Source organism: Sphaerodactylus townsendi, linkage group LG13 (genome assembly GCF_021028975.2).
Source record: "Sphaerodactylus townsendi isolate TG3544 linkage group LG13, MPM_Stown_v2.3, whole genome shotgun sequence".
Taxonomy (NCBI): Eukaryota; Metazoa; Chordata; class Lepidosauria; order Squamata; family Sphaerodactylidae; genus Sphaerodactylus; species Sphaerodactylus townsendi.
Window position 1 is genome coordinate 11,663,361 of NC_059437.1, and position 62,168 is coordinate 11,725,528.

The 62,168-nt window shown below is 42.4% G+C and overlaps 1 protein-coding gene across 7 annotated transcripts; it reads left to right on the forward strand.

The window, feature by feature from the left end:
* The first annotated feature begins 26,996 nt into the window (after positions 1-26,996).
* Positions 26,997-56,579, forward strand: ZNF711 (zinc finger protein 711). Of its 7 annotated transcripts, XM_048514252.1 has the most exons (11): positions 26,998-27,161; positions 29,835-30,037; positions 31,328-31,533; positions 35,654-35,755; positions 37,122-37,652; positions 47,346-47,504; positions 48,521-48,667; positions 50,329-50,466; positions 51,483-51,530; positions 52,324-52,467; positions 53,748-56,579. In XM_048514252.1, the coding sequence occupies exons 4-11, from the start codon at positions 35,677-35,679 to the stop codon at positions 54,923-54,925; spliced, it is 2,424 nt and encodes an 807-aa protein (XP_048370209.1). In that variant the 5' UTR covers positions 26,998-27,161; positions 29,835-30,037; positions 31,328-31,533; positions 35,654-35,676; the 3' UTR covers positions 54,926-56,579. The 7 variants fall into 7 exon arrangements, with proteins under 7 accessions (XP_048370212.1, XP_048370209.1, XP_048370208.1 ...); XM_048514251.1 differs by lacking the exon at positions 29,835-30,037; XM_048514253.1 differs by lacking the exon at positions 29,835-30,037 and having other exon boundaries at positions 50,329-50,421.
* Positions 56,580-62,168: the final 5,589 nt, after the last annotated feature.

Sequence of the window (62,168 nt, forward strand, 5' to 3'; positions counted from 1 at the left end):
TTAATACACCTGCCTTACTACACCTTACTACACCTTAATACACCTGCCTTAGAACACCTTAATACACTTTAATACACCTGCCTTACTACACCTTACTACACCTTAATACACCTGCCTTAGTGCACCTTACTACACCTGCCTTAGTATACCTTAATACACCTTAATACACCTGCCTTAATACATCTTAATATATCTTAATACACCTGCCTTAGTACACCTTACTACACCTTAATACACCTGCCTTACTACACCTTAATACACCTTAATACACTTGCCTTAGTGCACCTTAATACACCTTAATACACCTGCCTTTGTGCACCTTAATACACCTGCCTTAGTATACCTTAATACACCTTAATACACCTGCCTTAATACACCTTAATACACCTTAATACACCTTCCTTAGTGCACCTTAATACACCTTAATACACCTGATTTAGAACACCTTAGTACACCTTAATACACCTGCCTTACTACACCTTACTACACCTTACTACACCTGCCTTAGAACACCTTAATACACCTTAATACACCTGCCTTAGTTCACCTTAATACACTTTAATACACCTGCCTTAATACATCTTAATACACCTTAATACACCTTCCTTAGTGCACCTTACTACACCTTAATACACCTGCCTTACTACACCTTACTACACCTTAATACACCTGCCTTAGAACACCTTAATACACCTGCCTTACTACACCTTACTACACCTTACTACACCTGCCTTAGTGCACCTTACTACACCTGCCTTAGTATACCTTAATACACCTTAATACACCTGCATTAATACATCTTAATACACCTTAATACACCTTCCTTAGTGCACTTTACTACACCTTAATACACCTGCCTTACTACACCTTACTACACCTTAATACACCTGCCTTAGTGCACCTTAATACACCTGCCTTAGTGCACCTTAATACACCTGCGTTAGTATACCTTAATACACCTTAATACACATGCCTTAATACACCTTAATACACCTTAATACACCTTCCTTAGTGCACCTTAGTACACCTTAATACACCTGATTTAGCACACCTTAATACTCCTTAATACACCTGCCTTACTACACCTTAATACACCTGCCTTAGAACACCTTAATACACCTTAATACACCTGCCTTAGTGCACCTTAATACACCTGCCTTAGTATACCTTAATACACCTTAATACACCTGCCTTAATACACCTTAATACACCTTAATACACCTTTCTTAGTGCACCTTAATACACCTTAATACACCTGCCTTAGTGCACCTTAATACACCTTAATACACCTGCCTTAGTGCACCTTAATACACCTTAATACACCTGCCTTAGTGCACCTTAATACACCTTAATACACCTGCCTTAGTACACCTTAATACACCTTAATACACCTGCCTTACTACACCTTACTACACCTTAATACACCTGCCTTAGAACACCTTAATACACCTTAATACACCTGCCTTAGTGCACCTTAATACACCTGCCTTAGTATACCTTAATACAGCTTAATACACCTGCCTTAATACACCTTAATACACCTTAATACACCTCAATACACCTACCTTAGTGCACCTTAATACACCTTAGTACACCTGATTTAGTACACCTTAATACACCTTAATACACCTGCCTTAATACACCTTAATACACCTTAATACACCTACCTTAGTGCTCCTTACTACACCTTAATACACCTGCCTTAGTACACCTTAATGCAGCTTAATACACCTGCCATAGGACACCTTAATACACCTTAATGCACCTTAATACACCTGCCTTAGGACACCTTACTACACCTTAATACACCTGCCTTAGTTCACCTTAATACACCTGCCTTAGTTCACCTTAATACACCTGCCTTAGTTCACCTTAATACACCTGCCTTAGTACACCTTAATAAACCTTAATACACCTGCCTTGGCACACCTTAGTACACCTTAATACACCTTCCTTAGTGCACCTTAATACACCTTAATACACCTGCCTTAGTATACCTTAATACACCTTAATACACCTGCCTTAGTACACCTTAATACACCTTAATACACCTGCCTTACTACACCTTAATACACCTTAATACACCTGCCTTAGTGCACCTTAATACACCTGCCTTAGTATACCTTAATACACCTTAATACACCTGCCTTAATACACCTGCCTTAATACACCTTAATACACCTTCCTTAGTGCACCTTAATACACCTTAATACACCTGATTTAGTGCACCTTACTACAGCTTAATACACCTGCCTTAGTACACCTTAATACACCTTAATACACCTGCCTTAATACACCTTAATACACCTGCCTTAATACACCTTTATACAGCTTAATACACCTGCCATAGGACATCTTAATACACCTTAATGCACCTTAATACACCTGCCTTAGGACACCTTAATACACCTTAATACACCATAGTACACCTTAATACACCTTAATACACCTGCCTTAGGAAACGTTAATACACCTTAATACACCTTAATACACCTGCCTTAATACACATTAATACACCTGCCTTAATACACCTTAATACACCTGCCTTAGTGCACCTTAATACACCTGCCTTAGTACACCTTAATACACCTTAATACACCTGCCTTAATACACCTTAATACATCTTAATACACCTGCCAGTGAACCTTAATACACCTGCCTTAGTGCACCTTAATACACCATAATACACCTGCCTTAGTGCTCCTTAATACACCTTAATACACCTGCCTTAGTGCACCTTAATACACCTTAATACATCTACCTTAGTGCACCTTAATACACCTTAATACACCTGCCTTAGTATACCTAAATACACCTAAATACACCTGCCTTAATACACCTTAATACACCTGCCTTAATACACCTTAATACACCTTAATACACCTGCCTTAGTGCACCTTAATAAACCTGCCTTAGTACACCTTAATACACCTTAATACACCTGCCTTAATACACCTTAATACACCTTAATACACCTGCCAGTGCACCTTAATACACCTGCCTTAGTACACCTTAATACACCTTAATACACCTGCCTTAGTGCACCTTAATACACCTTAATACACCTTCCTTAGTATACCTTAATACACCTTAATACACCTGATTTAGTACACCTTAATACACCTTAATACACCTGCCTTAATTCACCTTAATACACCTTAAAACACCTACCTTAGTGCTCCTTACTACACCTTAATACACCTGCCTTAGTACACCTTAATACACCTTAATACACCTGCCTTAATACACGTTAATACACCTGCCTTAATACACCTTAATACACCTGCCTTAGTTCACCTTAATACACCTGCCTTAGTACACCTTAATACACCTGCCTTAGTGCACCTTAATATACCTTAGTACACCTGCCTTAGTACACCTTAATACACCTTAATACACCTGCCTTAGTGCACCTTAATACACCTTAATACACCTGCCTTAGTTCACCTTAATACACCTGCCTTAGTACACCTTAATATACCTTAGTACACCTGCCTTAGTACACCTCAATACACCTTAATACACCTGCCTTAGTGCACCTTCATACACCTTAATACACCTGCCTTAGTTCACCTTAATACATCTGCCTTAGTTCACCTTAATACACCTGCCTTAGTACACCTTAATAAACCTTAATACACCTTCCTTAGTGCACCTTACTACACCTTACTACACCTGCCTTAGAACACCTTAATACACCTTAATACACCTGCCTTAGTGCACCTTAATACACCTGCCTTAGTATACCTTAATACACCTTAATACCCCTGCCTTAGTACACTTTAATACACCTTAATACACCTGCCTTACTACACCTTACTACACCTTAATACACCTGCCTTAGAACACCTTAATACACCTTAATACACCTGCCTTAGTGCACCTTAATACACCTGCCTTAGTATACCTTAATACACCTTAATACACCTGCCTTAATACACCTTAATACACCTTAATACACCTTAATACACCTTCCTTAGTGCACCTTAATACACCTTAATACACCTGATTTAGTACACCTTAATACACCTTAATACACCTGCCTTAATACACCTTAATACACCGTAATACACCTACCTTAGTGCACCTTACTACACCTTAATACACCTGCCTTTGTACACCTTAATTCACCTTAATACACCTGCCTTAATACACCTTAATACACCTGCCTTAATACACCTTTATACAGCTTAATACACCTGCCATAGGACACCTTAATACACCTTAATGCACCTTAATACACCTGCCTTAGGACACCTTAATACACCTTAATACACCATAGTACACCTTAATACACCTTAATACACCTGCCTTAGGAAACGTTAATACACCTTAATACACCTGCCTTAATACACGTTAATACACCTGCCTTAATACACCTTAATACACCTGCCTTAGTTCACCTTAATACACCAGCCTTAGTACACTTTAATACACCTTAATACACCTACCTTAGTGCACCTTACTACACCTTAATACACCTGCCTTAATACACCTTAATACACCTGCCTTAATACACCTTAATACACCTTAATACACCTGCCTTAGTGCACCTTAATGCACCTTAATACACCTGCCTTAGTACACCTTAATACACCTTAATACACCTGCCTTAATACACCTTAATACACCTTAATACACCTGCCAGTGAACTTTAATATACCTGCCTTAGTGCACCTTAATACACCATAATACACCTGCCTTAGTGCTCCTTAATACACCTTAATACACCTGCCTTAGTGCATCTTAATACACCTTAATACATCTGCCTTAGTGCACCTTAATACACCTTAATACACCTGCCTTAATACACCTTAATACACCTTAATACACCTGTCTTAGTATACCTTAATACACCTTAATACACCTGCCTTAGTACACCTTAATACACCTTAATACACCTGCCTTACTACACCTTACTACACCTTACTACACCTGCCTTAGAACACCTTAATACACCTTAATACACCTGCCTTAGTGCACCTTAATACACCTTAATACACCTTCCTTAGTTTACCTTAATACACCTTAATACACCTTAATACACCTTCCTTAGTACACCTTAATACACCTTAATACACCTGATTTAGTACACCTTAATACACCTTAATACACCTGCCTTAGTACACCTTAATACACCTTATTTAGTACACCTTAATACACCTTAATACACCTGCCTTAGTGCACCTTACTTCACCTTAATACACCTGCCTTAGTACACCTTAATTCACCTTAATACACCTGCCTTAATACACCTTAATACACCTGCCTTAATACACCTTAATACAGCTTAATACACCTGCCTTGGGACACCTTAATACACCTTAATACACCATAGTACATCTTAATACACCTTAATACACCTGCCTTAGGAAACGTTAATACACCTTAATACATGTTAATACACCTGCCTTAATACACGTTAATACACCTGCCTTAGTTCACCTTAATACACCAGCCTTAGTTCACCTTAATACCCCTTAATACACCTACCTTAGTGCACCTTACTACTTCTTAATACACCTGCCTTAGTGCACCTTAATACACCTGCCTTAATACACCTTAATACACCTGCCTTTATACACCTTAATACATCTGCCTTAGTACACCTTAATATACTTTAATACACCTTCCTTAGTGCACCTTAATACACCTTAATACACCTGATTTAGTATACCTTAATACACCTTAATACACCTGCCTTAATACACCTTAATACATCTGCCTTAGTACACCTTAATTCACCTTAATACACTTGCCTTAATACACCTTAATACACCTTAATACACCTGCCTTACTACACCTTACTACACCTTACTACACCTTAATACACCTGCCTTAGTACACCTTAATACACCTTACTACACCTTAATACACCTGCCTAAGTACACCTTAATATACCTTAATACACCTGCCTTAGTACACCTTAATACACCTTAATACACCTGCCTTAGTGCACCTTAATACACCTTAATACACCTGCCTTAGTTCACCTTAATACATCTGCCTTAGTTCACCTTAATACACCTGCCTTAGTACACCTTAATAAACCTTAATACACCTACCTTAGTGCACCTTACTACACCTTAATACGCCTGCCTTAGTACACCTTAATACACCTTAATACACCTACCTTAGTACACCATTATACATCTGCCTTAGTACACCTTAATACACCTTAATACACCTTAATACACCTTAATACACCTGCCTTAATACACCTTAATACACCTTAATACACCTGCCTTAGTGCACCTTAATATACCTTAATACACTTGCCTTAGTACACCTTAATACACCTTAATACACCTGCCTTAGTACACCTTAATACACCTTAATACACCTGCCTTAGTACACCTTAATACACCTTAATACACCTGCCTTAGTGCACCTTAATATACCTTAATACACCTGCCTTAGTACACCTTAATACACCTTAATACACCTGCCTTAGTGCACCTTAATACACCTTAGTACACCTGCCTTAGTACACCTTAATACACCTTAATACACCTGCCTTAGTTCACCTTAATACACCTGCCTTAGTTCACCTTAATACACCTGCCTTAGTGCACCTTAATATACCTTAATACACCTGCCTTAGTACACCTTAATACACCTTAATACACCTGCCTTAGTGCACCTTAATACACCTTAATACACCTGCCTTAGTTCACCTTAATACACCTGCCTTAGTTCACCTTAATACACCTGCCTTAGTTCACCTTAATACACCTGCCTTAGTACACCTTAATAAACCTTAATACACCTGCCTTGGCACACCTTAGTACACCTTAGTACACCTGCCTTAGCACACCTTAATACACCTTAGTACACCTGCCTTAGCACACCTTAGTACACCTTAGTATACCTTTCTTAGCACACCTTAGTACACCTTAGTACACCTGCATTAGCATACCTTAGTACACATGCTTTAGCATATCTTAGTACACCTTAGTACACCTGCCTTAGCACACCTGCCTTAGCCCCCATCTCCCATTCTTTCCAATGGGAGCTAAGGAGATGGGGGCTACCCTTTTGAGGGTCCATAACTTTGTCCGCCCTGAACCAAACTGCACCAAACTTGTGGGTAGCATAAGGACAGTCTCCTGATGATACGCTGAAGTTTTGGTGCCGATATGTCTAAAAATGTACCCCCTGCAGGCACCAATGTCCTGGTGCAAAAAAATGTTTTGGTTGTGGTGGGTGTAATACCAGGGGGCATCCAACTCAGGTTTTGCCCAGGGCTCCAGTTTGCCTCGTTACACCCCTGACAACACTGCTCTCCCCGCCTCCACTTTGACCCTTGCTGCAGCCCTGTGAGGTGGGTTAGACTGAGAGTATGTGAAAAGTGGTGCTTAGAGACTTAACAGATTGACTACTGCCAGCAAACAACCTTCCACCATTGTCCTATGGGCCTCACCCTTGCTCAATGGAGCAGCAGGAGCCAAAACAGTGGAGGGAAATGACATCACGAGATAGAATTATGTCACTTCCAAGTGGGGGAATTCCTAGTGTGTTTATGATGTTGTTTTCTCCAGTCTCCATCCCCCCACCCCCACCCCTCTCAAATGCTTCCACCAAGTAACTCTAGGTTCTTACCAGCATTGAAAGCAAGTAGCAAAGGCCTGGTACAGGCACAACATTATGTACATATTCACCATTAAGTTTTAGTCTTTTCTGTACAACATATGGCCACAAATCCAGGTGTGCAACTAAGATCTTCTGTGCAATGTCATGGGGAGCAGCAAGCAATTTTGCATCTCTGATGAGGGCATCTGTATGCTACCTGGGCTTCCAAGCACACATTTACCTCATTCATCCAATACATTTTTGGCATCCATTTTACAACCTGCATTAGGTGTCTGTCAACCTACCACAGACAATATGGGGAAGGGCCTCTAGAATGTAGGAGTCACATTAGTGGATGTCCAATAAGATATATACTCTGTGTTTTCTTGTCTAATTTCATGTGGACGCAAAGGAACTGAAGAAGTTGAATGCAGCAACAAACTGCCCTCTCTAGTTCCAGAATTGATTTTAGAAATTCTCATAGATAAACTGGGATTATAAAGGAATGGACCACGAGGCAGAGAAAATCCAATGGGCAGAAGAAATCCTTTTATCCTAAATACTGTACACGGAAAGTTTTGGAGCTGTGACTCAGCGGAAGAAAACTGACTACCAGGAGCAGCAGTGGCGTAATGGTTAAGAGCAGGTGCATTCTAATCTGGAGGAACTGGGTTTGATTCCCCGCTCTGCCACTTGAGCTATGGAGGCTTATCTGGGGAATTCAGATTAGCCTGTATGCTCCCACACACGCCAGCTGGGTGACCTTGGGCTAATCACAGTTCTTCTGAGCTCTCTCAGCCCCACCTACCTCACAGGGTGTTTGTTGTGAGGGGGGAAGGGCAAGGAGATTGTAAGCCCCTTTGAGTCTCCTTCAGGAGAGAAAGGGGGGATATAAATCCAAACTCCTCCTCCTCCTCCTCCTCCTCCTCCTCCTCCTTCTTCTTCTTCTTCTACCTTAAGGGTAGAAGGTCCCAGGTTCAATTCCTGGCAGCTCCCCTTAAGTAGGTCAGATAGCAGGTGACTAGAATTACCTCTATCTGAGAGCTGCTGCCAGGCAAAGAAGATCCTACTGACCATGATGGACTCAGTAGAAGACAGATTCATGTATTCATCATCTCTAGAACCGCAGTAGACCACAGTTTCCAGCAGTATGAGGTTGGAAGCCACAGCAGCTTAACCAGGTCTGGAACTGATTTAAATCTGCATCGGCTTACCCTTGACCCTAAATGACTTAACGCTGCATCTCACAGAATGCAACTATGAATCAGTTTCTTGTATTGTTCAATTATTAGCGTGTGGCTGAAGCACTGTCCAGTCTGGTACAGTGCCCACTTCTCTTAATTTATCAACTTATTTTTTTCCCCAACGTCATTGGTATATACGCCAATTAATTTGTGGAAACAACTGGGTGTGTGTTTTTTTTACAATACATTATAAAAATGTACAAGAACCTGGAACTCATTCAGCAAGATTATCTGAAGGCAGTTAATGAGTAATTGCTGACAAAGAAGAGTGGCATTCAGAAATCAATAACCTTTGGTCCACCAGGACAAGAAAACATAATCAAAAGTGAAGGAACGGGGCGGATGGGTACCAGACTCCAGAACACCTCAGCGGTGCATTCAGTCTCATCCCCAGAAGAATCCCAGAATGCTGTCATCCAATGTTCTCTTGACTTTCCTTCTACAGCTGTCCACCATTTGGCTGACTACGCAAGCTGCAGCGCGTAAGGACACATCTGGGGTTGATTTAGAGCAGGGGTAGGGAACCTGTGGCTCTCCAGATGTTCAGGAACTACAATTCCCATCAGCCCCTGCCAGCATGGCCAATTGGCCATGCTGATAGGGGCTGATGGGAATTGTAGTTCCTGAACAACTGGAGAGCCGCAGGTTCCCTACCACTGATTTAGAGCATGAAATCTTGTTAGAGGAAGCACAAAAATCAGTACTCTGTGGATCCTGACAGGTTTCAAAAGGGTTGGTGGCAACAGGATGCAGATTAAAGGGAGATAAGGGTTATGGAGGCCGATCATGGATTGGCCTACAGCTGATAGATCTAGATCAGCGGTTCTCAATCTGTGGGTCGCGACCCCTTTGGGGGTCGAACAACCCTTTCACAAGGGTTGCCTAAGACTCTCTGTATCAGTGTTCTCCTTGTGTAAAATGGATAAATGTTAGGGTTGGGGGTCACCACAACATGAGGAACTGTATTAAAGGGTCATGGCATTAGGAAGGTTGAGAATCACTGATCTAGATTCTCAAGTGGATTGTGCCCTGAATATTGGTGGCTATGACACCACAACCATTTGGTTGGTTGATTTTAAAAACAAGCAGGAAAACCAGCCAGATGTCCCGCTGATTAAAAAAGGAGGAGGAGCAAGGAGCCTATCTTATAACCTTAAAAGGCTATGCTAGGTATTGTGGGTTCTGCATGGGCAGAATCCATGTGGGGTAGGAACTATAGTAAGGAAGTGAATGAGATGAAATTGAGTGCAAAAAGATGGCTGGATGCTAATCCATTAGATGCACTCTAGACTTCTGTGACTTAGAACTACGTGGCAAAATAAATGTCAGAGCAAAGTTCTTGTCCCCACTGCATGACAAGATATACCTGCTGAAGTAACTCTTCTTTGCAACTGCTAAAAAAGACAGGAGCTCTACCCTGCTCCTTTACATCTTCGATAAGGTTGAAGACTGCACGTTTGTTTAGAGATGACCTGAGATGGATTTCACAGTGACAGACCTGTCACAAAGCAGTTGAGGGGGAGGGTTATCTACGTGCAGAGGTGGGATCCAGCAGGTTCTCACCAGTTCCCGAGAGTGGGTTACTAATTATTTGTGTGTGCCGAGAGGGGGTTACTAATTGGGTCTGCTTTTCCATTAGAAATTCCATTAGGTCCAAAAAGCATAAAGTCCTGTTGTTTCCTATGTGGCTGGTTAGCGAAGGTAGAAAACGGGATAATTCTCCCTGTTGGGCTGTTTTAAAAACATGTTTTAGAAATATGGTCAAGTTCCTTGTTTAAGGAAAGTATCCTTCTTTTGATTTCTAGAAACAAAATTATTTGAAAGTATTACGTATTTGACAGGCAGCCAATTAGAGGAGAAGTAGTTGTTTCTGTTGGCAGTAGACGATAGGACTTGCTATAATGAGTTTAAATTATGGACAAAAAGATACCAGCTGGAAATTAGGAACTTTTTTTTACAGTAAGAGTTTTTTACAGTAACAGAGAAATTATTAATGCCCTGCCCCCAGAATGCCTGGCCACGCCCATGTCGTGCCCCGCCCAGCCCCATTGGCGCTACGCCACTGTCTGAATCCCACCACCATAGGAACCTGTTACTAAAATTTTTGGATCCCGCCACTGTCTACGTGAAATAGTTTAGCCCTTTCTGCACAAACCCCTGAAAATGTTTCTACAGTTTCAGTCCTCACCTTTACCAGGATGTAGGTTCACAGTGACCCCCTTGAAATAATTCCTGGCTTCCATTTTGTGACTTCTCCCCATTTTTTTAGTATGTTGTCCAGTCACTGCTTCTGTGCTTCACTGCTTAGTGCCATGATTCTTTTTTTTTAAATAATTTTTATTGTATAGAATATTCATACATTTGTTACAATCAATATCTTCATTTCATCTATACATTTTTCCATTTTCTCCCCCCTCCCCCCCTTTTCTATTGGTTATTTCATGCAAGCAGCAGGAGATTCATTCTTCTTATTCTCTTATTCCATAGTTCTTTGTTAAATCCGGCTTCTTCCATCCATTTTTCATACACTGTCCATAGTTTCATAATATCTTCCATTTTTTCTTTCCATAATTTATTTTTTGTCAGTCTCTCAAAGATCTCTGACTGTATTTGTTCCCATATGTATTCCAGCCATTTTGAAACTGTCCATTTTTTGTTATCTTTTCAGCCCAACGCCAACACTGCGTGTGCTGCTCTGATCATTATTTTATACATTGATCCCAAACTTCTATTCACTCTTATATCATCTATTATCCCCACAATTAGTAAATCATTGTTTACATCAATTTTTACTTTTACGAACTGTTCTACATATTTCAAAATATTTTCCCAAAACTTTTTCACCATTTTACATTCTATCCACATATGAGTATAATATGCTCCTTTTTCTCCACAATGCCAACATTTTGGGCTTAATCCTTTAATCATATAGGCTAGTTGTATTGGGGTTCTGTACCATTTAAGTAAAATCTTTCTTTCTAGTTCCATATATTTTTCAATCTTTAACTTCTTCATACTGTCCATAATTCTTTCTATTTTTTCTTCATCTAAAATATTATCTTTCTCCCATTTTTGGTTTAAAGTTCTTATCATGAATTCTTTACCATATACTTATATACTGATCCTATAATTTTCCCTTTTAATATTTCATGGAGTTTTAACCATTGATTTATTATACAATCACCTTTTATTCTAAATTTCCTTAATTTTTCCCATAAGCCTCTTATTGCCAGCCAATTCTCTCTCCCTCCCAATTCTATTAGATTTTGTAATGGTATAATTTCTCCTTCACTAACTAAATCAAACACTTTATGTATTCCTTTTTCTTTCAAATTTCTTATAATTTTCCAACCTTCTATTCCAGTCACGCTTGCCACTGGGGCTCTATCCAGAATGCCAGGCATCCATTTGCTTCTCCATTTTTCCCATATGTCCATATTCACTTTTCTTGGGCCTATTACTCTATGTTTTATGTTTTTATAATCATTTGTATGAAGTGCCATGATTCTTTGAGCCTTCTATACTCCACCCTTTGAAATTAGCCCCCTCAAACTAAAGACATTTGCAAACATGTTGCAGGGAAAACAGGCGAGGGACAAGGAGTGAGCTCAGAAAATGGTGCAGAAGAGAAAGTTTGGCATGGGAGGCATGGGAAACGTCTTCAAAAGATCGCACAGGCAAATGAAGCTTTTCAAAAACATTTCAACTAAAGAATCGTTTTCAAAGGGCATTCATTTTAAAATGTTTTGAGGCTGCAAATAAAACATTTCGGGAATCGAAGGGGGTAAAAACAATGTGGAACTCCATGACGGAAATGTCTTATTTATTGCCTCAAAATGTTTCAGAAGGTTTGTGCGGAAAGGGCCATGAAAAGGTTGGTTTATTTCATGACAGATAAAGAGGGAAGGACAAAATCATTCATAATTCCATGCAATGCACAACCATGCAAGCCAACACTGTCTTATATATTTGTTTGGTCTTGTATCAACCAGGGCCAGGTTAACCATGGAGGTGAACTAGAATCATAGGCTGATTACTCATGGGGCAGCTGCCATGTGCTGGCAACTGGAGCGTGTTGGGGCAAAAATTCTTGTCGTGATGCGCTTCCTCCCTGGGATTGCCGTCAGCAGAAACGTGTCGGGCCAAGATTTCTTGTCGCAATGCTCTTCCTTTTCTTCACTTCTTCACGCAACGTGTGATTGGTGTTTGGAATATGCTGCCACAGGAGGTGGTGATGGCCACTAACCTGGATAGCTTTAAAAGGGCCTTGGACAGATTTATGGAGGAGAAGTCAATTTATGGCTACCAATCTTGATCCTCCTTGATCTCATATTGCAAATGCCTGAGCAGACCAGGTGCTCGGGAGCAGCAGCCGCAGAAGGCCATTGCTTTCACATCCTGCATGTGAGCTCCCAAAGGCACCTGGTGGGCCACTGCGAATAGCAGAGAGCTGGACTAGAGGGACTCTGGTCTGACCCAGCTGGCTTGTTCTTATGTTCTTATGTTCTCTTGCTCTGGCTTTGCTCCTTGCTTTCCCCACGGAAATTGTATCCTAGTTATACTGAGATCTAATTGTTATGCTACTCGGTACACAGTAAAATTCAGGGAGGGTGTCTGGGCATGAAAAAATTCTTGGGAGAGCCAATTAATACCCTTCCCACCTGTAAGGACTTTTTTGAACACATCCTAGAAGTAACTTCTAAGTATTCATGCTGCAAAGTCAGGCCCCTTCCACGCATGCAGAATAATGCACTTTCAATCCACTTTCACAATTGTTTGCAAGTGTATTTTGCTGTTCTGCACAGTAAAATCCAGCTACAAAGTGCACAGAAAGTGCACTATTCTCCATGTGCGGAAGGGGCCTCAGGTAAATATTCATTCACAAAATCAGGATGTGGAACAAGTTGACAAAGGGATTAAAGGTTTATGGCAGCTGAGGGATAACGGCACCGGATGCAGGAATGTTTTTTAACACACACACACACACACACACACACACACACACACACACACACACACACACACACACACACACACACACACACACACACACACACACACCTTTATTGGCATACAAAACAGGACAAAATTTTAAAACAAAACAAGGTTAAGAAATGCAGTTAAAATTACTAATTTCCTGTATAAAATTTGCAACAGTTTCACAAAAGAGCACATCAGAGCTGTTCAGAAGATTGGGTATCTTATAACACTCATGCCACTGAGAGCATTGCAAGAAAATGGAATTCATGTACGGTATTTCATGTGTATCTTATTGTATTTAGGACATAGAAACAGAGAATGGTCAAGTGTTTCAACCGTAGTCATATCACATGAACAAACTCTTTTAGCACGTTCCATATTCTTAGATCTTCCCTCCAGCAGAGCTGATGGCAGCACATTACATCTTGCAGTAACCAAGGCTCTCCTCTGGGTGGGATTAATCAGCAGACGAAGATATGCTGCCATAATTCCACGCTCGCATGGGATTAATAATGTAGTCGGGGAACAGGTTGTCTTGGCAGCAAGAGTCAAATTATGAAAATCAAGATCCAAGAGCCTATTCTTAACTAGTCTGAAGGCTTCCACCTTTATGAGGATGCAGGAATGTGCTATGAAGGTCAGTGTGGAATTGAGTCTCCCATGAAATGTGCAGTAGCAGTTCTGTTCTGGGAGGAAAAATCCATCAGTGGTCCCTTCCACACATGCAGAATAACACACTTTTGATCCACTTTCACAATTGTTCGCTTTTTTTTGCTGTTCCGCACTGCTGCAAAGTGCATTGAAAGTGGATTGAAAGTGCATTATTCTGCATGTGCGGAAGGGGCCAGTATTAGATCATTCAGACAAAAAGAGAGACTTGTGCGGGCCTGCCACCAGCCGTTTCCCTTGTGGTATCTTAAATGGTCATCACTGTGGAAAGTCACTTGTTTTATCTACTTACAGCCAGTTGCACCCATGTTGCCGACTTTGATAACTGCCTTGGGAATGCGAACGGTTTCTGCCCAAGAGGTATCCCCTGTGGTTGTAAAGATCAAGTGCCTTTTTGCAAGTAAGTTGTTTCTTTGAGAGCTGGCGATGGGGTGAGAAGGATGACCGTAAAGTCATGAATTGCTTGTGCCTTGAAACTGAAGCTCCATGTGTATGAAGTACTTAAGTGCTTGGAGGGAGGCAGTTCATTCGTACCTCTCGCAAGAGAGGATTACTGTGGAACTACAAGAACTGAGAGTAGAAGTTGGAGGGGAGATGGCTCTATGCCAATAAAGGCTTGCTTGCTTTCAACAAGCAAAGAGGTAAGATGGGGTGGAGGAGGCCATTCACCCACACTTTGGAAATACGTGATGGTTTCCCCAACATGCAGCATATACACACTCTCAGGGTCTTGGGGACCAGAAAACCGCCATGTGCAACAAAACTGTCAGATCTCTTCAAAAAGATGCTATTAAAGAATCACCACTACCATCACCACATTATTTGCTCTGCACGCAACAACGCCATGCCTACATAGTGGTTTTCCCTAACCATTACTCCATATTATTATCAGCCCAAGATAAAAAACCAATGGCTTTGTTTTGAAAACTCAGCACAACTTATCCATGATGATTATGTCAAGGTTGTGGAAATGGAGGACTTTTCATTCATTCATTCATTCATTCATTCATTCATTCATTCATTCATTCATTCATTCATTCATTCATTCATTCATTCATTCATTCATTTGTGTATGAAGTTGGACCAGCATATGTAACTGAATGAGGTGATGGAGTGGGGCACAGCCCGGTGAAATGCTGTGGCCAGCCCAGAAAACAAAATCCCTTGCAAACAGAAAACTTAACAGGAAAGAGGTGCTAGCTACCCCTTCTCCTTCAGTACTGGACTAAAACTTGAGCACTTCTGTCATAGATAAGCATTTGTGTTGTAGCATCTAGCCTAGGAAAGAATTCTGGAGAACTTATGTCACAAATCTGACTTTCCATCACCTCAGACATACAAAGTTGACTAACCCTCCATATTAGTGGAGAGCGAATTACTTATCTACATGAAGCCTGCTGAGTGACCTTGGGCCAGTCACAGTTCTCTCAGAACTCTCAGCCTATGCAGAGGCAGGCAGTGGAAAACCACCTCTAAATGCCCCCAAAACTCTATGGGATCACCATAAGTCAGCTGTGACTTGGTGGCACATTTCACCAACATATATGCACACACATATTAAAATATTATAATATTATTTAATGTATATGCACATTATATCAATGTGGTTCAGAAAGAAGCTTGAGGTAAAGGGACTTAGGGATGGTCAACAATACCACTGCGTATAGGTCCTACTATCTGTTGCTGTAGGTAGAGTTCCATTCAGTAATTTTTGCATTTGTTTAAGATGTGGTGCTAATAGTTATGCTGTGTGTCACCTCTACTTTACGGCTCTGGCCCCAGCCTGGTGGAACACTCTTCCTCCAGCTGTCCGGGCCCTGCGGGATCTTGGCGAGTTCTGCAGGGCCTGTAAGACGGAGTTGTTCCGCCGGGCCTTTGGAGGGACCAGCCGCTGAAGGTGCCCCCCCTTTTCTGACTCTTAACATCTGGGCCCTCTTTCCTCTAATGGGACTTGCCATCCCTCCCTCTTGGGGAGGATTTAAAAACTGGGATTTTGCGGGACGCCTCTTATTATTTTTACTGTTGTTTTAAAGGTTTTAGCAATTATATTTATAACTGTATTGAGATTTTATGTTGTACACCGCCCGGAGCCCCTTGGGGATGGGGCAGTATAAAAGTCTAGATAGATAGATAGATAGATAGATAGATAGATAGATAGATAGATAGATAGATAGATAGATAGATAGATAGATAGATAGATAGATAGATAGATAGATAGATAGATAGATGGATAGATGGATGGATGGATGGATGGATGGATGGATGGATGGATGGATGGATGGATGGATGGATGGATGGATGGATGGATGGATGGATGGATGGATGGATGGATGGATGGATGGATGGATGGATGGATGGATGGATGGATGGATGGATGGATGGATGGATGGATGGATGGATGGATGGATGGATGGATGGATGGATGGATGGATGGATACAGATTTCTACAAGTCAAATCCTATTGCATTGCATATTGGCTGTCCCAATCTGGTAATTGTATCATCTGCATAATCTGCCTTGGGTCCCAGTGAGAAAGGGGGGGGGGAATGTAAAAATAAATAATAAACAAATCATTGTTTGGGGTGATGCACAGGGCACACGATAGTCATGTGGCTCTTCTGGATGATGGGAGCTCTACGTGACCCATGAAGTGACAACCACTGAGCGAGTTGAATAAAATAAAATTCAGAATCTCCTCCCCTCCCCCATACACACATCTACTGGTATGCCGGGACAGGACCCTCACATTCATGTGCTGGAGCCATTCAAGCATGAAAGCGTTGTGGGTTTTTTGAAAAAAATATTAGCTTGATTTTCACTTGCCTCCTTATGTCCATAGGTGCCCGACTTACCACAGTGGTTGGGAAGATTATTGGTACATGGGTCCCAAATGTGACCAGCTTTGGAGTACACTGGATTTGATTTTACTGGCAGCTGTTCCTGCAGTAGCATTGGCTGTAGCAGCTACTGTCATCATGCAGTGGGCCGGCTATTGCAGAAGCAGGTATGGTACAGGAGAAAGAGAAGAAAAGAGTTTGGATTTATATCCCCCCTTTCTCTCCTGCAGGAGACTCAAAGGGGCTTACAATCTCCTTGCCCTTCCCCCTTCACAACAAACACCCTGTGAGGTAGGTGGGGCTGAGAGAGCTCCGAGAAGCTGTGACTCGTCCAAGGTCACCCAGCTGGCGTGCGTGGGAGTGTACAGCCTAATCTGAATTCCCCAGATAAGCCTCCACAGCTCAGGCGGCAGAGCTGGGAATCAAACCCGGTTCCTCCAGATTAGATACACGAGCTCTTAACCTCCTACGCCACTGCTTTAGACAGCGGGGAAATTCTGTTCTTAACAAATGAAATTAGAATCCTTGAAAAGCACAGGGAATTGCCTAGTTCAGGTAAGGTTGCAGTGTTTACTTGGAAGTAAGCCTCATCGAACTGAGAGGAAGTTGATCTAAACATATTGCGGTTCCACAATGTTAAAGGGCAGAATAAAAAGTCAACGGCTCCTGTAATAGATTCTTGGAATTATCAAACCCATTTACACCACTGGGTCATTTCCAGTAGGAAACTGGAAGCTCATCCTCTCACCTAGTTCAGGTGGGGTTCCATAGTCTAACTGAGAGGTGTTGTGGTGGACCTTTCATAGTACCCAAATTATTGCGTTCCCCTGGACCTGCCAGACTCTGGATCAGAGCCGGTGTCAGCATACCCTGAGATGCGGCAGATGCCAGGGCCCAGGACTTCTGGTGGGGCCCACTGTTGCTAGGATTGCTCACCCACGCACCTCCCCTGCTGTCTGCTTGTATCTGTGCTCCCAATTGCCCAGCAACATTGAGGAAGGGCATGTGGGTGGCATATAGTGGTGGCATTCTTGGTGTCAACAGCAACAGCACTGCCAGCTGCAAACACGGGCCATTGCTGTTGGGGGAAAGGTGTGCAGATAGTGCAGGGAACTGAAAATGGACATGGGAGATTGGGGCATGGGCAGTTGAAGGCATGTAAACTGTAAGGAGTGCGGCTATGGTTGAAGTATCTGTTTATATGTGTATGGCCTGTGGCTAATAAACATTGATTGCTACCATGTAGATGTGGGCGTGAAAAGGAAAGCATGGGGTTGTGGTGATAGGCAGATGGGGGCTCGGGGCACAGCGTCTGCCCAAAGGCCCCCAAAACCTGAACCCCCCAAAACCTGGAATTGGCCCTGCTTTGGGGTGTTGAGATCATTCTCGATGGGGCTTTCAGCATTTATGATCTTCAGAGGATCTGATGTTGGGAAAGCAAGTGAAGTAAATATATCTGTTGGAGTGTCCAGGATGGGTGGAGAAACATAGTCTGTGAGAAACATAGTCTGTGAGTTTCTCCACCCATCCTGGACACTCCAACAGATATATATACTCCACTTGCTTTCCCAACATCAGATCCTCGGAAGATGCCAGCCACAGATGCAGGCGAAACGTCAGGAGAGAATGCTGCTAGAACACGGCCATACAGCCCGGAAACCACACAGCACCCAAGTGATTCCGGCCGTGAAAGCCTTCGACAACACATTCTCCCTGGATGTTCCATCCACTGACCCACTGAACCTTCCTCCCTGCTGGTTGTCTCCTGGGGTTTGGCTTCACACATTCCGTTTCATGTTAGGCACACCAGGAAGGGATACTGGGGTGAATGGCTCTGTTTTCACAGGTTATAAATGGATCCAGATTGGCAACTGCTGTTGTAGTGAAGGGTTGCTATCTGCTCAGCAGACAGTCGTTGCAGATAAATAGATCTCTTGCACTTCATTGGCTTTTGACAACACAGTTTTTTCCTCTGTAATGTGTCAGCTGAGATACAGTCTGTGTGTTTGGTGAACACAGGGATACTAGCCCCCCCCCCCCCCGCCCCCAGGCATGGGGAGAGAATGGAGGGGGAGGTAAGGTGACCCGATCCAGTTTGGGAAACTCCTGGATATTTGGGAGTGGATCCTGGGGGGGACAGGGACCTCAGTGGGGTATGATGCCATTGAGTCCTCCCTTTAAAGCACAGGTGTCAAACTCGTGGCCCTCCAGATGTTATGGAGTACAGTTCCCATCATCCCCTGCCAGCATGATGGGAACTGTAGTCCATAACATCTGAAGGGCCACAAGTTTGACACCTAAAGCATCCATTTTCTCCAGGGCAGGGGTCTGCAACCTGCGCCTCTCCTGGATGTTCATGGACTACAAATCCCATCAGCCCCTGCCAGCATGGCCAATTGGCCAAGCCAGCAGGGGCTGATGGGAATTGTAGTCCATGAACATCTGGAGAGCCACAGGTTGCAGACCCCTGCTCCAGGGGGACTGATCTCTGTAGTCTGGAGATGAGCTATAATTCCAGGAGATCCCCAGGTCCCCCTGAAGACTGGCATCCCTATTTGAACATGGGCCTACACCAGTGGTGGCGAACCTATGGCACTCCAGATGTTCATGGACTACAATTCCCATCAGTCCTTGCCAGCATGGTCAATTGTAGTCCATGAACATCTGGAGTTCCATAGGTTCGCCACCACTGGCCTACATACACTTATGCCACCATATACTGATTGGTCTTTACAATACCCTAAGATATTGTTTTGGTTTTGATGTATGATATTTCAGTGCTCATGCAAGACATCCTCAAGTACACTATAGGCCAGCAAACGTTCCTAACCCAGCTGAAAACTCAAGAGTCATCTCTCAACAAAAAGACAATAAGGTAAAACAGTAATGTAATTTGTTAGATCTAGCTGTCACAGTTTGGGATTCTATTTTTTAAAGGATGGGATGGTTGAGTTCCTCCAGTAGATGGGGCCATTTGATTCTAGAAGTGCTGCTTTGCGTACTAGAGCTGGCTGGTAGTTTCATGGAAAGGTATTTTTTTCATGCCCCCCTGCACGATTGCTTACACACAAGAAAGCACAACTATTCAAATGTGGTTTGCTCCTCAGCAAAGTATGGTAGTCTCGGGCAGAGGTATAGATTAAAACATATAATCATTTATAGCCTCCCTTCTACTGTAAAATATACCACCTCTTGGGTGATGACTGAAAATGTTTAAAGCAAGTTCCTAGTCCTCATCTGTAATACATGTCTAATGAGCAAATTGTAATGGATTGTGACTGCAAAGATAGACTTGGAAATAAGTATATGATGCCTGCCAAAATTTTAACGCCCGAGACTGGTGCAGGAGGGTCTTTCAGTAGATTCCTTGCTAAACTCTGAATCCATGCAAACCCTACCTATAAGGAAGAAATAACATGCTTTGGGAGATCTGTTTAAATTTTGTTTATGTGCTTCCCACTTTTTCTGGTATAGATGGATGAGTCTGCAAGGCCTGTGAGATTCCCCAAACTCCCAGTCCAAAGCCACGTTTATGAGCACACACCAATGCCAGCATCTGTTGGAGGTTTTAGGTATGTTGGCCTTTTGACTGTTGTGACTCTCCATCATATTTTGCTCCTGTGTCTGAAGGTAAATTGCACGCATTGTTCAGTGATGATGGAATACATAGACATTTATAAGGCTGTGGTTCCCAATCTGGGGTATGCGTACAGTGGTGGGATTCAAAAATTTTAGTAACAGGTTCCGATGGTGGTAAGATTCAAACAGTAGCGTAGCGCCAATGGGGCTGGGTGGGGCACGACAGGGGCATGGCCAGGCTTTCCGGGGCGGGGCATTCCTGGGTGGGGCTGTGGCAAGGGTGAAGGGCGCGCACGCCCCAGGTGCAGTTCTCTTTGCCCCGCCTCTAGATTCAAACAATGACTGTTTAAAGTATTAAAAAAGCAATGTACCGAAAGTAGTGTATTATTTCTTTTTTATATAATTATATTGACTGATTTTAAATAATAACATAAGGAGAGAAACCAAAAATGGTTTACAATTGTTAACATATTATAAACATATCTAATTGTCTATCTCTCTCAACCCCCCCAACTAAAACATCCTATATTGCCTCCCCGCTTCCCATATTTCCCTCTCTCCCTACTTTCTACTTCCCCTTCAGATTCCTAGAACTACTTTATCTATTCCACTTGAAAGAAAACTAACAGGGAGAGATCCAAAATCCTTAATCTAAAAGAGTAGTTTAAACTCCTCTCTTTCCAATATAAATTTCAAGGGAAAAAAAGAAAATGAAAAATCTTTACCTAGAATACTTTCCCAACCTTTATATCAATGAACAAAAAAAATAGAATTACTATATATTGTATTATTTCATACAGTTCATACACACGTGGGGGGTGCCATGGGGGGAAGGGGGCCGCAAGGGGCCCTGGGGGGCAATTTTGCATCCCCCACTTGACGAGATTAGTTGTACCCAGGGACAGAGATTACCCCCTAGTCCCTAGTGGAGTTAATCATTAATAACTGGTTCTCTGAACTGAGAAAAGTTTAGTAACTGGTTCTACCGAATAGGTGCGAATAGGCTGCTTCCCACCTCTGTACGCGTACCCTGGGGCAGAGCAAGGGGGAACTTCGCCACCATGGGTCTAGAGGGATAAACCACAGTTGCACCTGGACTAAGAAAATATCATCCAGATTAATATTTTATTTAATTTTATTTTATTTATTGCTTCAATTTTTATACCGCCCGATCCCCAAATATAATAGACATTATATTTACAATGTATTGTTGAAAGCTTTCACAGCCGGAATCACTGGAGGGTTGTGGGGTTTCCGGGCTGTACACTCCAATTATATTTACAGTTCTTCCAATCCTTCTATTTTTCTTTTAATAATGATAGCTACATTCCTCAACAAGCTCTTCCAGTTGAACGAGGCCCTCCTGCAGGTTATCTTGCCACATGGCAGAGGGAGATTCCTGATGTGGATTATGACGCTGAAGATCCATTTTCCACTATGCAGATGCAACACATCCCTGTATGTACAAATTCTTCAACTATTGTGAAAGAGAGGGGTGTTTTAAAATAAGTGAGTGGAACAGTCTTTGGATAAGTGGAAGCGCTAAAATTGCATCTCGCTATCAGTAAAGAGCCTACATTAAAACTGCTCTTCTTTTTTCATTGGGGTTCCCTTCACTTGGGAAGCCTTTATTATTGGGCAGGTACCCCATAAAGTCCAGCTATAAGAAGCAACTAGCTGCTGGAAGGAGTGTTTGAGAGTTGAAGGCTAACATCGAAGATACTTCCTCTCATACACGTCGGCCAGTTATGCGCAAGACGTTTGCTGCGTGGTGGAAGCGAATTCTTCTAAAAACCCATTGTTTCAGATTGCATGGATAAGCTGCTTAATTTACATGGATTATATTATTTTGACAAGCAGAACTCTGTGCAGAACTTTGTGCAGAACTCTGATTTCTCTTGCAAGAATACCCAACCTTACCAAACAGATCCTGTTTTCTTCTGTAAAGGAGACCATTGCTGTGATGTCCACCCTGACATCTCCAACCGATCAAGGAAGGGGACCCAGGGTAACATGATGCACAGGAAACCTCATGCATCCCATGACTTATTCTCATCTTCACTTCCTTTTACAGAGAGCTGCACCATCAGCATATCCTCAATTTAACTAGCAGAACCACCATCCACCAGGGACTTCTCTGAGCCATGAAAATGAAGTTAGGCCTCATGCGACTGCATGCTCACCAAATAAGTATGACTCAAAGCTTTTATTAAAAAATGAAAATCTATAAAGTCTTATTCCCACTCAAATTGCTGTGTTTTTCTTGGATGATACCTTCTCAAAGTAAGATCTAGTTCCAGAAAACAAGATTCAGCTGTCAAAGTGGTGCTTAGTCTTCTGTCATTCCACTTCCTACTGAATGTGTTATGTTCTGCATTTATAGGATGGTCTTCTATGCAGTAGTTTTGGCACGTGTACTATTTCTACTATCAAATAATGAGTACATAGATTAGACTCTTTTTATTTTCCTCTTTGGCAGCATTCCTTTAGATATTATAGTGAGTTGGAGTTCTACCAATGATGGGGAACAGTCCTTCAACATATTGTCGAAGGCTTTCACGGCCGGAATCACTGGGGTGTTGTGTGGTTTCTGGGCTGTATGGCCGTATCTTCAGAGGATCTGATGGCAGTAAAACAAGTAGAACCTGTGGAACGTCCACGGTGGGAGAAAGAACCATTTCAACATGTTGTGAGAATTAGTTATTTCTGGGAGTTTTTCTGAACAATATTCAGCCCGGACAATATCTGCATTTAAAAGATGACTTTTTGAGCTGATTAGTAATCTCGGTAAAAGTTAACAGGAAATAAATTTCAAAATTACAGTATTAAATCCTGAATATTAACAGAAGAGAAACTGACAAGGAGTAACTCGATCATAGTACTGCTCTCAGTTCAACTTATTTCAACAATAAATGCAGTTAACTGAGCTTTAGAACATATGTAACACCTCAAGAAAAAAACTTGTTGGGATAATGTGACTATGTCCAAGAGGGGAAATGTATTACTTGTCTGTAGTGACATCACCACCACTGTCCAATAGACATCTGTGACTAGGCTTGGCGATTCGGCTTGTATATGGGCCGACTATAAGCTGCCCGAATGCAAGCCGAATCCAAATTTTACCGAATTTTTTCAGTATCATTCAAGCTTATCTGTGACTATTGCTCAACAGTATTATAAATAGCCTCAGGGACACTGCAGTTTGATGTGCTGTTTGAATGTGGCCGAGGAAGCATTATAAGGACTTATTGGACTATGCCAGTGCTGTCACCAATGACAAGCAACGTAACTCCCTCCTCATACCTCAGTCTATATCATTCTACAGTCCAGACACTCAGCCTGCAAAGTGAGGATTTGTATGGGAGATGAAACCAACCCCCTCATAAGACAATCTGGAAATAGACCTATTGCTACAGTCCCATGCACACATGATGGTCACAATGTTGTAGCTTCCTTTCTTGGACATACCAGCATTCACACCATCTATATGCTCCATTTCACATGTCCTCACAAATCATGAGGAATCAGAGGCATGGTTGATGAGGATCTGTCTGCTTTACAGATTCCCCAACTCATGCTAGAAATAATTGAATATAGGCACAAATCCTCTTAAGACTCACAAAGGTAATGTTGCCCTCAAGTGCCACAAAAACTGGAATCTTGCTAGCTCTCTGTGGGGGAAGGAAATATTTACTTCCTTTCAGACTAAGCAAATGTTCCTACAAAGTGCTGGAGATGAAGACTCTTGTTGTTCCTGAAGCTTCTTTACCTTTATGGTTCCATTTAAATCATGTTATGTTTCCTCACCCCCAACAGCTTCTAGAACAGTGGTTCTCAACCTTTCTAATGCTGCGACCCTTTAATACAGTTCCTCATGTTGTGGTGACCCCCAACCCTAACATTTATCCATTTTACAGATGGAGAACACTGATGCAGAGTCTTAAGCGACCCCTGTGAAAGGGTCGTTCTACCCCCAAAGGGGTTGCGACCCACAGGTTGAGTACTTTGGAATCTTGGGAATAACATTCAAAAGGTACTGAATGGAATAAGAAGAAACAAGAATCTCAGGTTCCCTCTCTGTCATCCTACTTGAAAAGGGCTGAGCTCATCCCAAGCCGGCACGCCCCAGACATTCACACTTCACTTGGCTGCAAACAGACAAAATCTCTGGGTTTGGCAACGTTCCCTTTGGCCATGTATAGAGCAAACCCTCTTTACCTAAAAAGTGAAACCAATTTCTCTTCTCAAAGTTGGTCACGATTTTATTCCACTCCTTCCCCCTTGGTGCAGATGTGCTCCAAAACCACTTCTCCATTGCGCTGAGCACCCATTTGCAACATCCCAATCACAGGAAGATGCTGGGCTTCTATTCGTGCACAAGAGGCTCCTTCTTCAGATGCTATGAGAGAATCCTTCCTACATGTTGTAAAAAAATGAAGCCAGGGGGCCACCAAATGCATTCTATGCAGGATGGTATGATGTAAGATTTGTCGAAGGCTTTCACGGCTGGATTCAACTGGTTCTGGTGGGTTTTCTAGGCTGTGTGGCCGTGGTCTGTTAAATCTTACGTTAAATCTAACGTCTCGCCAGACCGCGGCCACACACCCCAGAAAACCCACCAGAACGAGATGTAAAATTTGTTTCCTTGTCACCCCCTCAGAGTCCTGCTCAAAGTGGTTTATTAAAAACACAAGCTGCATATAAACTATTTATCACACAGAAGCAGACCATTAAAAGCTCTTGCCTTTTTTGTGCTGGTAGTTTTCTGAATGGAAACTGTAAGACTTCCATTGCGGCCAAATTGGTCTGAGGAACCCCTTCAGAAATCAGTAACTGCCATTTTGGCTTTCCTTAAAACAGTTATCAGTTATATTTCACCACACCCTCTCTTCCTCCAAGATCGTGTTAGCCAACCCATTTTCCCCATTTATACCACCCTGTGTGGTAGGCTCGGCCAGTGACCTTTTTGAGACCGAGTGCCCAAAGTGCAACCCAAACCCCACTTATTTATCGCAAAGTGCCAACCCGGCAATTTAACCTGAATGCTGAGGTTTTAGTTTACAAAAAAACCAGTTGGCTCCCTCTTCCTCCGCCCCACCCGCTAGAGCAGGGGCCAGCCTGCTGTAGCCTCCAGCAAGTCCCGCGTGCACCGCTCTGTGCCTCTCTAGCATTTCTGCCTCCTTTGCACCCATCCCCTCGGGCAGCAGCCACCTGGAGCACAGGCACCAGGCCCACCAGCAGAGTCCTCCTTGATCACTATGGTGCGTGCACGTCATGCTCAGTGGCCCAGGCCAGTCTAGACGTGTGTGTGTGGAAGGGGGGTGATTGTCTGCCCCCCACATGACGAACTCTGTGTACGCATGCCCACAGAGAGGGCTCCAAGTGCCACCTCTGGCACCCATGCCATAGGTTCCCCATCACTGGGCTGGGCCAAAGTAACCCACTGATGTTTTGTAATTTTTTTGGCCGGGGAGGGGGGGGGGGGAGGAATTGAACTTGAGTTATCGTAGCCCAATGGCCCTTAAGCACACTCACCAGCACCATTCAACTCACAATAATTTACCACCTGCCCAGAATTTGGGATTTTTTTATTGCTTTTCTGTAAATTGCATTTTTACTCAATTCTGACTGTAAAACCACACAAGAGACATATGCACCAGAAATAACAATGATGCAACAAAAGCAAATATAGTTTGGGGCACCAGCAATGTAATTGTGAGAGATTTTGACACAAACGCATATGTGATGGTGGAAGATTTTGACACAAATGCATACACAGTTGTGAGGGATTTTCACACAAATGCACAATCCAGCTTCCTCCCTTGTGAGGGGCAATCTTCTTTTCCTCCCTTTCGCCCCCCCCCCCCCCTTCCAGGTGCCTTCTCTGTCCGTCCCCCAGCCTTCCACCTCTGCTTATTGTTTGGTCTCAATAGTCCTCCTCCCCAACCTCTCTTCTAATGGCAAAATTATTGGCAGCGCCTTCAATCCGTTTCGCTGCGCATGCTCCCAAAAGACCGGGGGGGGGGGTGAGCGAGAGCATCCCGAATGACGCGCTCCAGCAACGGCTGCGAGTGGGGGAAGGGAGGGGGAGAAAGATGAAAGCGGGTGGGGGGGTGGTGAGTAAGCGAGCAGGCCGCGCGCGCTCCCGCCCGCCTGCCGTTGCCTAGCCCCAGCCTGTGATTGGTGCAGGCCTCGAACCTGGCGGACCCGAAGGCCAGGCCCCGAAAGCGGCAGCCGAGGGGGCCGAGGCTCGTAGCCTCCGCCTCGCCGCCAAGCGAAGGTGAGGAGGGGGACGAGGGCGTCCGGCCGCGGGAAAGCGGGGCGAGGGGACCTCTCTGGTGGGGAAATAGGATGACGGGAAGGGGGGGAGGCAGCAGGCCGCGCGCAGGCCTCAGCACAGGCCGCGCCCCGAGGCCTAGCCGCGGCGTCGCCGCATCCTCGTCCGCAGCCGCCTTTTTCATTTCCTTTCACCAGTTTTACAGGCCGTTCGGCTGCTGAGGGAGCCGGCCGGGGCCAGGGAGGCGTGAAAAAGATTTACCTCGGCGGTTTTCTGTGGGGGGCCGAGGCCGGGGCCTGCGAGGCGGCCAGAAAATGGCGCCGGACAAAATGGCGCCGGCCTCTCCGAACGAGCAGCGCACAGCGCCGGCCCCTTCCCCGCGACGCCCCTTCCCCCCCCATTGACAGGAGAGAACAAACTCCGGCCGCCCTTTGCAGCAAAGGGCGAGAATTAAAAAACGAACAACCGCGCGCTCCTGTGCCTCCTCCGCGTAGCGCGCGCGCGCTCGCTCGGGCCGGTCGGAAAAGCGCGGCCGGCCCCGATCCGCCGCGTCGCAGGCCTCCCGTGCGCTGAGCCGGACCGAGACCGCGAAAGCGGCATTTTCCACCCGTCCCGTTCAGGGTCCTCGGCCAAGCCCCGCCGCGCCCCTCTGTCTGCCTGCCTTGCCCGGCCCTTCCCTTCCGAGGCTGTCCTGCCGGGCCCCGTGCTAGGAGGCATCGCCGGCTGGCCGGCCGCCTTCCTCCCTGCCCTCCCATCCGCGCACCACCGCCCCGGGGAAGGATGGGTACAACCCCACCCCCTTCTGCCTGGCTCCGGGCTGCCAAGCGCCGCTTTATTGTTTGCTCTTCACGGCCGCTGATTGGAAGCGGGAGGAAGAGGAGGGTTGAGCAGGCGCGCTCCCGGCGGGCGCGCTCCCTTGTCGTCATCCCGGCGCGGCCGGGCGCGCGCGCCAGCGATAAAGCCCCGCGGGCGCCCTTGTTGTGTTTCTCCTCCCGCTCCCCGATCCTTTGCTTGCTTGCGGGAGTCGGATTTTTTGGGAGTCAAGTAACCTTGCATAGAGTTTGCAAGCCTGGGATTGCTGCAGCGTTATTTATTTATTTATTTACTTGGCCCCGTCCAAACCAAAGGGGCTTTCTTACTCACGCGCAAATTGCACAGGGATCGGGGTGGAGATAGATGTCAGAGTAAAAGGAGCGGCTGTTCTGCTCTCCTCCTTCCTCGAACTGTTTGCCCGCTCTCGCGCATCACTCTTCATTGGGGCATTTCAAGCCCACCCTTATGTTTGACGTGTGATACGCTCGCTCGCGTGTTCCCGTTTGTTTCTGTGCGTAGGTAATGTGTCTGGAGTTCATTGTTTATGTATTGGGGTGTTGTTGTTTTTTGAGGAATTTAGTAGCCTTTCAGACTAGCAGTTCTATAGCCATTTACTTGGGAATGAACTCCACGGATCTAGGGACAGTTCTAGATTTTACAGGTTCCAGCAAAGCGATGTGCAGTGGGCTTCTGTTACCCCCAAATGTTCCTTTTAGTACAAGAGCAAAAACATATAAGCTCACCTGTTCTCTCACACATGTCTAAACACAGGAGGTATAAATAGACTTGTTGGACAGATATTTCATCCATTGCTGTACTCTCAGTGCTATTATCCAGGTCTACCAGTCAGTGCATCCCAGTAGCCAGGTGGGTAAGTGGACTCACACAGTCAGTAAGGAAGAAAATAAAGTTCTTTTAACAAGTAGTGTTGTTGTTTCATAGATTTCCACCAGGTTTGGGGGTGGGCTTTTTCCAGAGAGGTATGAGATGTCTTGTGAAGTATTGGTGACCTACACTGATGTCTGCAGGTGAGAGAGCCTGCCTTGCTTTGTTGGTTGCTAGGCTACTGGACGAAGGCTGTAATGCAGCAATGGTTAACCTTTTCGAGGCCGAGTGCCCAAATTGCAACCCAAAACCCACTTATTTATCACAAAGTGCCAACACGGCCAATTAACCTGAATACTGAGGTTTTCGTTTAGAAAAAACGGTTGGCTCTGAGGCGTGGGTTACTCAGGAGTAAGTTTGGTGGTAGTCGGTGGCTTTGCTTTGAATCAACCATGCAACTCTTTGAATGGGTGAATCATGACCCTAGGAGGGTTTACTCAGAAGCAAGCCCCATTGCCAGCAACCGAGTTTACTCCCAGGTAAAGAATCGCGCTTTAGTTCTTTGCATGAAAATCAGTGAAGTTTAACAGTGCTTAACAGGGTTACCTACACTGCTTCGCCAAAACTCGGTCTTAGATGTAATGCTCATAATTGAGCCCAGCGGCCCAGGCCAGCCTAGATGTGGGGGGGGGGGGACTCTGTTTGGGCGTGCCCACAGAGAGAGCTCTGAGTGCCACCTCTGGCACCCGTGCCATAGGTTCACCACCACTGCTGTAATGGGTTTCTGCTCAACAATGCTAAAGGTGTCCTAAATGGTAAAGGTGAGTTAGGAGACCCCAGCAAGATGGATGACATTGTGTGCCCAGGCAGCCACTGCTGGTCTCTCACAGTTTTCTGTGCCTGACGTCTTGGCAGCGTATTCTCCTGCTCTTCCCTCACAGTTAAGTTTATGTTTTCTGGCAATTTGGCACAGCTTACCAAGCAGTCCAGCTATTTTACTTATTTATTTAAAAATGTATATGGCTGCTCTTTTCCCAGATAATTGGAACCCAAGGTGGTGGAACCCAACAGCAAAAACAGTACAAATACATTATTGCAAAAGCAAAAAAACCCTAAAACCTCCATCAGAGAGAAGTTTTCAAACCCATGGCATCCACAAAGCAGTCCTCTTGAGGGTTCAAGAAGAACGTGCTGTTGGGCTACAACTGACTCTAGGTGACCCCATCTGTGGGGCATTCCAGGTGAGAGAGGAGCAAAGTTGGTTTGCCATTAACTTCCTCTGATTAGCAATTTTGGTCTTCTTGGGTGGTTTTCCATTTAAATACCAACCTTGGCCAGCCCTGCTTAGTTCCCAGGCTGGACTCTCTGGGCAACTTAAGGAACCAAAGGCTCTTTTAAAGAGTTCTTTTTTGCATGCTTTCTGAAACTGTGCGGGAGAGGTAGAGCATCTGATTTCCCCCCCCAGAAGTTTGTCCCACTGGAGTAGCCACAGAAAAACCTGTGAACAATCAGGGTAGGAACAATTAAAAAGCATTGCGATACTGAGTGAAGCTATTGCATTGGGCTTATACCAGGAGAAGCAATCCTTTAGGCATGCGGACTACAAGTCATTCAAGGGTTTAAAGGTAAGTACCGACACCTTGGACTGGAATCTGAAACCAATAGGCAACCTATTCAAGAATCACAAAATAGGTGTTATGTGGTCCATGCTGCTCTCCCCTAATAAGAGACCGGCTGCCACATTTTGCAGCAGGTGTATTTTTGAAACAGTCTTCAAAGGCAGCTTCACATAGAGCATTTTACAGTAGTCAAGCTAATCCATTTTTGTGAGCTTGAGTCTGCATCTTATCCAGCCTGGGACCAAATCCCTCCACTAGTATAGGCGCTGCAGTGCATACATACACCCTGCAAAATGAAAACAAATAAGTTCCACCCAAACACTTACTGATTGTTTCCCCACCCTGGGACATGGACAGTATACCCACTGAACTTTCCCTTCTCGCTAGACACAGTGTGAAACAGACTTTTCTCTGTGATACACCTCTGAAGATGCCAGCCACAGATAACAGGCAGAACGTTAGGAACAAGATCTACCAGACCACGGCCACACAGCCCAGAAAACCCACCACAACCAGAAAACAATTAACTTTAAAATACAACACTGATGTCTTGGTCTTGTAGTATGTCCCTTTACTATTGTGTGGCACCAGGAGATGTCTGATTTTGTTGACCTCTGATTCCATGCCTGTGTTGAATCCACTTCATTTGGCAAGGTTAAAAGGAAATGCTTTGCGCAAGTACCTTATATTGCATCGAACCTAGCTTTTTTGACCTTTACTTACCGTAATGTTTTTAGTGCTGCTGTTTTGTTTTTAATTATGTCGGTATTTATGTTTCAGATTCTTTCACCAACATGAAAGCTGCTAGCACTATAATGTCACTTTCATGCATTTTTATAATTCTGTATACTTGGTACTTTTTATGTCTGTAACAACTCCATGAATTAGATCACTGTTATTCCTGCTTTTCAGATTGGACACTGAGAGTCAGAAATTATGATTTTGCCAAGGCCAACATGATTGTCTATGGGAGAAGTAGGACAAATCTCCTAGTATCAGTGAGACTTGCCTTTCATTTGACAACTGTGGAACCTTGTGAAGGAGAGCACTAATATACCTATTTTCTTGATGGGAAACTGAAGTTGGAAGCATGTGACTTGCACGGAGGGAGTTCATGGGTGAGCAAGATTTAAATGCACTTCTGTCCTCAGTGATTTTATGTGCAACCTGATCTTGTGAAGAATTATATGGATACTAGTCTGGTGTTGCATCAAAAACCTGCCCTGCCTTCTAATACAAGATGGATGCTTGTTTTCTCACACAGTCTTACCTTATAGAATCTTTGAAAGTTGCATTAATTATTCTGGAATAGCTATTGTCAGTTGGTTCTAGTTGTACATTCAGGAATGCAGATTAATTATTGAAAAAGGAAGGGAACTTATTCACTGTGGAAAAGTATAAATAAAAGTTTCATATTAGCCCTAATTCCACATCCATCCCCTTGATTCAATGTGAGTGGTTATTTTTTGGAAGATGTTTGTCAAATGATCTCTAGTATATATCCAGTATATTTTGTCCCACTGGGCTATTGTGAACCAGTAAGGAACATATGCTCGGTAGTTTAATTGAAATGAATTAAACATTGTACTGAGGTACAATAACCAGTCTCACACTGGCAGAATAAAATGGAATCAGGAAGGCTCAGAACAAACACATGGAGGGAAAATGACAAAATATGTCCTAGACAGAGCAACTCATAAGAGTGAATTCATAATAGCACACTGCAGGTAGTCCCCTAATAGTGAAATTCAGTTCTGCCACTAGAATTCTGCCCTTCTAAGCCATTCTCCAGCCCATCTAAAAGTAAAGCCCTCCAAATTACTGCAGATTTAGAAAGCAGTTCTCATAATTACCTATTTGAAAATGGATCCAAAGCACTCTTCCAGGTGAACCTTGGCAGAAGATTTTTTTTTCATTTTTGGTTTAGGGGAGTCATGCCATTCTCAAGAGGTGGGGATAGAAATATGACACTTTTTCAACACTTTTAACCATTTTACCTGCTTCCAATTTGTTTCCCGGGATATAGTTTTTATTATTTATTTTCTGTATACTTATTACCTGCCCATCACCGAAGTCCCTGGGCAGGTATGACTGGTGTTCTCATCATATTCAATGTTCCTATAAACAAGTGCCATCTATATAAGATCATATCACTGTCAGGGGGACAGTATCTATGTGATTGAGATGCATTCCTACCTCAATGTAACTGCTTAAAACAACAAATCAATGCTGCTAAAAGATATATGTAACCAGCCTGCTATATGTAGCCACTGCCATCTGGGGCATTCTTTCCTTGATCTTTCCTTTATGGCTTCACACCCTTTATAGATAACTAGATTTTCCCTGACACCCTGGTCCCATGAGAAAAAGAGTTACAGCCGTTATCTCGTGGTGGCAGGAAGCCAGGTGGCTCTCTGCTACAATCTGTTGCCGACCTAAGGGATAAAGGGGATTGCAAATGCCAGGTTTGTCAGAACTGGCTAAGAAGAAGGAGGAGGAGGAGGAGGAGTTGGAGGAGTTGGAGGAGTTTGGATTTATATCCCCCCTTTCTCTCCTGTAGGAGACTCAAAGGGGCTTACAATCTCCTTGCCCTTCCCCCCTCACAACAAACACCCTGTGAGCTTTGGTGCTCCAATGCCTCATCAATATATGCTACTGATCAATACATTAGAGTGTTTATTGGCTGAAGGTTACGAGACCTAACAATCACTTAGCTTGGGTCCTTGGTTTTGTTAGGGCTATGCCACAGACCCACTGCTACCTTCATCCATCTTAACAGCCAGTTTCTCAGACACAGTTCTCAACCATCTCTGCAGCAGTTTTGAAGGGTGCATAGATTCAATCTTTTTCCATTAAAAAGGATCTGTTCTGTTCATCATGGCCAACTTAAAGTATGCTACTCCAGAATTCTTTGTATTTGGATATTTTGACCAGAACAAATCAACATATCCCAAATTGGGTTGTCTCCTGCTGAGTAGGTTCTGGATATATACTAGGTATCAGAACCAGGCTCTACTGAGTGTACCTTTTCTCTTTGCTGAATGATCATTGCAAGAGGATGGGGGGATGGCCAAAGAGAAGTTATCTCATGTGCTGGTACAGAAGCTTCTAGTGACCAGTTCCAGCACAGATGATATTGGTCTTGAGATGAAACATATATAGTTAATTCACACTTAACATGAAGTACTAAAGGTCTCCATAAGTGATCACACCTCAATTTCTTTGGTATTAAAGCTTTGCCTGGTCATCTGGAGGCAATTGTTATTCATCATAGGTGGTTTACATGTACAGTAAGGGTTAGGGTTTGTAAACTGTTTATTTCTGTTTATTGCAAGGGTACTTTTCATATAAAAGGATAGAACAAAAGAGGACTTGTCGAAGGCTTTCACGGCTGGATTCAACTGGCTATTGTGGGTTTTCCGGGCTGTGTGGCTGTGGTCTGGTAGATCTTGTTCCTAATGTCTCGCCTGCCTCTGTGGCTGGCATCTTCAGAAGTGTAACACACAGAGAAGTCTGGACACAGTGTGAAACAGACTTCTCTGTGTGATACACCTCTGAAGATGCCAGCCACAGATGCAGGTGAAATGTTAGGAGCAAGATCTACCAGACCATGGCCACACAGCCCGCAAAACTCACAACAACCCAAAGAGGACTTGTTTTTATCTGCTATTATGAAAATTAAATATTGTGGATTCTGGGCAGTTTTGTTAAGAATCTGACATTTTCGAATAGAGTCTGAAACTCTGAAGTTAAAAATACCCAGCCTCACATTAGAACTCCCATGTCACTCCCAGCTGCATCAGCATGGTAGGGGCATTCTGGGAAGCTGGCCTTAGATGCCTCACAATGTCTCTATTATCCGCAATGAGGGAGTTTTAGGTGAGTCATTTTTTTTGCAACTTGGCCCTTTCCTCACCCACTTGACAGCTCTGAATTGAGCTGTAAAAGTAACAGATACTTTTCTGAAGTAAAACATGTTCAGACGTTAATGCTTTGACTCTTCTGTATCAACAAAAAAGCCCGTAAAAACAATATAAACCCTCTGCAAAAGATTTGCATCAAAGTAGTATTCTGTTGTGTTCTAAAATGGATTTTCTAAATGATGTGAATTACAGCTTTTAGGTAAACCTAAAAGAAGTAGGAAGTGTTTCTTAAATGTCTAGGAACAACAGATGGTCTGTTGCAATCAGATATCTGCATTCCACAGTTACCTTTATTTGTCGCAGTGTTCTTACACACCTGTTTCACCATCATCCTTCTACTTTATGGTTTCTAAAGTATGGTTTCTAAACTTCCTTGGAAAATGCCTAACTTTCAAAAAGTTCAATCACAGTATGTACAAATTAATAATTTTAATGTCAACCAGTCTAAAATGCATTAAATATTTCTATCTCCTTACATTTTCAGTATTTTTGTATATTATTGTTTTATCCAGTCATAAGTAGAACATTTTGTTACATATGGTATTTTCTAATAACTTCATTGAAATAGCAACTAAATGTACTACTTATCACTCAACTGCTCTTCTGGTATTTTCTATTTTTTTGCGGACGAAATAGCAGTACCATTAATTTAAACGCAGTTGGTAAATGATACACCCATTTATCAGTAAGATTGGCAACTTTTTATTAGTGCTTTTTATTTGGAAAGTGAGAGGTGGTTTAGGACTGATTTGACACTGGCATAGCCTTATACCCCATTAGGACTTTGCACGTCTATTTCAGGCTTTGTTCATTGATTAGTGTGAATCTGTTACATCTAATGGTTTTATGTCTCTAAATCAACCCTTCATCCAAACCATCAAAATTAGGTAGGAAAAAAGTCTTTGTGGTGCTCCCCAAGTTCTTGCGTTTGACTAGATTTCAAAAAGAGAGAGATCTATAGGTGTGGAACAGGCAAGAACCATTTCTGTGAACCATTTGAGGTGCTTTGATCATGGCTATTGTGATGTCAGTATGTCTGAGGAGGGAAAAGTCATTTTTGAGGACTTTTCGAGACTGCATGTTTTGATACCGTTACCTTGAACTGTGTCCAAAAGGTATAATTATTATTTTCCTAATGACGGACCAACCCAATTAGGAGGCACATTATTACGTCCTGTACCACTGGCCGAGTCCCTGCAGTAACAGTACCACACAAACATTACCCAAGTCTGTTTGCATTGAAGTATACATAGTGTAAAAATATTTTACATAGTTTAGTGCTTGTAGTAATTACTACATAATATTCTTCTTACAGTTGGTGAATGAGTGTAGTTGATTATGGATCCAGGTGGTGGAAGTCTTGGGTTGCAGACACAGGAGTCCAAAATGCCTCATACCATGATTATGCAAGATTTTGGTAAGACATATTTATATTTGTCTTGAACTCACACATTTGTAAATCCGTTACCAAAGTTAATCATGAATGCCACAGGTTGCACATGGCTTTCTTGAACAGAAGCATGTTCTTAGGGACTATACATAGTGTCATGCTGGCATTCTGCAAGCCTTTTCTTTGCAGTGATGCTGCCATGTCCTGAGTCCGGGCACTAAAGGCAGAACCAGACCCCAGCTAAGCTGGCCAGCTGCTCATCCCTTTCATAGAGGCTTAGTGGGATGATATTTATCAGGCAATGTCAGTTAACACACCATGAAAAGCTTTAGCTGCTGATTTTCACACGCTAAACGTCTGTTGAAAGAACAGGTCATTTTTCTCTAGGCATGTTGGTATCCCTCATTCCTTTATGAAGGTGTATACACATTGTAGTGGCACATACCCTTTAAGTTAAATTGCGGCACACTTTCCCAAATAGCCAAGAGAAGTTTCTCATAAATTACTATTCTGTTACGTTATCTCAGCTTTATCATATTGGGTGGCATAAGAATGCTCTTCATTTTTTTAATCAACCACAATGTATTCTGTGTAGCATGGTCAGAAGTAAAGTATTTATTAGTTATTGAAAACCTTTCTAAACTTTCATTTCTCCCAGATAACTGGGACCTAAGATGGGTAACATCAAAGCAAGTCCTACTGAGTTCAGTTAGGACTTTCCCCCATGTAAGTGCATACAATCGTAGCTGTAGACACATGGGCACTTTCTCACATACTGAATAATGCACTTTCAATCCCCTTTCAGTGCACTAGAATGATCATTTGCAAGTGGCTTTTGTCGTTTCACGTAATTTAAAAGTATGTTGGAAGTGGATTGAAAGTGCATTATTCGGCACGTGTGCAAGTGCCCATAATCTTGTGCTAAAGCAAGAATGCTGCCATCATGATTATAGCACACATGGCAATTTGGCAAACAATGCAGAATTATCAAGCAGCCTACTGAATTAGTTAAATGCTGTGTAGATGTAAGGCCATTGGAATATCTGTCACCCAAACTCTTTGCTCTCCATCAGAAGGACTATTCCTTGTATGAACTGTTACCGTATCTCCTGTTTCAAAGCTCCATGCCCAGCTGCATTATTCTGCACTTTCATGTTTCCTTTTTATTCCAGGTCTGGGCCAGCATGCCGAGTTGACCAGTTGTGTTAACTATCTGAAATACAATATATTGAAAGGCGAGAGAGTGCTTTTCTCAACTACTAGTTGTAATCCTTTTATGTGTGTGTGTGTGTGTATATATATATATATATATATATATATATATATATATATATATATATTGCTACATGATATAACTGTTAATTCTTCTTTGTCATTCTCAATTGTTTCATAGTGACTGGAATGGCTGGTACGGCTCATATTGATGGAGACCATATTGTTGTATCAGTCCCTGAAGCTGTACTAGTTTCTGACGTTGTCACAGATGACGGGATAACTCTTGATCATGGCTTAGCAGCTGAAGTGGTTCAAGGACCTGATATCATCACCGAGACTGATGTTGTCACGGAAGGTGTGATCGTTCCTGAATCTATGTTGGAAGCTGACGTTGCTATCGAAGAAGCTCTCGATACCAGTGATCATGTTTTGACTTCAGATCTAATAACAGAAACTGTTAGGGTCCCTGATCAGGTTTTTGTGGCTGATCTCGTTACGGGTCCTGATGGACATTTGGAACACGTGGTCCAGGATTCTGTGTCAGGGGCTGACTCTCCTACCATGGTCTCAGAGGAGGTTCTCGTCACGAATTCGGATACGGAAACAGTGATTCAGGCAACTGGCACAGTTCCTGGCTCTACAGTTACTATAAAGACTGAAGACGATGACGATGGCAAGAGTACATCTGAGGACTACTTAATGATATCTTGTAAGTGAAATAAAAGTCTATTTTAGATTGAGACTATCCAGGCTGGTGTAATATAACGAAGGGAGATTATTGGATATAATTTGGTTGTGAATTTTATTACTTTGTTCCTTGTATGGGCTACACTTTGAACAATGTGTTAATAAACTGAAGCAATGGTCTGAAATTTATTTTTAAAAAGAGTGCTACATACAGAAAGGAGGAAGGAAATGCAAGAGTCAGAGATGGCCGATAACCATTGCAACTGATAACTGAGATGTGGAGGTTCAAACTGACAGCAGGCGCCAGTAATGTGATGCTGTAGAACCGAAGCCTAGCAGCATTAAAGGCTACATGTTACAATTTGGGAAGTAATAGTGCCAGGGCACCCAGCTCAGATGATGTTTGATTCATTCCGTGTTTGATGAGTATTGCTGTCCAGGGGATGATATTGATAAGTTGGCAAAGATTCAGAAATCGCAGGCTCAGTAGTGTATTAGTGAATGATAAAAGAGAATGATGAGGATGACCATGTTTAAAAAAAGAAGCAGTGCAGACCGGGGTGGGGGAATTCAAATCTGTTGAGGAGGCAGTGTGACTCTGGTGCTGGTGTAAAGGGCATTTACATTGGTGCAAAGGCACTCGTGCCAGCGCTGGGGCGCAGAGGCACTTACGCCAGCGCAGAGCAACACTTGGGTGCCAATTCAGCCGTGGCAGCAGCACTCCTCCTGCTCAGAGAGCCCATGCCAGCGCTAAAGCGACTTTTCTGAAAGGTGTGGCCAGCTTTAGTCATCGTCCTGAGCCCTTTTGGTCTCAGAGTGCCCCCATTTGCTGGGGCGGACTTACTCCAGCAAAAAGAGTGGTGCAGCCCCGTTGTCTTGCATAGGCAAGAAGGTGCAACGTCACTGTTGGCTTGCTGCCCCAGCACAGTAAGCCTCTTAGGAGGTGGCACAAGTGTGCCATGGCTGTGCCACCCCTGGCACAAGTATCCCCTTCTGAGATTGTACGGAAAATTATTAAGTCTTGGCTCAGATTAGATATTTCTTGCTCTCTTAATGGTCCTAAGATTAGGAATATCCTGAAGTTCAGGTGTTCTTTCCTTCTCGCACTTTTATTGCGTGCTCCTTTCCCTTCATTACCTTACGTCAGTATTGAGTTGAATTATCACATAACTAGTTTCAGAGTTTTCGCAACTGCGGTTAGAATTGGAGTTTGGATTTAAAACTACCTAAGGTTAGCATTTGACTGAGCCTTCTCCGCCCCCTGTGAGCCGGGGGAATTCGGAAAAACAAGTGGAGAAGGAAAGGTGTGTGAATTTGAGGATAATAGTGGAGGAGCCAGAGAGGTGCATCCAATTTCTTGACTCAGGCCGCCTTTGAAAATAGATGGAAAACGAAACTTTTTTTAAAAAGAAAGAAAATAGGCGGAAAATTATAATTTTCAGATATTCCAAAAATACCTTTCTGATACTGCGCACTTCACCTTCTGCTAGGTAATCTCTGATTACTTTGTGTTAGGTGTCCAGATCGTAAAATACATAGCCACATACAGCCTATATTATTTTAAAATGAAATGATTTGTAGACAACTAAGATGCAAGGAACTGACATAGTAGAGGCTGGTGATACTTTTACTTTATCACAAGGTATCTTTAACATTTATGTTATACTTCAAATGACTGTACCCAGATTAACCATTTTTAACTTTCTGCCCCCCCCCTCAATTAGTGGAAGCATGCCACTGTTGCTGAGAATGTTTGAAATGTAAAATTAGTTTTGGATTTTGAAAGTGTTGCAAAATGTAAATTTTCTTTTTTTGAGTGTACTTTCTTGAATTACATGGCTAGTTAGCAAGTTGCTTCCTGATAATTTCCAAAAGGCCATTTGCATGTTCATACAGTCTAAGCAGACAGTTGATCAGCTGAGTGTAAAAGGAATATTTACTGTACAATAGAAGATTAATATTTAAATATCACAGTGGATCAGTATAGATTTTTTATTGCTAGCCATAAGCAGTAGGAATTCTAATTGTGTCAGAACTGGATAGTCTTCCCCAGTGAATTAGTTGACCCTGATGAGACACCATCTTTCCAGTATACATGTTAGATTCCCTCTTATTTGACAGAAATAGTTTTCTAGCTATAAAATGGTGATTGTGTTCCTTTGAAAATGAAGCACTAGCTATTTTGTGATGTTATAACATGCTACCAAGTGTTGTATGACAACTTCCAACCTGGTGCAAATTAGCGAGCAAGAGCTACAGGGTTCACTGTTAATGATTTATGAATTAGTCTCCATTTTTGTCCATTTATTCTATGTTATGTTTAGCATATATTATAGCTAGTTATCATGGAGATTTTATTTTCATGATTAAACAAAAAGGTTTACAGTAAAGCTATATCATTCTGGCATTTGTAGAGAGCCATAAGATCATGGGAAGAATTGTAACTTAATATGGTGCACATGCTGGGGAAAACTTTTACAAAACCTTCCTCCATTGTGGCATAGTGTATAGTTAGTGCATGGCTGATATCTGAGCTTTCTTGAACTCTTTTCACTCTGAGTATATTTCCTTCAATGAAACAGATTTGCAGAAGATGAACTTCAAATGTCTTGCTTTTACAAGTGGTACTTACAGATGATTGGGGAAGATACATAAAGTGCAGCTAAGGTAGCTAGCATAAGGGAAAATATCACACTAGTAACGTAAAACATCCTTTTTTTTGTTTTTCAGGTTTGCGATGTTCAGACATCCACAGTGGATTGCTAGCTCTTGATCCATATGATGGCACTGCATGCACAATGCTGGTGATCCTATACCCACTACAGAACCACACTGGAGCTGTCCTTTAGGGGTAAGGTAATATTCCACCACCACCTCCTTTTAAAAAAATATATTACAGCATAGCAGGGGTGGGCAACTTTTTCTTGGTGCTAAGCCATTTCCCCTGGCCAACGGGCAAATTTGCTGCCATTCTAATAGGGTTCTGCCTACTTTCATAATCCCCATAGTGGTGATGTTATGATAGCATAGCAGGGTGGTGGCGGTCGTTGCTTAGCAGTGCATGGAGTTACCATGTGGGCCATGAGCATGTAAGCTGCAGGCTGCATGTTATTCAGAATGGACACTGGGTCATAAAATGGGTGTCTGGGGCACATCTGGCTTGTTAGCCAATAGTTGTCCACCCCTGTAATAGAGAATTGCATCGTTCGCTAAAGTTAAACATACCTCCTATTGTTCCCTATGAGATATAAACTAGGGGGGGGAAATCAAATTTTCAAACATTTTGCACAGCTGTTAAACTATGGCATGTATCTCATGGCCTTCTATGGTGGGTGTGATATCACCAGCATAGTGCATGCTGAGACATCACATGAATTGGGAGCTGGCAATCCACAGTGAATCTGAACATCACACACCTGGAAGCAGCAAAAAAAGGTAAGTTAGAGGTGGTCAGAATTCCCTCTGTCTCTTTCTTATAAATCATTCTTCCACCATTACTTGTGAATAGTTCAATATAAAATTGCTAGCTGGTATTTCCAGGAACTGATTCAATTTATTTCTTCTTCCGTGGCCTTAGCTTTTAGTGTTAAAATGAAGAAAACGGTTAGATGTGTGGGATGAATGAATGGCAAGTTCTTTGTTTAAATCTTATCCTTGCTGTGTTCCTTATGTGTCTGCAAGCTTTCATGCACTGCCTGTTTATGAAAAAGTGTTAGGGCCGGGGGTACTTTCCTGGAGGTCAGAATGGGTTAATTTAGAAGGCTGCCACAAATCATATTTTAGTTGTTAGTATAAATAATACACTTACTGGGTGTCAGGCTACAGTTGATAGGTATACTGCACTTGTATTCAAACAATCTATTCCATTTATTGATATCCCATCCACCTCCATCCAATAGGTTTCAAAGTGTCATCGATAACCCATATGCACTAAAAGTAAGCAAGCACACAATCATTAACATCAGAACTGTAAAATCACAACAACCAAAACAGGCCACACATACAAAGTATTCACAGATAATACTGATAAGCCTTCAGAGATTGTCCTAAACAGTCCTGCTCTGTATCCTGCACTCTTCAGCCAAATGTGCACAGAGGTCCTGAAAATGTAAATATGTAAAATAAAAAACCATTAGAAAAAATAATGAGAATAGTAGAAAAGAAGAAAAAAACCTCACTAACATAAAATTCAACGGCACAATGAAAAGTCACAGCAAAAAACAAGACATTAATAAATAGCTGATTAATTCAAATCAATATAAGAGCAGATTTTTCTTTTCTTTTTTAAAGGGGCAGATAATACAGAGCTGGCAACATTGCATACAAATCTGGGGAAATAAAAATGTTTTCATCTGGTCCATAAAACTCAGCACGCTTGGCACCAGGCATTCACCAGATTTACTTGAGAGCAGGCAGTGTAAATATCTCCTAAACTGTTTTTATACACACACATGAATAAATCTTTTTTCATTTACTCTTAATGTGACACTGTTCAGAGCCAAACTGGCTGTATGAGTGGTATCATTAAAGTAAATACCTTCTGTTGTCTGGTCAAGAGCCAGCAGGGTGTAGTGGTTAACATGTCAGATCAAGATTTGGGAAACCCAGGTTGAAATCCCTGCTCTTCCATGGAACATGCTGGGTGACCTTGGGCCAGTTATACACTCACACCCTTGGCCCTAGCAAGTATTTGGAGGGGACACCTCTGGAAAATATCATGGATGGGGTGTAGAGGCAAGCAATGGCAGACCTCCCCTGAACATTTCTTGCCTTAAAAATCCCACCCAGGGTTGCCATCAATCAGCTATTATTTGACAGCAAAAACAAAAACCTGTCCCGACACCCCGACCTGGATGCCATAGGCAAGCCAGATCTTGAAAGCTAAGCATGGTCTGTATTTGGATGGGAGAACACCAAAGAACACCAACCCCTGCAATATTTTGCAGGGCCCTAACTTGCTTCCTGTAATAGTGAAGTTCGTGTACCTATGAATAAGGCGATCCCAGACATAAGAGAGGGCCTGCTGTATTTGTGAGCAGAAAAATAATAATTTGTGAATGTGGGGAAAAAAGACACACAAATCCCCAGATAGCTTCTCGAAGATTGAGAATGCTCAGTGCTCTCCAGGAGACTATTGAAGGTATTTGAGTGAAAGTCAAAGAAGAAAAGAGATGGCGGTGGAGAAATTGCCCTACTGTGGTTCATTACAGCTTGCACTATTTTTGAGTAAGATTTAGGGGAGAGCACCAATTTCCCCCCTCTCTTCTTGATTTATTATGGTTCCTTAACTTGATTACTGTTAGCCAGTTGAAGTGGATTCATTCCAGTACATTTGTGTTTAGCACTTGTGAATTTTGTTCTGGGGGTCTTTGAATCCTGGGTTAAAGGTCATGAAAACAATGATCATTTGACCACTGTGAAACTGTTGCCTTGCAGGCAAGGGACTTATATTTTTTTAACAGATACATTTGAAAAAAATCTGTTTTAAGAGGTAAGGTATTCCTCAAGTATTTTATATGTCCATTCTGTTACAAATGTTTTTTTTAAAGCAGTGCTGTTCTATTTTTGCAATAGATTTTTTTTCTTTGAATCTTCACTACAGTTGCTTTCATAGTAAACCAGCACATTGAAATAATAGGATAATGAAGCAAGAATCTATTTAGAATGTTGTTGTTGTTAAATAGGGTCGTGCAATCAGATATTTCCAACCCAATACAATGTCCAGTATTTCCTGTATGAGGTCTGGTCTGATACCATGAAAGGCTTTCCAGATGTTTCCTGATACTGATATTTTCTTCCAGTGAATATTGGAAATATTTGAAATTGTGTCAGAAAGCCTTTAGCTGTTCACAGCTGCTTTGTCTCATACTGGCCCTTTAAACTTTAAAGGGCTGTTATTTTCTGTGGGGAAAACCCCAGGTCAGGTCTACCCATATTGAAAATAGCGGCCCTTTAAAGGTTAATGAACCAGTGCCACATATCAGCTAGAGGGCTGGTCTACTTCATGGCCTTTTAAACCAGTTGTGTGGCAAGAGTGACTTGGAAGAAAGAGAGCATGAAAGTCAAATGACCTTCATTGCCACTGAGTGGAAAACCTGACATTTGGTCTTAGTATTGTTTAAAATAATTAGCAGCAGACCTGGCATCCACAAGTCTGCCACCTGTGTATAGGGTCCCACAGCTGGTCTTCGGCCCATTGGCTTTTTAAACTTTTTTCTGGGGGTTGGCATGGGCCAGTGTTCCACACACCAGCTTGAGGCCCTTCTCCCCCCTTTCTTTCTTTCTCTAGGAGAGAAGGCACTTGGCAAACTATCATTTGTATTGAAAGGTTGGAAAGAACATGATGGTCTTCATTGAATATCAGGATTATTGTTTCAGTGTTTCCAGAATTATAGCAATACTAGCACTAAAGCCCATTTCAACTTAAAATGGGTTCATGTGTGGGGGGGGGGACTGGGGATCCCCCCGCACCCTTCCTTGTTCCTCCCAGGTGTCCACACCCAGTTCTGGGTGAGCCCCAGCTGGACTTACTGCAAGTCTCAGGTGTTTCTTGTTGCTATGTGGGCAGTCTTGTTTGTTTAGGTTCGGGAGAGAAGGGAGAGGGGGTGCTAGGGGCAGCAGGAGAACAGTTGTAGTTTGGGAGTGGGTGGGGAGCAGCAGGAGGACTTTTGTGCAGCTGGCGGGGAGGGGGTTTGGAGTGGGTAGAGGGGAAGTGGGAGGGCTTTGTTTACACGGTACAGCCTGCTTCTGGGTTGGGTGTTGGGAGAGGGTAGGGGGAGAGGGTAGGGGGGAAGCGGGAGGACTTTTGTGGGGGGGAGGTGGGTTTAGCGCCTTTGTGCTGTCAGGTGAGGCTTCGTCTGGGGGTGGGGAGAGGGCATTTGCCGGGCCAGGGAGAGGGTGTGCAGGAAGCACGAGGGCTTTTGCTGGGGTGGTGGGTAGGGTGGCTTGCCGCCTTTGCCCTGCTGCACACGGCCTGTTCTTGGGTTGGGGGTTGGGGAGGGCTTTTGTGCAGCTAGTCTGGAGGTGGAGGAGTCTGTTGGTGGCCTGATAGCGCTCTCTTCTGAACACAAGGATGAACCGTCACTCAGTGGACGTGCAGGACAATCTCCTGCACACCCATTGGTTGAGGGTTTGTTGTCGGGCCCATTTGCATGTTATTGAATTGTATAGTGTAAGATTCCAAATGTTAAAACAACAATAAAGCCCTTCCTGACTTTACAATACAGATTTAAAACAAAAGTATGCACCCCTATTACCAACGTACCAGTACATAGAATCTAGTACTTGTTCATTGACAGTTATACCGAGTTAGGCAGTAAGAGACTTGGTTTTGTTTGGTTTTGAGCCAGTCTAAAACAGTCTACTTTTTCTGTTTCTTATAATCTGATACATGAGAAATGCCCAGGTTGATGCAAATCAAAATTTGTGTGACATTTAGCGTTCACTTTCAAATTAATTTATGTGGAAGCCAGAGCTGTAGCCCACTTAGGATAGTGCTGTTAGTGAAATGTTGTTATTGCCATTTGTTTCTTTGCCATCATTAGCATAATGAAGGTCTGCTATACTCTTGTGTTGTAGGTTTACCATTCTGTTGTTCTCATTTTCTTTCCATTTTGTTTGTGTGACTAAAATTAAAGTGGTGCATGAGAGCATGCAGAATTTGAGTGAAAAACTGATTTCAACTAAAAAGAAGGAAATCGCAATAGACCAGTTGTTTCCTTTCCTAATTTTTTCTGGTTGTCTAAAACATCATCTGTATGCATGAATAACCTTTTTGTCTTGACAGCGTCTCTTGTCAGACACATCTCTCTTCTGCCTCATATAGTTGCTTTACTCCTTTTTGGCATGACATTTAGGTTTGCCAGCCCTAAGCATTCATACTTTGCATTATCCAGAGTAGCTGCTGACTTTTGCAGATTAAACATTATGCAGATCCCATGAAATTATATTTTTACAGATAAATAAGTTCAAAGAGAAGGTGGCTGTTCCAGAAGCAAGCTTTTGTCACACTGGTCCATGTTCAAACTATCTTCTGAGTTTAGTTATGAACAATTTTTTGGAGAAAATTTTATTGCAGGAGAGGATTCATATGAGCATAATAGAGTTATTATTAATATTATTAATATAACAACAACAACAACACTAATAATAATAATAATAATAATAATAATAATAATAATAATAATAATAATAATAATAATAATAATAATAATAATAATAATAATACCACCACCACCACCACCCCAGAGGGCTCTGGGCGATTCCCTCTCCCCAAACAGTCCTTTTTTCTCCTTGGCACCACATCTAGGTGTTATTTCTAAGAGAAGGTTGTCTATATTTATTAATATTTGTGTCCTGTTTTTCTTGTTCCTGAATTTAAATTTAGTAGTCTGCTTTGCTCCAGCATCCCAGGACAGTGGGCTACCTGTGTCCTTTCCAAGAGCTGGTGGGAGAGAAAAGGGTTCTGTCATGCCAGGTGAAGCAGATATATGTGAAAACTACTCTGGCAGGAAAGAATAGAGTGCATTTTAAAAAAATAACGTTCCTTTTATAAACTTTGTCTAGCCACAAAAGCGTAATTTTGTAATGGCTCGCATTAACAATACTAATCCTTTAAGAGTTTTTTTGAATTTTGTGTTTGTTTATTTCTATTCAGTTTTGTTTTCAGTGGCTCCACAAATTCTAACTTGCGCCAAGGTTGCTGAAATGCAAGTTTCATCAGTGACACAAAGGACTGCCACAGTTTTAGCAGTTAAAATGAGATCCAGCACAGGCAGTATAAGCACATGTGAAGCAAAGACATTTAAGCATTTATATAATAAATAGCTGTTGAAGAAAGCTTTTTAAACTTAGTCATTCATGTGAATTTTTTCGCCTTCCTTACACGAGGGGCCAGTGCAGGTATAGTCTTCCATGTTTAAGAGACTGGGTGCAAGCCTCAGTCACACAGCTTCTTCCATCAGCCTTCTCCTGCAATTCCTCTATCGTCCTTAAGGCTAGGTCTTGTTTTTTGCACTGGAGAAGGTTTGTCAACTGATTAACAAAAAATGTTTTGGAGGAAATCTGGATTACTAACTTTGGTTATGACCTAACAATTGTTCACCTTAATCATGATTGGGGAAGTGGAATTTGCACTTAGGAGTGAAGGGTTGTGAAATACGTACAATCCCTCAGCCTGCTCTGATCTCTTAAGAAATTGGAGGTGTTGTGTCTATGTACTGGTCTTGCAAGCTATCTATTTAATATGGTTATAGTTCTCTCATATGTTCATCTTTTGGAATACTGTACTCCGGAAAGCAAGCCATGTCTACATGGGTTAAATACTTAGCTTTATCAGATAGATTGCCAGTGTTGTGAGAATGAATACTGAAACAGCTAGTATCTGTACTTAAAACTAATAAGGTGCCTCTTTAATCCTATATATTTTGAGGGGAAAATAGAAGATGGCAATATAGAGACAGAATATTATGGCTTTATTTAGTTACTTTATCCACATTGTAATAAACATGGTTCTGCAGTGCCCTTGCTGACTTTTTGGGATGAAAATAAAATTTTAATTAATATAACAGGTAGAATCTTAACAAAACAAATTAAGGCAGTTGTGTCAGAAGACTTTACATTAGGTTTTGGGTCTTTTTGTAAATAAGAACTTGGATTGTTTCTCAATAATGGCTTGTAAATATCCTCCAATTCTGTAATATTTTTATTTTTATAGTGGATGATGTTGGTGAAAAACTCGACCATATTGGAAACACACCGTTAAAAATCAGCACTGAGGTCTCACATGACAATGCTTCTAAAGATGATGGTTTTGGTTCTGAAGTCATTAAAGTTTACATATTTAAAGCTGAAGCTGACGATGATGTGGAAATAGGTACGTATTTCAGCTTCTGATCATTCAGTTTGTAGATATGTAACTAACTCTACCTGTTTACAGTGTTTACTGATGCTTCTAGGTAATAGCCTCTTGACCTAAGCCTCTTAAATCTTAGGCAACCTAATCCACAGCCCAAGGTGCCCAGGGACGGCACCACTGCCACGCCATCTCCAGGGAGGCAGGAAATACAACACTGCTTCTCGCCGCAAGAAAGCCCTCCATAGTGCTAAATGGACTTACGCCAATCAAAAGGGTGATGTCAATCAGAGCCCTGGGCTGTGGCATACCTGCCTGCAAAGCTGGGGTGGAATTCGTCTAACATCAGCTCCACCCCTTGGAATGCCCTGGCTCACATCACACACACACCCCCACCGGCATCCAATTGGACGCCATGTAACTCCGTCTTCTGGGTTTTGCTGCCACAGAGCTGAAGAATGGCAAGCTGCCATCACCTTTGTCCTTTTCACTGGCGGGGTACCCCTTGCACCGGCAGAAGGGTCAAATGGCTTGGCATGAATCCATGCTGCTTGCTGAAGCTGTTTTGGCCTCTGCTTCGCAATTGGGCCATTAAATTGCCTTTCACAAATTAATGTAAAGTAAAGGGATTACCATAAACAAAAACTGGTGCCCACCCATCCCAAATGGCCACTGTTTCAGGGCCCTCCCCTTTCTTCCCAAACCCTTTAAAAACACGTGACAGTTCAAACTTATGCAGAGTTTTCTAGTCTGAGCCTGTTGAGTTCAGTGGGTTCAGGCTGGAGTAACTCTGCACAGGATTCTACTGTAAGTTTGTTCCTGCTTGTCGTATGCCCAGCTTATGAGAGTGCCATGCTACATACAGACTTAAATGCTGCCCCACTGTCCTGCCTCCCCTAACTATACTTGAGCTGTGCTACTTAGCTGTTGACCTCTTACTTCATCCAAGACACAGATGAGACATGGAAACATTTTACTGATTTAAGGATCTTTTCTGTTAAAATGTTATCCCATGACAGTTATTCCTTCTCTTCAAGGTGGAACAGAGATTGTAACAGAGAGTGACTTTCACAATGGGCATTCTGTAGCTGGAGTCATAGAGCAAGGAGGCGTTGGCAGAGTACAGCGAGAAAAGATGGTCTATATGGCTGTTAAAGATTCCTCCCAGGAGGATGAAGACATTAGTAAGAGGAACAGATTTTTTCTTCTTGTTGAGAAAATAGTCTTTGCATTTCTCTGGCTCATAATAATGTGAACAGTAGCCTTGAATGGATTTTAATCCTCTACTCTTAACTCATGATCCTTTTAAGCTTCAAAAGAGGAAGGAAATCCCAAGAAACACTCAGCCCCCCCCCCCCCCTTGCTTTGCCCAGAGTTTCTTAAGTCACAATTAGGAGATACTGTTTGGAATTCAAGGAAGACTCTGTGCTGCAGTTAAATGGCTAAAATACCAAGCTGAAATGGTTATTTCACACCATAGCCCTTTGATCTAATGCGCACGTAGCGAGTTGCCTAGTAGCTCCAGGTGGAGCCGTTTTCTACACATAAAGTTGCACATCTTATTTATGATGTCCATTGTGCCTTAGCATTGATGTCACAGTTGAATGCCAGAAGTTTTGTAGTAGTTTTGATTTTTGTGGCAATCCCTGAGGCATTTTTGGAATCTCAGAAAATAAATAGGGGACCTGAGAGTATTCCCAGGGAAGGGATCTCCCATTCTTCCCTGCCTTGTTGGTCTCTCTGGTCACAGCTGTGACAAGCATTCTCCATCACTTGCCAGTCAGGGAATAAGGCTGGGCTGGGAACAGTGAGGGAATCAGAGGTGTTTCCCCCTAAATCAACTGACCAGCAGTAGCAGGTTGTCTTGGAGCAGAAAGAACACATGAAGTGATTTCTGATCTAAGCCTTCTTCTCCCAGCATGCTCCCCCCCCCCCCTTAGTTCTTGGGAAGGGGTTGGAAGGAAAGCATCCTCCAAATCGAGACTACCACCACACTTGTCAGTTTGCTGGTGGTAGATGGCAGAGGTTTGGAGCAGCAATGCTGGGTAGACTTCCACAGGATGTGTCTGAGCCCATCAGTATTACTTTGTTTATTGTTAGTGGATTCAATGCAGTATGTGTAAATAAAACATGTAATATTCAAGTAAGCCCTTCATAAATCAACTACATATTTCTTAATTCATAGATTCGATTTAAAAATATCAGTCGTTTCTTGCCAGTTTGCTTTACTTCTGCATTGGACAAAATCTTGTTCCTTGACTCACTATTTAGAATGTATTAAGATTCCCAGTGTGCATCTTGATAAAAAAGCAATGTTGCATGACCAAACACACCTAATAGCAGAAAAGTGTGTGTGTGCATGTGTTTTAAATGTAACATTTAATTTACTTGCCTAATCCCTAACTGATGAGATGTATTTAGGGTGAGTGTTGGTGGTTCAAACCTCAGCTCAGCCTATGAACACACTCAATGACCTTTGGAATGCCACTGTTCTCCGAGCTCTCCTCCATCTGCAGTAACGGGACAGTTATTCAGATCTGCCATAGAGAATTGTAAGGATTCTTGAGATCAAGTCAATGAAATGACTTGAACCCTGTAAATCACTATGTAGAGGAAGATGGTAGAATGGTGTAGTGATGCTATTGGATTGTGGCGTGTGTAGGCTGACCCTTTATTTCTGATAGCATGAGAAATCTGTGAGAAAGGTTCCTCTAGTGGTGAGGAGCTGGCATGAAACCGGCATTGTGATTTTGCTTTAACTCTTATTTTAATTGCTAGCAGGCACTGGACCGAAAAATGACTGATTAATGTCATTAATTAAGCCTCTTCTCCAATCTAAATACAGATTGTGCTGAAATAGCAGATGAAGTTTACATGGAGGTTATAGTTGGTGAAGAAGAAGCCACGTCACTCCCCGATGCACAGCTTGAAGACTCTGGTGTGAATAAAACTTTTGTTCCTGTTGCATGGGCTGCTGCTTATGGTAGGATGCTAGATTTGCTTTTCTAGAGAGTTCCTCCCTTCCCTTCACTTAATGTGCTTCTGTAGGGTCCCAGAACATTTACCCAACTCTTTCTGTCTGAAGAAGATTTTATATATTTTGCTGATGTAAAAACCATTGTACCACAGGACAGGACTTTAAGGGCTCTCCAGAAAGCTCTCACTCTCTAGCTCAAGTTTAAATTGAAGCAATGCTTTCAAAATGAGCCTTGTAGTATAAAGGTTTCACTAGGAAAGGAATTCGTTGCTCTTGCTCAGCAGTGCCTGATAGATATGTTTTCAAGCACACAAAGACGTGATTGCAGAAGGTAACTAACCCACCTGCATTTCTGTTGATCTTCATTTGCTCCTCATAAGCCTCTGAGTTGCTCTGATTCTCCCCAGATGGCACAGTGAGACAATATTATGGCTGTGGTCAGGCTGCAAAGGTCATTTGACGACTTTCTCAAAGACTGTGGGGAAGGGAAGAAAAGGGGTTGTCCAGGCAACAGCTGATCTGATAGCAACCTGTGCTCCCTCTATGCCTTCTTAAAAAGTGATCAGAGGTTGTATTGAAGGCCTCAGAAAGATGCTTCTGTCATTGGAAGAGTGATGCTTTAGCTGCCAAGTAGTATGCCATTTCTGCTTCTGTGACAAGTGGCTTTTTTGTGTGCAATCTTCACATTACTGTGCTGCTTATTTGCTTGCTTGAGCAAGAACAGTGAAGATTCCTTCTTTATAGCATGAAAAGCAAAGACAAATGCTTGGAGACTGGCCTGTTTGTATCTTGTTTTGCAGCATCTGCATCCAAAGACTGTATGTAAAATGAAAGTTTATGGGTGACTGTTTTTGTTTCTCTGGTTGGGCACCAGAAGAAGGCTAAGAAGAAGGCTAAGAAGAAGGCTTGGCAGTAAAACCTCTTTATTAGCTCAATTGTTTTCTCTGTTGGAAAATGTCTGGACCATCTTGATTACGAAGTTGTTATTGTAAATTAATTCACTAAACTACTGTTTTCTCTAGGAGACGATAGAAGACTTCCCAGGAGGTATGAAGACTGTCAAACACCAGGTGGGAAGATTAAGAATTATTCATATATTTAGCATTGCAAAGCAGTGTTTTAACTACACGTGGATTTCTCAAACAATTTACTGTGGATTGGTAGGCTAGCATTAGAAAGGCAAATGTAAACATTTGAAGGGAAGGCATTATTAGAATATTGACCAATTCCAGTGGCTCCTGCAGTGTTAGGGCTATCTGCATCTTCAGCTGTTGGTGCCACTGCTGTGGCATAGCAATTTCTCCACAATTCTTCCCTCTGGCTTTTAAATGCTACCAACTGGTATAAGTAGCAGTCTGAACTTTAGTCCAAGTGGGGATGCTGACTTGAGGAAGAGAGGCTGGGAAGAGAACAGGGCATCTTGCGGTCCAGTCCTTGGTGACTTTCTCCTCTGCCCCAAATCACGAACCCAGTAAATACCCATTATAAGAATATGGATGTGCAATGTTATGCATGTTTACCCAGGAGTAAGCCCAAATCAGTTTACCTAGGATCACAGCGTTGATATAGAAACAAAAATTAATGGGGAAACTGAAATAAATTTGTTTTATTTATGTGTGTGTGTGTGTGTGTGTGCATAGAATGCTAGTTAACATTGCTTTCCACTTTTTTTGCTAAACAAAACTTGTGCAGTTCTTTTTTGGTGTTTCCAGCATCTTGCTTTGAACCTGATATTCATTTACTAGTCCACAAACATAGTCAAAAGCAGTGGCTGTTTCTTTGCTTGGCTTTGGTTTTCTAAACATGTTCTTACCAGGAAATTCCTTGCATCTTTTTTGATGACTCTCTGATCTTTCAACTCAGGAGCCAATTTGGAGGCAAGATTAGAAAACAAAAATGGCAACGCAACGCAGTTCCTGCAAATTTGTGATAGCCTTAGTACAAACCGACTGCTTAAGCAGAAGGCCAAGAGGAGGCGGCGAGGGGAGGCAAGGCAGTGGCAGACAGGTACATCTCTTGTCTGGATTAGTTTTTACAACAAGTAATTTTCAGTATTATTGAACTGAAAAGGGCGAAGTGTGGCTTTTTCTATATTCTTGAGTTACTGCGGATTTTCTGATAGAATGCTTCCACAAATCCTGTTCAGTTCCCTATTAATTTATTAACTTTGTTAGTAATGGAGTTCTAAGCAGAATTACACCCTTCTTAGCTCATTGAAATTAAATGGACTTTGAAGGGTTTATCTCTGAATAGGATGGCGCCGTAAGTCAGAAAAATGTGGCACGACCAGTAGTTCCTCTGAGGTTTCTGTGCCGTTGTGCTGTCACTGAACAGAACTGAGACTCCATTAAGAGCTCCCCCTGGTGGGCGGCTCCAGTACGGTTCCTGCGTGGCCATGCAAGCTTAGAGGGGATATTGTTCATGACTTCTTTTTAATACATTGTCAAGTATAGCAAAGTGCATGTCTGGGTGGAAATGGTCAAAAGGAAGTCCTAAAACTTTCTCGTTGACTTGTGGGTACATGGAATAGCCACTACATGAAAGACATTTCCTATGACTTCCCATGGCAACTGTCTGAGTACAGCAAACTTCTTGCATGTAGCAGTCTAGAAGATTGTTTCTATCCGCTGCAAATCTCTCTCCCCAAAATGGAATGCAAGTTTGAGGGTAGTTTCACTGTGGCTTACTGTTCTGTTCAAAGGTAAATGTGGGTATTTAACTAGTATCAAATCTGTTAAAAATACTGACTATTCTTTTTGATCATGTCCAATTCCAAACTTGCTAAGGCTCAGAAATTGTATAGCTTCAATTTTGGTCTGATTTTTTACCATGAAACAAATCGTGTTCTGGCTGCCAGAAGTCCTGTCCTTTTCTGTCCCTTGTTAAAATACTAGAGTTGCTTACTGAACTGGGGCTTTGCTGAACTGTTTAGGGTGAGCAGCCAATGTGGAAAAGTGGTAGGACTGTAGCATAGAACGTGACATGGACGTAAGAGTTCAGTTAGTGATACATTTATTTAAAATATTTATCAGCCGTCTTCCTAATTTACAGGAACTAAAGGTGGCTTACAGTGTGAACAGCAATCAAACAATAGAAATATGTAAAATCCAATAATTTAAAATCAATAAATTAAAACTGCCAGTAGGCAGATGAACTCAATCTCATTGAATATGTTGTCATAACTTTTTCAGCTATCAAATGATGTCCTGGTTGCATAGTGTTTTACTGATATAAAATCATTCTTTTACCCTTTTGCTTTATGCTCTTTTCTGTTTATTTGAAAACAGCTGTTATAATAGGTCCTGATGGGCAGCCTTTAACAGTCTACCCTTGTCACATATGTGGGAAAAAATTCAAATCCAGGGGATTCTTGAAAAGGCATATGAAAAACCACCCGGATCACATGATCAAGAAGAAGTACCAGTGCACAGACTGTGATTTCACGACTAACAAAAAAGTAAGCTTCCACAATCATCTGGAGAGTCACAAACTGATCAACAAAGTTGACAAGACCCACGAATTCACGGAGTACACCCGGCGATACAGAGAAGCGAGCCCCCTGAGTTCGAATAAATTGATCTTACGGGACAAGGAGGCCAAAGTGCACAAGTGCAAATATTGTGACTATGAGTCTGCAGAGCAGGGGCTCCTCAATAGACACCTGCTCGCAGTCCACAGCAAGAACTTCCCTCACGTCTGCGTCGAGTGCGGGAAAGGGTTCCGCCACCCTTCGGAACTCAAAAAGCATATGAGAACCCACACCGGGGAGAAGCCTTACCAGTGCCAGCATTGTGTCTTCCGTTGTGCTGACCAGTCCAACCTGAAGACACACATCAAAAGTAAGCATGGCACTGACTTGCCCTTTAAATGTGAACAGTGTCCGCAGGCGTTTGCAGATGAGAAAGAACTCCTGGAGCACACAGAGTTGTTTCAAGGGCATAAGACTCACCAGTGCGCGCATTGTGATCACAAGAGCACCAACTCGAGCGACCTGAAGCGGCACGTGATCTCTGTTCACACAAAGGACTTCCCTCACAAGTGCGAGGTGTGCGAAAAAGGCTTCCACCGTCCGTCAGAGCTCAAAAAGCACAGCGAATCCCATAAAGGTAAAAAGATACACCAGTGTCGGCACTGTGACTTTAAGACTTCAGATCCTTTTGTACTTAGTGGGCACATCCTCTCTGTTCACACCAAGGACCTGCCTTTTAAATGCAAACGATGCAAAAGGGGATTTAGGCAACAAATTGAACTGAAGAAGCACATGAAGACCCACAGCGGGAGGAAAGTCTATCAATGCCAGTATTGTGAGTACAGCACTACAGATGCATCGGGCTTCAAACGGCACGTCATATCAATACACACGAAAGACTATCCGCACAGGTGTGACTACTGCAAAAAGGGATTCCGTAGGCCGTCAGAGAAAAACCAGCATATAATGAGGCACCATAAAGAGACCCTAATGTAACATATGAGCTGTGGGAAGAAGTGATTTAGAAACTGTGATATGCTAATTGGGGAAGAAAACTCTCATGAACTGTTTCTCCTGGTTTCAAAGCTTGATATTAAATCATAACTTTACATTCTTTGTATTAAAAGTCGTTAAAAAGTATTAGGGTTGACGGGATCTCAAAGCTCTACAATTGTTACTCATCAAAATCTAAAAGAACACTATACAGAAAGGTGAATGAATGTCTGAAAAGCTGCAGAAAGGGACCTTGAATGTCTTCTGTTTAAAGTATTACATACATTGTTAAGCTACAGAAAATACTTTAGCCCGTTATCAATAATGCCAGTTGTCTCTGTCATGAAAACTGGAGACGAGTTCCTCAAAAATGTTTGCTAAAGCAAGTCTACCATATGCAGTTTTTGAGGAGCTGAGAAGCTAGTCAGTCACTTGGTCATTACATTTTTAAATTGTGCTGGGCAATTTGTATCAAGAATTGGTCAATTCTGAGGTCTGTCCTGTTTCTTTTTTTTCTTCACAAAGCAAGCATACATTTCATTGGGGAATTTTGTTTCCTTCTTTAATTTAGGTTCAAGGAGTACTTTTAAAATATTTTTTTCAGAGCTGCTAGCCTATTTTATTGCAGGATACGGTGTTTAAAATATAGCATTATGTTTTTGAGCTCAAAAGGTGTTGTTTGGTGCTAGGATTCAAAACGTGTATGTATATAATTTCACTTTTTAAACTCAAACTGCAGTTGAATGTTCAGTACGGCACATGTGTCAAGAAGTACCTTTTGACCGATTTAATGGTTTATTTTTCAATGAAATAAATAGATGGATGCAGCTGATGGTGCTAAGGCTTGGCACAGTTCTTTTTCTTGCTACTTGGATATCTTCCCTGAAAAACAGAATCAAGATTGAAAGAACAGAATAGTTGAAATTGCCTAGAGAACCTTTAGGGGGCAGTGTTCCTGCTAGGTAGGACTGCTGTCATTTCCTGCCGATATGAAATTTTCAGTGTCGACATGAAAATTGCACCTTTTAATCAACCCATACGAAACCTATACCATACTATAAACATGCATTCTCAATCTGTAAGAAAGTTATATATGCAGTATTTAACCAGAACAATATGCTGCCACTAGAGTTTGAAGGTGGATCTTCAGTTTACAGTGTATACATTTGAAATATGCATCCCTTTAAACAATGCTTTGTGTTAGCATGCTGCAGATCAAAATGGCGCTTAATATAACAAGCTGGTCTAGGGCTATTTAATTAAAAAAAACTGTTCATAAATGTTTATGCATATAATGTGTCCTTTTTTAAAAACTTTTTTTAAGTTGCTTCATGTTTGCACACAGCTGTTCACATGATAAATTGTAACTTTACTTCATGCTACTATATTGTGGCTTTGTGTTTCGGATAATGTTCATACTTTGTTTTTGCACCAGATGAGAATCAGTTCCTTGAGAATAATTTTTTTTTAAATATTTCTAAGCTTCAGAAAGTTAACTTTGGGAAACCTTAGAAAACTACTTGTGTTTTATGTGGCTGTAAAAAAAATGATGTACACGCTGTAAAATAAGATTTGTCACTGTTATGTGGGATTATGATTTCTAAATGTGTTACTCATTGTAATGAGCATACAATAAAATGCATCTCTTGCACTCCAAGCTTATTGAGAACATTTGCATTCCTTGCTCAAGCCCAGAGTAGAATTACAGAGTAGAATTACTCCCCGGTCATTTAATATTTTAATTGTCTGATATCCTGATTTCTTTTGGGAGTGTACAATAAACTGCAGTCACAGTAAGCATGAGAAATAATTGTGCCTTTGAACTTTTTTGATTACACTGTACAAACGTGTAACATCTATTTATTTCATTTACTGAACGTATTTCGATTTTCATCAAGGCTGCAAAAGAAAAGGAGCGGGTTCAATTACTTTCTCCTCCTCTCTAGTAATGAGAGGTGATGGCTAGTGTCCAGTACTGTTATCAATTTTATCTAGTGACGTTTTCCTCTTCCTGTGTTAAAGTCACTCCATTAAATGAGCCAGCGTTAGCAATATATTGAATTTGCCTTTACCTGAAATGCAAGTTGCAACGGTGAGTTAAAAAGAGCACAACCCATTCGAATCAGTTTGACAAACAGGTGTTGTTTTTGTGTCATTTTATTTTAAAATGTGTTGTGTTGTGACCTCTCCGTGTTAACAGATGGACATAAATCACATCCTTTGGTATTTTTGAAAAAAAAAAGTGTATGTTTCAAAGGGAAAGACCCTAAATGAGAAGAGCTCATCTGCAGTTTTTGATGCCGGCAGCTTTGTAGTAGCAAGTGGTGAGAGATTTCCAGCCCCCGAGGCCATGCTTTGACTGGGAAAGGGAGGGGGACAGAGACAGTGTTGCACAAACTGTGTGGAAACACTTGCCATCTTGTGAATCAAGGCCAGTGAATGGAAAGCAGGGTAATAAATTGTTCCTTCATTAAGTGCAGTGTTATTTATTTGTCAACCCAATTCCAACAACTGCTGCCATCCCCACAGGGATATTCCCGTGGCATCCAGACCCACAAGTGACTGCAGTCGCAGCGAACACCTCGGTCTAGCCGTTGCCTCACAAATTGGGGCAGCCCATTGATTCTGGCATAAAACTGCTTTGCATTTCTCCTTTTTCTTGCTGAACTTGTTGCTTAACTGTAACTACTTAGTCCAAAAATAAAGAGCACATTTCCAAGTAAATACATAGTGTCAGGATGCATGCTTTAAATTGCGTTTTAGCATGTGAGAACCCACAGTTTGGTTTGATGTGATAGCAGAATTACTCTGCCATAATACTTTTTAGAAATTATTTCCTATCACTTCAACCATAGGTTGGTAAGGGGGGGGGGGGGTCAGAAACGGATCAATGAAGCACTGAATATTGCAACTATTTTACAGATGTGCAAGGAATTTGGCAGCAGCTTCTGATCAGTCTGTATAATTAGGAAACAATTTTAAGATAATGCAATTACTGGAACACTAAGCGCCAAAATTAATAAAAGCTCCCAGTATATCATGCCTGGCTTTTAACAAGAACTGTGTAACTACAAGTGGAAGACAATTTCTATTGTTCCAGAAGCTCACTATATCTGTCTGTCTGAGTCTGTCTCTTACATAAGAAATAGAAATTATTTCAAACAAATCTAAAATGCATATGATGGCAACCTAATTAATTAACCTGGATAATAAAAAAGGGGCTCGGATAAATAATTAACCTGGATAGCTTTAAAAAGGGGCTTGGACAGATTTATGGAGGAGAAGTCGATTTATGACTACCAATCTTGATCCTCTTTGATCTGAGATTGCAAGTGCCTTAACAGTCCAGGTGCTCGGGAGCAACAGCCGCAGAAGGCCGTTGCTTTCACATCCTGCATGTGAGCTCCCAAAGGCACCTGGTGGGCCACTGCGAGTAGCAGAGAGCTGGACTAGATGGACTCTGGTCTGATCCAACTGGCTTGTTCTTATGTTCTTAATAGGAGCCCTGGAACCCCAAGCCTAATAGTTTATTTCAGCCTCTACCCAGTTTAATCTAGTTCTATGTTCTGGGGGCAGGTGAAGAGGGAATGCACAAATGTGCAGGATGGAAATTGGGAGGCCAGCAAGACAATTTGGACTAGTGGATGGCCTCAGCCAAAGGCCTGGTGGAGCATCTTTGTCTTGCAGGCTGTATGGAACTGTTTACAGTCTCACAGGGCCCTGGTGTCAGCCTCCCTGCGAATACTCCTTTTTAAAGGGAGCTCTGCACCACATCACAGCTGGCCTTCACCAGCCATGAGGGGCACAGCTCAAGAGGGCAAGTGACTGGTCTCATAGCTGCAAGTATTCTGTCAACAGCGGACTGGAAGAGCAGGCCAAAGTGGCCCAAGATCAGAACAAAAAACTGCCAAGGGGCCTCCAGTTCTCTTAACTATCTCAAGTGTTGTTGGGAGGTTGCAGCGGAGTGGCAAGACTTAATTGGTGAAAAAGCTTGCAAAAGCCTAACAGCGAATGCTGGAATCATATTTAGATCACTTTCTTTCTGTCCAGGGAATGGCTTTAAGTCTTCCGATGTGCTAGAGGCACATTGCATCTTGCTAATAAAATTAAACATCTATATTTAGGATTGTGCATAGCGATCAAATAATTTGCAACTGAAGCAAGTAGCAGGAATATGCCCATAATGCAGAGAATTGGAAGTATGTAGTATTAGCAAGCAGTCCAAACCAATTGTGCAATAAAATAGTTGGGCTTATTGAGTCCTGTAGGCGATCCAAGTAATGATAATTATATTCTCATCTTTCAAAAATCCCAGCTCAGTACTCTTCATGCTTGCCCAGGGATGAAGTGAAATGGAATGGTTTCAGGAAACCACACAGTGGCTCTAAAACCCATGTTTCCTTGCAGCACGAGAGGCTCAAATCACTTCCATTTTCCCACTAAGAACCCCAACCGGGGCAGCTGGGAATAGAAAATTCAAGAAGCTAGTTGCAACATGTGTAAAAGTGAAACGTGTTAAAGGGAGGGAAAAAACACTCCTTCACTTGCATCTTAATCTCATTGAGGTGTACGGCCTCATTTTGCTTTTATCTTGGGCGTGTCCGTTTTCATAATGCAGAAAATGTACAGATAAACAAGATAATTTTAAAGAGATTCTTTGGCTGTGAATCAGCTGGTTGTGAAAACATCTGCGTTCCTGTTCCCTTGCTACAGTGGTTTTCTAGCAGCAAGATTTGGTCAACATGTGTTCACAATCAGTGGGTTGTGCTTCACTGTGTTAGTTGATTATATTTGTCGTCCCTTCTGTGCACCCCTCCACAAGTGTAACTACCTGTGCTTGTCCGCCTCATTCACTTGGAGACCCTCCATATATGCACCGTCACAAGTCTGTGGCAGCTGGATGGACTAGGGATGCCCTTTAGGGGTAGAAAGAACTACACTTGCTCATTGAAGCATTATGTTGCACAAGCTATGAAATGAGTGTGGCTTTCATTGGCCCAACTTGGAGAAACAGCAAGCAAATATGGAGGTCACCCAGAGTTACTTTTGTATGGTCATTGTGAATCACACGGCTGGTTTTATGTGTCGTCCAAAAATTTAGGAAGCAGATATGAATCCAAGCTTATAAAGATCTTTATTTCATTTACCAATGATACAGCCCTGTCTGAACCGCTAAACTGGTCAAGGGCTCATCAATACAGAAACAGACACTACATGCTGGGACTTCAAATCACCCTCATGTAGTTACAGATCAGGCTTTCAGAAGAAACAAAAACACATTATATGGAAAGCAGATCCTTAAGAACCACCCAGCGAACTGATATGCTGCAGCTGCATACCCCACACTTGTGTTAAGCCACTCAATCTTAACAACTCCTGCCCACATTCCTGTGGCAATTATGCTAAGAGTTAGCAGGATGTTTGTCCCAGTTTCATTTATGTCAATAGCTTTGCAAGTCACTGCCCTTGACTGTAACATAGGCTCATTCCACACATGCAGAATAATGCACTTTCAAACTGCTTTCAGTGCTCTTTGAAGCTGTGCGGAATAGCAAAAATCAGGCTTACAAACAAGTTGTGAAAGTGGTTTGGCCTTGCCCATTATTTTAATTGTCGCGGTGCTGAAGGGAACCTTGGATTTAGCTTGGTGTAAAAGGGCTGACTTGAACATTGTGAATCTCTTTCAGATCCATTAAGCACGCTCAAAAACTCTTCATTTGGTTGTTCCTCCCCACCCACCACCCACCACTCCCCAGCCCATACAGCGGAAACCACCAAGGAACAGTCCCACACCTAAAAGCAAGTTCCTTGTATAAACAACTGGCAGTTAAGCTCATTTATAAGTAGCAGAATTGGCACCAAGATATTTTACACTTGAAGCTTTTCCACATAAAAGAAACCGTCCATCACTTTGAAAATTTAATTTCCATGTAAATTTCAGTAACTTTGAAATCTCAGTATAGGAGTCAGTGAATTCTTCAGGCTAACTCTAACACAACAATGCACACAGTCACTGCCACCACACATGCAGGAAGTATCTGTGCTAGATTTTCTCTTTTTTTTGCCCATTTGAAGGTTAATAAAATAACTATTTTGGACATTGGGGGTAGGGGAGGAGCTCTAATAATAAGAGTCGGCATATAATCAAAACAGTACGACTATTTCCAAAGGAAAAACAAACCCAGGTTTTTATTACAAGCTAAGTCCCCAGAAACACAGTGTTGTTGAGCCTGTGTTGGGCAACTGATCCACAGATACCTTCCTCTCTAAAGTACAGCCATATTTCTCTTTTACAAATCTCTCTTTCTTCTGACTGTTTTGTAAATCTAATGTGGCTTGTACCTTTTCAGACAGCGACCCTATGAATTCCATATTCTGTACTGCATTTGATAGTACCATGGGAAAGGCAGTAACGACGTGGCATTACAAAATATATCTTTTCTGGCATCAGAGCATTCAGCCCATTTTTTTTTTTAAAATGCCCTTCATATGCTTTTGAGCTTTTCGTTTCAGAATGCAATCCAGAGTATGGTAGATGCCTTCATAGTCCATGGAAAAAACCAGTAGTCCTTGAAGGCATAGTTAGCATAGATCAGGGGTCTGCAACCTGCGGCTCTCCAGATGTTCGTGGACTACAAATCCCATCATTCCCTGCCAGCATGGGATTTGTAGTCCATGAACATCTGGAGAGCCGCAGGTTGCAGACCCCTGGCATAGATGCAGATCAACTGGGAACAGACTTGCTTTGCTTCAAGTAGCTCAGTAGTTCACCATGAGCTCATTATTCCATACTTTCTGGACTGGTCAGGTTGAGGTCCTTCCAATGGTGGGATCCAAAATTTTTAGTAACAGGTTCCCATGGTGGTGGGATTCAAACTGTGGCATAGCGCCAATAGGGATGGGTGGGGCACGATGGGGGGCGTGGCCAGGCATTCCGGAGACGGGGCATTCCTGGGCGGGGCTGTGGCAAGCACGCAGCCGCTGCGCCGGTCCTTGGGCGGGAAACGAATGCATGCAGAGGTTTAGGTCCAGGCTGCCACGCACGCCGGTGCACCTCCTGCTAGACTGCTTCAAGTTCTGCGCGCTACTGCTGAGAGGAGGGGCGTAACTAAGGCAAAAATAACATGGCAAAATCACCAATTAGTAACCCCCTCTCAGCACACACAAATAATTAGTAACCTACTCTCGGGAACCTGTGAGAACCTGCTGGATCCCACCTCTGGGTCCTTCCCAGTAGTAGCTGAAG

Excerpts from the sequence above, each read along its gene's own strand:
- ZNF711 (XM_048514252.1), top strand. The coding sequence starts at position 35,677 with ATGGATCCAGGTGGTGGAAGTCTTGGGTTGCAGACACAGGAGTCCAAA. Across the intron at positions 37,653-47,345 it reads GGACTACTTAATGATATCTT|TGGATGATGTTGGTGAAAAA; the intron begins GTAAGTGAAATA and ends TTATTTTTATAG. Across the intron at positions 48,668-50,328 it reads CCAGGAGGATGAAGACATTA|ATTGTGCTGAAATAGCAGAT; the intron begins GTAAGAGGAACA and ends ATCTAAATACAG.